This window comes from Chionomys nivalis, unplaced genomic scaffold (assembly GCF_950005125.1).
Source record: "Chionomys nivalis unplaced genomic scaffold, mChiNiv1.1 scaffold_29, whole genome shotgun sequence".
Classification (NCBI taxonomy): Eukaryota; Metazoa; Chordata; class Mammalia; order Rodentia; family Cricetidae; genus Chionomys; species Chionomys nivalis.
Window position 1 is genome coordinate 3,647,480 of NW_026646888.1, and position 72,089 is coordinate 3,719,568.

Below are 72,089 nucleotides of genomic sequence, written 5' to 3' on the forward strand. Positions count from 1 at the left end.
TCCCTTAGATGAAGGCTGTGTGATGAGGTGGGGATCATGCTAACTATCTTCTCAGTTAATCTGGGTCACCTATCATATTAGTGTCCTGTGCAAGTGTTCTATGGACAGATCCCAGTGTGGTCTGATGAGGAATGCTAAAGGTACTGAAATAAAATGTCATGGCCTGGGAAGACAGACATTCTTTGAAGTCCTTTGTAAGAGGTTTATAAAAGACCCCAATTACCATTTCCTGGGGTACTGTGGGATCAAACAGAGACTTAGGCACTCTTTGCCTTTTATTCATTTTGTGTGTGGTTTACTTACAGCGTATATGTGTGTATGCATGTTTCCTCATGTGTGTGGGTTCACATGCATGTATGTGTGAACATGAATTAAGCAGCACAGTGATCAATGTTGGGAGTCAAGCTCAGTAATTCTCTAACCGCAGTCATTCAAGCAGAACTTGTTAAACAAATATATCCATTGACAGTGAGGCCAGACTCTTTAGCCAGAACACCAAGTGGGTTTCTGGGGGATCAGACCTTTGATGCTAACACTATACCAAGCAGCCATCACCACAACATCCTAGGCACCAACTTTACATGAGATAAGGAGTAGCATTTATTGTGCACCCAGATGCTTCATGCATATCAATTCCTGCAGTATTTCAAACCTCTTGGGGCTTGCCTCATAAACTCCACATCCTTTGGATGTGAAAACCATGTAGACCAACAAAGAGGTAGGACTCAGGCTGGGACTTGAGCCTTAGAGCTCTGATCACTATATTCAAAAGAGTTCCCTAATTTCTCAGTTAATGTAGCCCCTGCAATGGCTTGTGACAGTGACTCCACTCTCTCCTTACCTCTTCAATATAGTGCATGAAGTTCTAGCAATAGCAATAAGACAACATAAGGAGATCAAGTGGATTCAAATTGGAAAGGAAGAAGTTAAACTTTCATTATTTGCTGATGATATGATAGTATACATAAGTGACCCCAAAACTGTACCAAAGAACTTCAACAACTGATAAAGACCTTTAGTGATATGGCAGGATACAAGATTAACTCAAAAAAATCACTTGCCCTCCTATACACTAAGATAAGTATGCAGAGATGGAATTCACAGAAGCATCACCCTTCATGATAGCCACAAATAGCATAAAATATCTTGGGGTAACTCTGACCAAGGAAGTCAAAGTTGTATTTGAAAACATCTCTAAGACTTTTAAGAAGGAAATTCAAGAGGATACCAGAAAATGGAAGGATCTCCCTTGCTCTTGGTTTGGGAGGATCAACATAATAAAAATGGCAATTCTCCCAAAAGAAATCTATAGATTCAGTGCAATCCCCATTAAAATCACATCAAAATTCTTCATATAACTTGAGAGGAAAGTAATCAACTTTATATGGAAAAATGAAAAACCCAGGATAGCCAAAGCAATTTTTAAAATTTATTTATTTATTAAAGATTTCTGCCTCCTCCCATCACCGCCTACCATTTCCCTCACCTACCCCCCAAAAATTCCACATCTCTCCTCAGCACTAAGAACAATCAGGGTTCCCTGCCCTTTGGGAAGTCCAAGGTTCACCAACCTACATCCAGGTCTAGTAAGGTGTGCATCCAAATGGCCTAGACTCCCACAAAGCCAGTACGTGATGTACGATCAAAAACCCTTTGCCATTGTTCTTGCGTTCTCAGTCGTCCTCATTGTCCACTATTTTCAGGGAGTCCTGTTTTATCCCATGCTTTTACAGAACCATGCCATCTGGAGTTGCTGAGATTCTGATAGACCATCCCCATTGCATCAGTGTGTGGGTACACCCCTTGCGGTCCTGAGTTCCTTGCTCGTGCTCTTTTCTCTTTTGCTCCTGATTTGGACCTTGAAATTTCAGTCCAGTGCTCCAATGTGGGTTCTGTCTCTGTCTTATTTCATCGCCTAATGGAGGCTAATATTCAGGATGATGCCTATATGTTTTTCTTTTTTTTTTTTTACTTATTTATTTATTTTTATTCTTTTTTAATTAAAATTTCCACCTGCTCCCCATTTCCCATTTCCCTCCCCTCCTCCCAAATATTGCCCTCCCCCCACTTCCCTCCCCCTATCTCCACTCCTCTTCTCCTCTCCCCACTCCATTCCCCCTCCCTCTCGATACTGAAGAGCAGTCCAAATTCCCTGCCCTGCGGGAAGACCAAGGTCCTTCTATCTACGTCCAGAAAGGTGAGCATCCAAACAGGCTAAGGTCCCACAAAGCCAGTTCATGTATTAGGATCGAAACCTAGTGCCATTGTCCTTGGATTCTCATCAGTCTTCATTGACCGCCATGCTCAGAGAGTCCGGAATCAACCCATGCTTATTCAGTCCCAGACCAGCTGGCCTTGGTGGGCTCCCAATAAATCAGTTCCACTGTCACAGTGGGTGGGTGCATCCCTCGTGGTCCTGATTTTTTGCTCATGTTCTCCCTCCTTCTGCTCCTCATTTGGACCTTAAGAGCTCAGACCGTTGCTCCAAATTGAGACTCTGTCTCTACCTCGATCCATCGCCAGATGAAGGTTCTAAGGTGATATGCATGATATTCATCAGTATAGGATAGGGTCATTTCAGGTTCCCTCTCCTTAGTTGCCCAAGGTACCAGCTGGCGACATATTCCTGGACACCTGCGAACCCCTCAAGAGTCAAGTCTCTTGCCAACCCTAAGATGGCTCCCTTAGATAGGATATATACTTCGCTGCTCCCGTATCCATCCTTCCTATAGCCCAACCATCCCAATCCTCCGAGCTCCTCCCATCCTCCCCTTCTCATATTTCTCATCCTATTTCCCCTTTGCCCCATGCCACCTCACCCGCAAGTTCCCAGTATTTGCCCTGGAATCTTGTCTACTTCCCCCTCTCCATGCGGATGACTATATGATTTTCTTTGGGTTCACTTTCTTATTTAGCTTCTATACGATCACACATTATATGCTTAATGTCTTTTATTTTATGGCTAGAAACCGATTATGAGTGAGTACATCCCATGTTCCTCTTTTTGAGTCTGGGATACCTCACTCAGGATAGTGTTTTCTATTTCCATCCATTTGCACGCAAAATTCGAGAAGTCATTGTTTTTTACTGCTGAATAGTACTCTAATATGTATATATTCCACACTTTCTTCATCCATTCCTCCATTGAAGGGCATCTAGGTTGTTTCCAGGTTTTGGCTATTACAAACAATGCTGCTATGAACATAGTTGAACAGATACTTTTGTCATTTGATGTGGCATCTCTTGGGTATATTCCCAATAGTGGTATTACTGGATCTTGGGGTAGGTTGATCCCAAATTTCCTGAGAAATCGCCACACTGATTTCCAAAGTGGTTGCACAAATTTGCATTCCCACCAGCAATGAATGAGTGTGCCTCTTTCTCCACAACCTCTCCAGCAAAGGCTATCATTGGTGTTCTTGATTTTAGCCATTCTGACAGGTGTAAGATGGTATCTCAAAGTTGTTTTAATTTGCATTTCCCTTATCGCTAAGGAGGTTGAGCATGACCTTAGGTGTCTTTTGGCCATTTGAATTTCTTCTGTTGAGAATTCTCTGTTCAGATCAGTGCCCCATTTTTTTATTGGGTTCATTAGCATTTTAAAGTTTAGTTTCTTGAGTTCTTTATATAATTTGGTGATCAGACCTTTGTCTGTTGCAGGGTTGGTGAAGATCTTCTCCCAGTCAGTGGGTTGCCTTTTTGTCTTAGTGACAGTGTCCTTTGCTTTACAGAAGCTACTCAGTTTCAGGAGGTCCCATTTATTCAATGTTGCCCTTAATGTCTGTGCTGCTGGGGATAAACGTAGGAAGTGATCTCCTGTACCCATATGTTGTAGAGTACTTCCAACTTTTTCTTCTATCAGGTTCAGTGTGTTCAGACTAATATTGAGGTCTTTAATCCATTTGGACTTGAGTTTTGTGCATGGTGATAGATATGGATCTATTTTCATTCTTCTACACGTTGACAACCAGTTCTGCCAGCACCATTTGTTGAAGATGCTCTCTTTTTTCCATTGAATACTTTTAGCTCCTTTATCAAAAATTAGGTGTTCAAAAGTTTGTGGGTTAAAATCAGGGTCTTCTACTCGGTTCCATTGGTCGACTTCTCTGTTTTTATGCCAATACCAAACTGTTTTCAATACTGAGGCTCTGTAATAGAGTTTGAGGTCAGGGAGGGTAATGCCTCCAGACGATCCTTTATTATATAAGATTGTTTTGGCTATCCTGGGTTTTTTGTTTCTCCATATAAAGTTGATTATTGTCCTCTCAAGATCTGTGAAGAATTTTGATGGGATTTTGATGGGGATTGCATTGAATCTATAAATTGCCCTTGGTAGAATTGCCATTTTTACTATGTTGATCCTCCCTATCCAAGAGCAAGGGAGATCCTTCAATTTTCTGGTATCCTCCTCAATTTCTTTCTTCATTGACTTAAAGTTCTTGTCAAATAGATCCTTTACTTCCTTGGTTAGGGTTACCCCAAGATATTTTATGCTATTTGTGGCTATCGTGAAGGGTGATGCTTCTCTGATTTCCATCTCTGCTTCCTTATCCTTTGTGTATAGGAGGGCAACTGATTTTTTCGAATTGATCTTGTATTCTGCAACGCTACTAAAGGTGTTTATCAGCTGAAGGAGTTCTTTGCTGGAGTTTTTGGGGTCGCTTATGTACACTATCATATCGTCTGCAAATAATGAGAGTTTAACTTCTTCCTTTCTGATTTGAATCCCTTTGATCCTCTTTTGTTGTCTTATTGCTATTGCTAGAATTTCAAGCACTATATTAAAGAGGTATGGAGAGAGTGGACAACCTTGTCGTGTGCCTGATTTTAGTGGAATAGCTTTGAGTTTCTCTCCATTTAATTTGATGTTAGCTGACGGCTTGCTATAAATAGCTTTTATTATAGTTAGGAACGACCCTTGTATTCCTAATCTCTCTAAGACCTTTATCATAAAGGGATGTTGAATTTTGTCAAATGCTTTTTCAGCATCTAATGAAATGATCATATGGTTTTTTTCTTTCAGTTTATTTATATGATGGATTTCATTGATAGATTTTCGTATGTTGAACCAGCCCTGCATCTCTGGGATGAAGCCTACTTGATCATAATGGATAATTTTTCTGATGTGTTCTTGGATTCGGTTTGCCAGTATTTTATTGAGTATTTTTGCGTCGATGTTCATGAGTGAGATTGGCATGTAGTTCTCTTTCTTGGTTGTGTCTTTGTGTGGTTTTGGTATCAGAGTAACTTCAGCTTCATAAAAGGAATTTGGCAATGACTTCTCTGTTTCAATATTGTGAAATACATTAAGGAGTATAGGTATTAGGTCTTCTTGGAAGTTCTGGTAGAATTCTGCATTGAAGCCATCTGGACCTGGGCTTTTTTTGTGGGGAGGTTTTTTATAACAACTTCTAATTCTTCGCGACTAACAGGTCTATTTAGATTGTTCACCTGGTCCTGGTTTAACTTTGGTATATGGTACTTATCTAAAAAAGTGTCCATTTCTATAACATTTTCCAATTTTGTGGCATACAGATTTTTGTAGTAAGATCTAATGATTCTCTGAATTTCCTCTGAGTCTGTGGTTATGTCTCCCTTTTCGTTTCTGATTTTGTTAATTTGCGTATTATCTCTCCACCGTTTGATTAGTTTGGATAGGGGTTTATCAATCTTATTGATTTTCTCCATGAACCAGCTTTTTGTTTCATTGATTCTTTGGATTGTTTTCTGTGTTTCTATTTTGTTGATTTCAGCCCTCAATTTGATTATTTCCAGTCTTCTACTTCTCCTAGGTGAGTCTGCTTCTTTTTTTTCTAAAGCTTTCAGGTGGGCTATTAAGTCTCCAATGTGTGCTTTCTCCATTTTCTTTAAGTGGGCACTTAATGCTATGAATTTTCCTCTTAGCACTGCTTTCATAGTGTCCCATAGGTTTGAGTATGTTGAGTCTTCGTTTTCATTGAATTCAAGAAAGACTTTAATTTCTTTCTTTATTTCTTCCTTGATCCAGGTGAGGTTCAGTAGTTGACTGTCCAGTTTCCATGAGTTCATAGGCTTTCCGGGGATAGCATTGTTGTTGATTCTAACTTTAATCCATGGTGATCTGATAAGACACAGGTGGTTACCGATATTTTTTTGTAACTGTGTAAGTTTGCTTTGTTACCGAGTATGTGGTCTATTTTTGAGAAGGTTCCATGAGCTGCAGAGAAGAAGGTATATTCTTTCCTATTTGGGTGGAATGTTCTATAGATGTCTGTTAAGTCCATTTGGTTCATTACCTCCCTTAATCCTCTTATTTCTCTGTTAGGTTTCTGTTTGATTGACCTGTCCATTGGTGAGAGAGGAGTGTTGAAATCTCCTACTATTAGTGTGTGTGGTTTGATGACTGCCTTGAGTTTTAGTAACGTTTCTTTTACATAAGTGGGTGCTTTTATATTAGGGGCATATATATTCAGGATTGAGAATAGTTGCACATGTTGAATTCCCAACAGAAATGGATGAGTATACCCCTTTCTCCACAATTTTCCAGCAAAGGCTATCATTGGTGTCTTTTATTTTTGCCATTCTGACAGGTGTAAGATGATATCTCAAAGTTGTCTTGATTTGCATTTCCCTTTATTGTTAAAGAAGTTGAGCCTGACTTTAAGTGTCTTTTGTCCAATTGAAATTCTTCTGTTGAGAATTCTCTGTTCAGTTCAGTACCCCAATTTTTAATTGGGTTAATTAGTATTTTAACATTGAGTTTCTTGAGTTCTTTATATATTTTGGAGATCAGACATTTGTCTGTGAGGGGTTGGTGAAAATCTTCTTCCAGTCAGTTGTTTGCCTTTTAGTCTTCGTGACAGTGTACTCTGCTTTACAGAAGCTTCTCAGTTCCAGGAGGTCTCATTTATTCAAAGTTGCCATTAATGTCTGTGCTGCTGGGTTTTTATTTAGGAAGTGTTCTCCTGTGACCATATGTTGTAGAGTACTTCCTTCTATCCCTTCTATCAGGTTCACTAGTGGTCTGCTGTCTTTTGGCTATCTTTCTGTGCTTGAGCTTCTTACCTGCCCACTCTCTAGGTTGAAAAAACTCTTATGTTTAAGTCAGAAACAAATTCGTTGTCTCCATTATGAGTTCAAGCAAGCATAAGAAGGGAAGGATGTATGTATTTTGCTCTCTGCTGAGAAACCTACTTCCTGACTGACTGAGTCAATGAAAAGAGAAGGTATGCCTATCTCCAAAATGAGCGTAAAAGTCTGAACAGATAGAAAAGCATTTGCAGGACAGCTACACCTGTCTTTCAACACTGAGTTAATAGTTAGGTGGTTAAATACAAGAAAACCTGCCCAAGGTCATGGCACTCCAGTCCACTGACTGTCTTTATTTTGTCCTCTCATTGAGACTCAGGATATTACATAAAGTCATTCTGTGTGTTTTTTAAAGAAGTGAGTTCTGTGAGACCCACTGCAAAATAAATGATTCATTATTGGGACAACCCTAGTTCCCCTCAATGCAGATTGATGAAGGTAGGCATTCACACATATTAGGATCACATAAAGCCTGTATGAGAAGTAGAGACAAATCCCAGTGCGATTATCATTGGGTTTTCAATCTGCCCCAATTGTTAGCCACATTTAGATCTTCCACTTTGATCCCATGCTCTGTCAGTCCCAGCACAGCTGGTTCTGTTGAGCTCCAAATAGCTCAGGAAGAGTGTCTCAGAAGATGGACTTAGCCTTATATTCCTGACTTCTTTGCTCATATTCTCCCCCCTTCTGCTCTTCAACAGGAGCTTGAAAGCTCAGTCTAGTTTTCTGATATGGATCACTGTCTTTATATCCATCCTTTGCCGAACAAAACTTTTGTGATGATATTGAAGATAGTCATCAGTCGGATTATGGGACAAGGCAGTCTTAGTGCCTAGGGACATGGTACACTGCAGGCACCCTCTCCTCACCAGCCCAAGGTCCTAGTTGGGGTAACACCATGGCCTTATAGGAACACCGCTAAAGATAAGTCTCTTACCAACCCCAGAATGGCCCACTAAGTTGAGCTCTCATCAGTTGGTGAGCATTAACTTGTGTGTGTGTATATGTGTTTAATAACAATAAAAATAGAGGGATTGTAAAATTGAAATTTCTTATGTTGAGAAGAATATTTGCTAAAGAAACAGAGTCATAATAGTACTGAGAGTGTAGCCTGACATATGACATCTTTTCCCTCATGCATTATCCCTCTGAGATCCTACATCTTTTTGGCGACTCTCCTCAGTTTCCTAAACACCCATCTTGTCCTCTTCCACACACTGGATCTCCTTTCATCATTCCCTCTCCAAGGAGAAAAGACCATAAGTCCTGTTTTGTTTTGAGGCCTGTCTTTCTGTGATGTCCAATCCTCCAGACACTCCATCATTGACCAAACAACATAACATCTTCACAAATTTTTATTTTTAGAGCAAAAAAAAAATTCCATTGGGAAAGATACCAGGATTAATAGAAGACCTGAGGTATTTCTGAAAAAAAGAGTTCCCCAAACACAGTTTAAATCTGACCCCCAAAATTTGTGAATTTCACTTTAACACATCTTCATTAAATCATAAACATAGATATTGAAGTCATTATAAAATTTGATGAAATGCACCGAAGGTTTGGTGGGAACTTGGTCAATAATTTTACCTATCTTTTGGGTTCCATCTTTTGCGTTGTTCTGCATGCTTTTGCCTGCCAAGGAATCCCTGCCTAATTCCAAATTCACCCCTATGGGAGGACATCCTGGCATAATGTGGAGGTTGCTTTCAATGTATTCATCTAGATGGTGGTAAAGGTCCAAAACTGGATCTTTCTCGTAGGTAATGTAGAAACAGGTCTTCATGGTCTGCACCTCAGCTTGGACCACCCCAGTCCACTCCTCCATAGAGACTGGAATGATGTGGAGGTTGCCTTCAAGGTAGTCAACCAGGAGGTGGTAAATGTACAAGACCGGATCTTTCTTGTAGGTAATATAGAAACAGGTCTTCATGATTGGCACCTCCTCTACGACCATCCCCTTCCAGTCATCATTAGAGCCATTTGTGCCCTCAAATGTATGTTTCACTGCTCTGCTAACTATGGTGTTTGAGAGATGAGTGTCTGTCTCCTGAGGAAATGGTACGTTGTTAGGCAGGAACTTAAGGTTTAAAATCCTTTCATCACTGTGAAGCTCCAATCCATAGACACAATCTATCCCATCATACTTCAACAAATAGAGAGAGGGATTTGTTGGCAGTTGATCTAGAATGATGGCTTTCCACTGGATGACTGGTTCATTGGCTTCCTTCCAGCCATGAGAAATTCTGCGGCCGAGAATATTCTCCAGGGCCTCAAAAGGCCTACTCAGTGTTTGCTTCTGGAGAGATGACCCATTACTCTTCTGGAGAGGTGGCATGCATCTCAAACTAAGAGGCATCTTCATCATGGCTGTAGACTTAGTGAGATAGGCCACTGACTTCCTGGTCCGCTGTTTCTTGGCTATCTTTCTTTGCTTGGGCTTCATAACTGCACACTCTCTAGGTTGAAAGAATCTTCCTTCTGTTTAATTCAGAAACAAAGTCGTGGCCTCAACCATGAGTGCCTGCAAGGATAACAAGGGGAGGCCGTCAGGTCACGGCCCTTTTCTGGAAGAACTTTGGTGCAGGAGACAAAGATATTGATCAACACGTTTGTATACTTAACTGTAATTTTCTCTTAAGAAATGAATAGGACAATTAGCAAATTTTCCTCTAGAGCTCAGTATATCAATCTCAGAGACACATTCCTGCTGCCCAAAGGCAAATGACCTCTGCTGAGAAACCTACTTTCTGACTGACTAAGTCAATGAGAGGAGAAGGTATGCCTATCCCCGAAATGAGTTGGAAAAATCTGAACAGATAACAAAGAATTCGAAGGATATCCACACGTCTCCTTCGACATCAAGCTAATAGGTAGGTTGCTCAATCCAAGACAGCCTGCCCAAGGTCATGGCACTCCAGTCCACTGGCTCTCTGATTTGTGTCTCCTGATCCAGACCCAGATATATTACATAAAGCCATTCTGTGTCTTCATTGTGGAAGTGAGTACTGTGAGACCCACTTCAACCTGAAAGAGTCATTATTCTGGGCAACAGCAGCCATTGAGAAATAATTAGTATTATTAATACACCTATGGACAAAGGGGAGCTTTGCCATTTTAGTGGATTGATGAATTTGATATTGTTAGCAAGGATAACGTGGGAAGAATAGCTGGCATTCACCATCCCCACAGCTATCAAATATAGGAGCTGGTAACAACAGAAATGGTGGACCCGCAGGACATTTGAAGGAAAACTTTTTTGTACTACAGAGGTCTTAGTTGCTTTGGAAACATATTTACCAAAAGAAAATGTCCTACCTCTCCAGATTCCATCTTCCGGAAATGTTCAGGTGCAAATCGCCTGTTGAACAGTTGTGGAGACCAGGAGCTGAACTGTCCTTCTCATGCACTGTGAGGATAATAAACCCACCTTCATGGGAGACTAGTGCTTTGAGTGGAACAGAGTTGCTACCACCGACCAAGGCTTTGTGACATCACCAAGGCTCTACTTATGTCAGAAATCCCCTCACAAGCTTGTTACTTCCTTATTTACCCACAGAAACATCCAGCATTCAGCTCCTCAAAAGCTGTATACAGCCATCAGCGGACCCAAAATAAGCCCCCACTCATCTTCCCAATTACTCAAGTCACACTCTTACCCAAGCAACTCAGTCCCTGTATCTTATTTTTCTGAAAAAGTTTTTGATGTCTGAGTCAACAACTCACATGAAAGTTTTTTTTTCTTAGATCCCATCTCTCCATTGGTTATCTTCTATTGATTTTTTTCTTACTTCATAAATAATAAATTTCAAATTTCCACTTCCTTTCCACCTCCCCATAACTACTCACGCAACCACCAATCCTCTCCACTCAAATCCAGTCCTAATACAGGGCAGGGTACCTTGACCTGTGGGAATCCCATGCCCACCCTCCATCCAGATTGAGGAAGGTATGCATCTATATATAATGCTTCCACTTTGATCCCATGCTCTGTCAGTCCCAGCACAGCTGTTTTTGTTGACCTCCCATTAGCTCAGACACAGTGTCTCAGTGGGTGGACCATCCCTTGTATTCCTATGTTCTTGGCTCTTATTCTCTCACCTTCAGCTCTTCAACTGGAGCTTGGAAGCTCAGTCTAGTTTTCTGATGTGGGTCCCTGTCTTTATCTCCATCCTTTTCTGTACAACAGTTCTATGGTGATATTCAAGATAGTCATCAGTCTGATTATGGGACAATACACCAGTAGTGCCTAGGGAAATGGCACAGTGTAGGCACCCACAGCTCACCTGCCCAAGGTCCTCGTTGGGGTCACCCCAAGGCTTTCTGGGAACCACTCTAGAGATCAGATCCTGTCTCCGGAAAGATAAACTAAAATAGGTTTTTGTCACATACTGGTAAATTTTGCTGCTATTTCCAAATAGGTGTGTTGCAGGAGCCCCTTAAAAGAAATAACCATTTTATGAATCATAATTCTAAACTGGTGTGTTACATTGCTTCTGACTTACACCTTTTTATGTGATGAAAACAACCCGGGTGTGGAGGAAGTTCTCACTGTTCATGTTGCAGAAGCCATGCAGCAGGAGTTGGAGGCTTCTAGTTCCCTGTAAGGAAATCAGTAAACATTGGGGACCAATGAAAGATGCCCTGATACATCAAGGCTAATCCTTTCAGACACCAATTCCTCCAGCAGGGTTCTGGTTCTCCACAACCTCAAAAACCTCCTTAGGGCCAAGTATTCAGAACCAATATCCTGTGTGCATCATATCACATACAATCGTAGTGAGTACACCAATCTGTTTTTTAATGTACATCATTTTGTCCCTGAAGAAACATTTGTATTTCCTATAAAGATAACTTTCTGCCTCTTTGGGGTCCTGAAATTCCTGTAAGGGGGTGTGTGGGGCATTCTTACATACCTTGCTGTGTTGTTATGAGACATAGATGGGACAGCAATTGTTCCAGAAATCAAAAGCAGTTAGGTTTAAACTGTGGTTTGTAGTGTGCTGGACACTTGGGTTGTGTGTAGCTAATATATGGAAGGATGGATTTGCTAATAAAGGTTGGAAGCACACATGGAGGCAGGCAGTCTTACTTTTCAAATGAACCATTTTGAGGCCTTACATCAGGCTCCTCTATTCTCCTCATCTTTTTTCTTTATCAGATTAGGACAAAAATTAAAACTCAATGTCCTGGACGTGAACACTGAATAGGTTATCAATATGAGATCACTGTGACAGAGCTCATGGGAACTGACTCATTGCAGGATATGAGATTTAGCCTGTAACGGCTAGAGCTAATGGACCAAGCAGTGTTTAAAAGAATACTGTGTGTGTGTGTCGTTATTTTGGGGCATGAGCTAGCCAGGCAGCCATGAGCCCGGCTGTGGGAAGAGGCCCGCAGCTCACCACTACAATAAACAAGTCCTCACCCTGTCACTCTGCATCAATGGGTATTTACAGTTTGGATGAAGAGTTCTCCTGGGCATCCCCCCTCAGCTCCTCTGACTCAGTCTTCAACCACACCAGTTTCACTCAGCCTCAAGAGATCACCCATGAACAAGAAGGAGACAATTACCAAGAGGGAAAAAGTATACCACAAAGTACACTTCCCAGTGGATCAAAGTTGATGTTGTTCAAATACATCTCAGGCTAGAGTATTGCTCTGAACTGGACACTGGTGGCAAATGCTTGTAATCCTAGCACTTGAGAGACTGAGGGGAAAGGATCCTGAGTCCCAGGCCAGCATGGGCTGCATATTAAGTTCAAATATAGACCTCAGAAAAACTTTAAGATAAACAAATAATAAACATATAAAGTACTTCTCCGGAGGGGAAGCCCAAAGAGCATTAAGTACCTGAAGAGACCTCTTATGAAACGGCAATTAGAAACAAAATAGAATTGAAAAGAAACTTCTGCTGGAAAACACCATACTGGATCTCAATGCCTGAGTCCGGTAGGAAACTCAGACAACCCCCTCATTTTCTCTGGCTTATCACTCCCAATACTAAATAGGCAAACTTGGCATACACCTGGTCCCTCAACAAGGGTAGTTTTCTGAAGAGACAGAGACAGAGAAAATGTGTGCAAAACATCCTTCCATACTCCAACTGCAAACATTCTCATGCCCCACTAAGAAAAAGGCCTTTTCTGTGGTTCTTCAGAATAAGGGAGGAAGTCTATTCCCTTATTCCAGTGAAAATATAAGAGGGCTCAAAAGGCAAAGGTTTTTGCCACCAAGGCGTGGCAACCTGAGTTTGATCCCTGTAACTTGCATAAAGTAGAAGAAAACCAACACCATAAAAATGTCTCCTGAGTCCTTCAGGGTTCCTGCTTCATGAAATGTTCCAGACACTCTGCAGGACACAGAAGAAAGTGACTGACAAACTGCCAATAGAGGCAAAACAGCATTTCAAATTCACTGCTTCATGGAAAAGTCTGCCAGATACAATGGGCCTGTAGGCTGAAGAAAAATTTCCCGATGTTACAGAAGAACTTTGGGTTACTGTCCAGGCAGCAAGATATCTCTGTAAAGTTTTAGAAGTTGCTTATAATGCTTATAATATATATTTCTTTTCTCTAGTAGTCTCTGAATCTGCTTTGCTGTTTCTTAATCATATAATATTGAGCAATTTGGGTCCTAAAATAGTATTTTGATTAATGTGTTGGTTTGAAAGAGAATGGTCCCATAAAAGCTCCTATATTTAAATGCTTGATCCCTAGTTGGTGGAACCATTTTGAGAAAGATTAGATGTGATATCGTTGGACAGGTGTTTCACAGGAGGTGGAGTTTGAGATTTCAGAAGCCTAAGACAGGTCCAGCCCCTCCCTCTACCACCTCTGCTAGAACTTGTAGATCAGGTTAAAACTCCCAGCTACTCTCCAGTGTCATGCCTGTGTGCTGCCATGCCCCATGACGTGATGGTCATGGACTCACTCTCTGACCATGAGCAAGCCCCCAATTAAATGTTTTCTTTTATAAGCTGCCTTCCTCATGGTGTCTCTTTACAATACAAAAGTAACTATGATAACGTTGTTACATGGTATTTCTGTGACAGGACTGGTCAAGCTGCTTGTTAGAGGAATGTTGACTTGGGAACTTTGCATGAGGGAAGTGGTTGAATGTTTTAAGTGGGGCTTAAAAATGCTACAAGAGCTTTGAAGACAGTAGTACTGAGAGCAATGTGGATTATAGAGGCCCAGTTCAAGAAGTTTCAGGGTGAAACAGTATTAGAAACTGGAATAAAGTGAATCCAAAGAAAAACATATAGATCCTCCTGGAAACTGGAAGCAGACAAGAGCACTGGGCAAAAGTTGGGAACGTGGGGATGGGGTGGGATGAAGGGGAGGGGGGTGAGAGAAGGGAGAAGGGAAGAATTAGGGAGAGCTTGGGAGAGTGGGATGGTTGCGATGGAGGAAGGGTGGATATGGGAGCAGAGAAGACGATATCTTAATTAAGGGAGCCATTTTAGGGTTGGCAAGAAACTTGGCTCTAGAAGGATTCTCAGGTGTCCACGGGGATATCTCCAGCTAGGTCCTTGGGCAGTAGATGAGAGGGTGCCTGAACTGGCCTTGTCCCATACTCACACTGATGATTATCTTGAATATCACCATAGAACCTTCCAGAGATGCATGGAGATAGAGACAGAGACCCACAGCAGAGCATTAGACTGAGCTCCAAAGATCCAGTTGAAGAGCAGAAGGAGGTAGAAGATGAGTAAGGACATCAGGACCAGGCAGGGTTGGTCCACCCACTGAGACAGTGTGCCTGAACTAAATCCAGCTGGATGCATGGGGGCTGACTGAGAAGCCAATGATAATGGCACTGAGATTTGTCTCTACTGCATATACTGGCTTTTGTGGATCCTAGTCTGTTTGAATGCACACCTTCCTAGGCCTGGATGGAGGGGGGAGGGCCTTCCCAAAGTGCAGGGTACCCTGCACTCTTTGGATTGGCAGATAAGGGGAAGAGTGAGTGGGGGAGTAGGAGGGAAATGGGAGGAGGGGAGGAAGTGCAAATTTTGAATGGTATTATTTATAAAAAAATAAAAAAAAATTAAAAAGAAACTGGAATAAAGACAATTCTTGTAATGTTTTAGCCAACAATATGGCTGCTTTTGGCCCTTGTCCTAAGAACCTGCTTGATGCTAAATTGAAGAGTTTTGGAACAATATTATTGGCAGAGATTTCATTCAAGACTGTATTGACTCATGGTTATTAGTAATCATTCTTAATGCAGCTCTAAAATGAAAAACTGCTAAGCAAGTGTTCTACCACTGAGCTAAAACCCCAACTACTGCCTCCAAAGCTACAAAGAAACACTGTCCCCCCAAAAAAAAAAGGAAGGAAGGAAGGTAGGAAGAAAGAAAGAAAGAAAGAAAGAAAGAAAGAAAGAAAAGTGCAAACAGAGCAAAGAGAAATACAAATGCACAATCTGAGGAGAAAAAGGAAGAACAGGAAATGAAATGCCTACACCTAGGTTTGTGCTGAAAGAGGTACAGAGAAATGCAATGAAGGTAAAGATCCCACCTAGATAACCATGAAACATGTAAAAAGAAAATCCCTAGAGAATCTACTCCAAAAACAAAGTAAAGCTTATTCAACAAAGGAAAACACCAAGAGTTCAAAGTTTATACAAATGGAATCCAATGAGAGAGCCATATTCCATCCAAAATGTACAAAAATACTTGCCTGACTTTAGAATCCAAAATACTGGAGTTAAGAGGTTGTGAAATCTTCCTCATTAGTTCAGAGAAAAATGTTACAGCCCTGATGGCATGTGGCTTGCAGGCTCATAGAGGCCATCATATAAAGCTGAGAACAAGAAGCTTGGATTTGTACTAAAGATCCAAGATGTTGGAGACTCCAGAGTCACAGTGATGCACTAACCCTCTGAAACTGTAAAATGCTTTCTTTTATAAATTAGCTTGGTATCGTGCTCTCTCTCTCTCTCTCTCTCTCTCTCTCTCTCTCTCTCTCTCTCTCTCTTTCTCTCTTTCTCTCCCCCCACCCAGTGTGTGGAAATAAATGTAAAAAACTCCTAGTTCTTTAATGTATTACCAAAATAGTAAAGATTACAGTTTAACTTTTTGTAAAACAATGTACTCAAGGTGGGGCTGAGAAGATAGCTTTGCACTGAGTACTTGCTGCTCTTCTAGGAGACCTGGGTTTGGATCACAGCAGCCCCATGAGTAAGTTCATGGACATGTAAGTTTAGTTCCAGGATATCAGAACTCTTCTCACCATGCCAAAAGACGCCAGCACACACCTGGTACATACTCAAGACACACATACAAATAAAATAAATCTTTTTTAAAATAATCTTTTTAAAAAATAATAAAGGCTATCCTCCTGCAACTTGGGTTGGACTTTAAAACACAGCTTGCTCCAATACTGAGGGGACTTAAGAGGTGAGTGAACAGTCACATGGCAGGACGCCCCACTCTCTAGGACCTCCCCAGTGGGACAAAACTCCAGGCCCCTCCCCAACTCCCTCAGCTTTTCTAGCCAGCCAGCAGGGAGTTTCCTGTGGCTAGGATCCCCTCAAACCCAATCCCACCCATGGGACACCCCCCAAGGTACTAGCCACACGCTGCCTAAGAGCTGAAAGCTTGCTATAATACTGAGGGGACCAAGAGCTTGCTACAACACTGAGGGGATTAAGAGAGCACCAAGAGAACACAACAGGAAAGAAGACTGAGAGAGCAGGCATATAGAGACCTCAGAAACTTCTGAGACAGACAGGGACAGTAAAGCATATCAAGAAAAACTCCCAAACACTCAGACAGCCACTTCAAGGACTGGACCAAGACACAAAAACACTGCAGGCCTCATTTGAAGGACTAGATGGGTAGGTGCCAAAGTAAGAATCCCTCCAACAACCTAAAAAGCAACATGGTAACACCAGAACCCAGTGGTCACACAACAGGAAGACTTGATAATCCTAACCCAAAAGAAGTAGAAGAAAACAACTTTAAACTCTTCAACTGGACTTTGGGAGCTCAGTCCAGTGCTCCAATGTGGATCTCTGCCTCTGTTGCCATTAATTGCTGGATGAAGGTTCTATGGTGATATTTATGATAATCATGAGTCTGGTTAGAGGGCAAGTCAAGATCTGGCCGCCTCACCTCTATTGCTTAGGGTCTTAGGCATGCCACCACTCCTTAACTCACTTAACCAACTGACTTCCCTTTCAAGTGATGCTGTGTGGAATAAACTTACAGAAAACAGAAATAACAAGTTGTGGCTATAGCACAGGTATACTGAAGTAAAAACTATTGGGTCAAATCAGAGATGTAGCCCTACAAATGGAAAATAAGTAAAGCTAAAAAACCACTTTTTAAAACAAACACAAAACCTGATGACCTCCCCTTGCAAAGTGATTAGCTGTAAACAAAACACTTATGTCAGCACACAGCCTGGATCTACAATGCATCATGTAGGAAAAAAGGTCTATTAAACACATCTTGGTACTATTAGTAGTACAAAAATGAAAGCCAAGTCATAATTATGTACTGTTTGCTGATAATAGTTAAAAGAGATAAATATTTAAAATATCATAAATAACAGTCCCACCTAGTGTGACTCAAAAAGAACAAATAATATTCCCAATCTAATTATGGAAACATCTCCAAATAGTACAAGTCATGAAAAGTAAGCAGCCCTACCTAGTGTGACTAAAAGAACAAATAAAATTCTTAACCTAATTATAGAAATATCCCCAAGATGTATAACCCCAGCAGCACAGACATTGAGGGCACACTGAATAAATGGGACCTCCTGAAACTGAGAAGCTTCTGTAAAGCAAAGGACACTGTCATTAAGACAAAAAGGCAGCCTACTGACTGGGAGAAGATCTTCACCAACCCCGCAACAGACAAAGGTCTGATCTCCAAAATATATAAAGAACTCAAGAAACTAGAAGTTAAAATGATAATTAACCCAATTAAAAAATGGGGCACTGAACTGAACAGAGAATTCTGAAGAGAAGAATTTCAAATGGCCAAAAGATACTTAAGGTCATGCTCAACCTCCTTAGCGATCAGAGAAATGCAAATCAAAACAACTTTGAGATATCATCTTACACCTGTCAGAATGGCTAAAATCAAAAACACCAAGGATAGCTTTGCTGGAGAGATTGTGGAGAAAGGGGTACCCTCATCCATTGCTGGTGGGACTGCAAACTTTTGCAACCACTTTGGAAATCAGTGTGGCGGTTTCTCAGAAAAATTAGGATTAACTTACCCCTGGACCCAGCAATACCACTCTTGGCAATATACCCAAAAGGTGCCCTATCATATGACAAAAGCATTTGTTCAAGACAAAAGCATTTGTTCAACTATGTTCATAGCAGCATTATTTGTAATAGCCAGAACCTTGAAGCATCTTATATGTCCTTCAATGGAAGAATGGATGAAGAAAGTGTGGAATATATATACATTAAAGTATTACTCAGCGGTAAAAAACAATGACTTCTCAAATTTTGCATGCAAATGGATGGAAATAGAAAATACTATCAAGAGTGAGGTAACCCAGACCCAAAAAGAAGATCATGGGATGTACTCACTCATCATTGGTTTCTAGCCATTGATAGGGGCCACTGAGTTTATAATTTGTGATCCTAAAGAAGCTAACAAGTGGGTAAACCCAAGGAAAATCATATAGTAATCCTCCTGGCTATGGGAAATAGACAGGATTGCCGGGCAAAAATTTAAAATATTGGGGGTGGGGTGGGATGGGGGTGAGGGGAGATGGGGAGAGAAAAGTGTGAAGGAGAGGATGAGGGGATCTTGAGGAAACGGGATGATTGGGGATATAGGAAGTTTGGACAGGGGAACAGGGAACTCATATCTTAGTTAAGAGAACCACATAAGGGTTGGCAAAAGACTTGAACTTGGAGTGGCAACCAGGTGCCCAGGGAAATGTCCCCAGTTATTTCCTTGGGCACCTGAGGATAGGGAACCTGAAATGAACCTATCCTATAGCCATAGTTGTGAATATCTTGCATATCACCATAGAAGCTTCATCTAGCGATGGATGGAGAGAGAGACAGAGACACACACTGCAGCACCAGACTGAGCTCCCAAGGTCCTAATGAGGAGCAGAAGGACTGAGAACATGAACAAGGAAGTCAGGACCACGAGGGGTGCACCCACCCACTGAGACAGTGGGGCCAATCTATTGGGATCTCACCAAGGCCAGCTGGACTGTGACTGAAAAAGCATGGGATAAAACCGGACTTTCTGAACATGGCAGACAATGAGAGTTGATGTTAGTGGCCAAGGACAGTGGCACGAGATTTTGATCCCACTTCAGGTTTGGCTTTGTAGGAGCCTAGTCAGTTTGGATGTTCACCTTCCTAAACCTGGATAGTGTGGGGAGTACCTTGGAATTTCCACAGGGCAGGGAACCCTGACTGCTCTTGGGACTGGAGAGGGAGGAGAAGAGAAGTGGTGGGAGGTGGACGGGGGCAGGCAGAGGCGGAGGGAAATGGGAGGCAGAGGGGAAGCGAAAAAACCTAACCAAGGAGTCCAACAATGACCACAATATCTCTGACAACTAGAGACCCTTCACCAGCGCAACTCGAAGAAGGCAAACACACAAATTATTTTTAAAAAAATGGTGCAAATATTTATTTTATATTTCGATTACTGAACATTTCCAGATTGTGTAATTGGGATATTTTGACTTTACATTGTTAATAAATGCCATTCAGCAAATCAACAGTTATGACTTTACTTCCAACTAAGCAAACATCCACAGTTACAAAAAATATCTGTAACCACCTGTATCTTATCAGATCACCATGGATTAAAGCTAGAATTCAAGAACAATGCTACCCCCATAAAGCCTACAAACTCATGGAAACTGTACAGTCATCTACTGAAAGCAAGTTTTTCATTTCTAAGACTTTGGAGTTGCTAACCTGTGCATGAAATAAACAGAAAATTCAATTAAAAGAACCTTTCTTCGAAGCCGGAGAGATGGCTCAGAGGTTAAGAGTACATAATGGTATTTCCAGAGGACCCTGGTTTGGCTCTCAGCACCCAAATGGAGGCTAGCAATCATCACTCCAGTTCCAAAGGCTCCAGTACCCTCTTCTGCACTTTGGGCACTTCACCCAGAATATACATCCAGGTAAAACAGTCACATATAAAATAAAAATAAAATCAATCTATAAAATAAACCAAGTTCTCTGGTCTGAGGATGAAGCTAAGAATTTGTCTAGTATGTATAAGATCGAGGTTCTACCCTAAAAATGAAGAAAAAATGGCCAGTCTGCTTTGTTGGACATGGTGGGTCATATCTATAATCCTAACATTTGAGAGGCTGAGGCAGGGGATGCTTAGTTTGGAGGCAGGGTAGGCACAAAAGGTTCAAGTACAGCATGATATAAAACAGCCTTCAAGCTGTTGCCAGGCAGCAGTTCCTCCTGGCTCTGGGCAACAATGGAGGCCTGACGTGAGGCAACATTCATCTTCTGGATTGGACCTCCTCGAAGGACCAGTGTGGTCCACGATAGTACAAGAGGCTGTGTTGGTGTTAGAGGTTCATGCTGCTTTCCCAGACAGAGATGAAGCCTGAGATCCACATGAACCTACACAGTCTGTGCTACTGTCCAATGCCTTGGTGATGTCCTCAGGCTCTGCTGTCTTGGTGCACCAAGCCTGTGTGAGTGGCATGTGTAACCACCTGAGACCATGTTTGAGGGACATGGTCCATGCAGTCCCTAGGGTTCTGATATGGCCAACACCCAGGTTGATGTCTGTGTTCCAAGTTTACCACCAAAGACCATGAGGAAGCCCATGGTCAGAGTTGATGTCTGAAGCCATGTTAATGCCCGTGAGTATGGGAGAGCCTGCTCTGCCCCTCAGTGCAGGCAATACAGGCAGTAGCATGGGTGCAGGACATCTAGTCCCGCCCCATCCCAGCCACTGCAAAGCTTTGCTCAGCTGATGAATGGTTTCAGGCATGGATATAGGCTGAGAAAGACTCATTCCCTTTGGGAAATTGGCCACTAAGAATTTTACCATTTCAGTGAATATACATTCAATACACAATAGACTTGTCTTTTTTGAAGTGGGGAGATCATGGTGGACAGGAAGTAGACATGGGAAGACTGGGAGGTGAGCACCATGGAGGCACATAATGTGAGATTCCCAAATAATCAATAAAAATGTAAACAGAAGAAAAAGAAGGAAATGAGAACCCTCTGAGACTCTGTCTCAAATATCCTGACAATTTCTCCCCTCTTATGAACAAACATTGTAAATTAAAAAATTTGTAAAATAAAAACAATTGAGCAGCAGGAAAACTGAGCTTCCAGGGCCCAGTTTACTGTCGTGTAAAAAAAATAAAATTCCTTAACAAGCCGAGGGTAGGATATTTAATAAAAAATACAAAGATGGCCCAAGAGATTCTTTCCAGAATTCACTTTAATAATAAACCCCTAGCTTACTTTAATAAGCCTATAACAAGAACAGATTCTAGGCCATGATGTCCAAAGCATGACAGCTGACAGCTGATAAAACACTAAAGGCTTAATTTTCCTACCATAGCAATCTGCCAGAATTTAACTTATTGAAAGAGGCCAATGTCTTCTTTTGTTCTAATGATGATAGTGCATACTTTCATTTTTTCAATTTTACTCAGCTTTATTAAAGTATAACCAACAGATAAATTTACAGGGTAAATGTCTTAATGCAGATAAACATTACAAAATGTCTAAGTTGAGGTAACCAACTATCATCTCACTTACCTATCACATTTCATTGCTGACATTTTCCTGTAATTCAACTTGTCGCCTCTTCTTCTCCCACAGACCAGCTTCTTCAAAGAAGGATCCTTACATGGGGTTAAAAGACTTTAAAGTATTAATATTGATTAGACTTTCAAGGTTGCATTTTTATGAATCTACCTGATGCCTATATGTTGTGCATGTAATTATGACAGCTTAAAGTTACAGGAGCCATCTTCAAGTTGTGCATGAGTTAATATTTATCTCTCCCTGAGTATGAGAAGCTGCCCATCATGGGTGATAATAGTTTTCACTGGTTATTTCTGGGAGCTACTGTCATAGAACTTATTGTGGTTTGAGTGAGAAATGTCCCCCATAAGCTCCCATATTTGAACATTTTATCGGCAACATGTGCTGCTCTTTAAAGAGGTTGCAAAACCTTTAGGAGGCATAGAATTGTTGGAGGAAGTATGCCACTGAAGATAGGCTCTAAGAATCTATAGAATCACCCAACTTCCTCTTCTCTCTCTGCCTCCTAACTGTTGAGGCAATGTGGCCAGTCAGCCTCACACTCCTGTTGCTATGCCATTCTCAAAGCTATTGAACCAATCCCTCTGAAATGGTGAACCAAATTAAACCTTTTCTCTCCCTTAAGTTGTTTTTCTCATGATGCTTTTTGCTTGCTTGTTTGTCACGATGCTTTGTCACAGCAAACGGAATGAAACCATGATATTTTGCAAGTACACACATGAAATTAACACAAAACCAACCCTCAGAAGGAAAGATGACCAAGGATTAAGGCATATTTAAGATATTGAAATAGCATTTCATTTCCTTTTTCTCAAATGCATTAAAGATACCATTTAACAAAGGAAAACAAATATCACATGGTTACCTAAAATGCAGTGCCTCTTGCTAAGTAACATAGTCTTTGTAATGAGAACATGTGAAAACACTGTAGAGTAGGGAACCAGGACATAAAAGAGATATACCCAAGTCCTAGTACCCACTAAGTGCATCACCTTTCACGTAGCCACAAACAGCATAAAATATCTTGGGGTAACTCTAACAAAAGAAAGTGAAAGGTCTCTTTGACAAGAACTTTAAGGAATTGAAGGAAGAAATTGAAGAGGATACCAAAAATGGAAGGATCTCCTTTGGTATTTGATTGGGAGCATCAACATAGTAAAAATGGCAATTCCACCAAAGGCAATTCATAGATTCAATGCAATCCCCATCAAAATCCCATCAAAATACTTTTTTTTTTTTTGGTTTTTCGAGACAGGGTTTCTCTGTGGCTTTGGAGCCTGTCCTGGAACTAGCTCTGTAAACCAGGTTGGTCTCGAACTCACAGAGATCCGCCTGCCTCTGCCTCCCAAGTGCTGGGATTAAAGGCATGCGCCACCATCGCCCGGCCCATCAAAATTCTTGACAGATATTGAGAGGACATTAATCAAATTTATATGGAAAAACAAAAAATCCTGGATAGCCAAAATAATCTTATACAATAAAAAAAATGTCTGGAGGCATTACCATTTCTGACTTCAAACTCTATTACAGAGCTACAGTAATAAAAACAGCATGGTATTGGCATAAAATCATAGAATTCGACCACTTGAATCATATAGAAGATACTGATTTTAACCCACCAACATCTGAACACCTCATTTACTATAAAGTGGCTAAAAGTATACAATGGAAGAAAGAAAGCATGTTCAACAAATGGTGCTGGCAGAACTCGATGTCAACAAGTAGAAGAATGAAAATAAACCCATATCTATCACCATGCACAAAACTCAAGTCCAAATGGATCAAAGACCTCATTATCAATCTGAACACACTGAACCTGAGAAGAGAAAGTGGGAAGTACCCTACAACATATGGGCACAGGAGATTGCTTCCTATGTATAACCCCAGCAACACAGATGATAAAGGCAACATTGAATAATTGGGACCTCCTTAAACTGATAAGCTTCGGTAAACAAAGGACACTGTCACTAAGACAAAATGGCAACCCACTGACTGGGAGAAGATCTTGACCAACCCTGCAACAGACAAAGATCTGATCTCCAAAATATATAAAGAAATCAAAAACCTAGACTTTAAAATGCTTATTAACTCAAATAAAACATGGGGCACTGAACTAACAGGGAATTCTCAACAGAAGAAGTTTAATTGGCCAAAAGACACTTAAGGTCATGCTCAAACTCATTAGCAATCAGGGACATGCAAATCAAAACAATTTTGAGATATCATCTTACACCTGTCAAAATGGCTAAAATCAAAAACACTAATGATAGCCTTTGCTGGAGAGGTTGTGGAGGAAGGGGTACCCTCATCAAATGCTGGTCAGATAGCAAAGATGTCCAACCACATTGGAAATCAGTGTGGCAGTTTCTCAGGAAATTTGGGATCAACCTAACCAAGGACCAAGCAATACCACACTGGGGAATAAACCCAAGAGATTCCCTATCATATTACAAAATCATTTGTTCAACTATGTTCATAGCAGCATTATTTGTAATAGCCAGAATCTGGACACGACCTAGATGCCCTTCCATGTAAGAATGGATAAACAAAGTGTGGAAAATATACACAGTAGTGCACTACTCAGTGGTAAAAAACAATGACTTCTTGAATTTTGCATGCAAATGCATGGAAATAGAAAACACTTTTCTGAGTGAGGTTTCCCAGACCCGAAAAGATGAAAATAGGATGTACTAAGTCATAATTGGTTTCTAGCTATAAACAAAGAACATTGCATCTATAATTTGAGATCCCAAAGAAGCTATATAAGAAGGTGAACCCAAAGAAAACATATAGTTATTCTCCTGGATATGAAAGGTAGACCAAATTCTCAAGCAAAAATTTGGGTTCTGGGGGGTGGGGTGGGGTAGGATAAGAGGGGATTGGAGGAGAAAAGTAAGAAGGAGAGGATGGGGGGAACTTGGGGAATTGGGATGATTGGGATAAAGTAAGGATGGATATGGGAGCAGGGAAGCATATATCTTAATTAAGGTAGCCATCTGAGGGATTTTATTTAAAAAATGAACTTGGTAAATAGAAGCATATGATTCTCAAAAATTGGTCATTTCAGGTTAGGATGGTCTTTAAATTCAATGGCAAACCCCTATATCAAAAGAGTCACACAGGAAAACAGTGGTGTGCTCATAAAATAATGAAGACATTAAGAGAAGTGATACAAAATGACGAATATCAAAAGCCAAATTTCCTAGCCCATCTTGAGGAAGTAGGTTCCCCACCAACACATTTATTCCAGATCGTGAGAATTAACATCAACCTCTTTCAAGTACTTCGTTTAATAATAAATTTTTATACCAGTTCTTAGAATTTATACATTGGACAAAGGGTTGGTTTGGGAAGTCCTTCTGTCTATGTTTGTTTTTATTGGTTAATGAATAACATTATTTCAGCCAGGAGCTTAGCAGAATAGACCTAGGTGGTAAAAGTAAACAATGTTGGGAGAAAGGAGGTGGGGTCAGTGAGAAGCCACCTAGACACCAACAGGGAAAAACACCTACTCTGGAGCAACAAAAATTTTGGTAAGACATGAAGTAGTGGTGTTACAGATAAATGCAAATGTGTTAGTTTAGAATGAGGGAGGAATCTAGAAATATGGTTAAGCTATTGGCCAAAGAGTATTGTGAATAATATAGGTTTTATGTGATTATTTCAAGTCAACGTGGTCAGAAAACTAACTAATGAGTGGCCTCCACAAACAAATCAGCTTGTTGAACTGAAGAGTGTTTTTTTTTTTTTTTTTTAAAAAAAATCTTTTTGCTAACTTGATCTGGGCTTCAACTAAGCATGTCTATTTGTCTGTGATGATTGCTCGGTTATATATTTACTGCCAATATATTGTTTGGAGGAAGGGGTCTATTGAATCTGCTCAGTTTAATGGACTCTCTATAATTAATTTGAGTTGATTACTTTCTATTTTATGTAGTTTCCCTGCAGGATAGTGTTTACCAACCAAGACTACATGTTGGCATTAAAGATCTTTAAATGGGGAGGTTGAAGGGCCAGAGTCAGATAAGAAGTTGCAATTATGGACACAGACAGGAGAGAGAAAAAAGAAGGAAAGGGAGTATGAGATCACTACCCTATAGTCTTTCAAAATGGAGGAGGGGACCTGAGCTAAGAAGGAAACAGCCACAGCTCTTTCCACAGTCACTATTCCTGTCTAGGCCACAATATCTCCAAGCAGCTAGCACAAGCATTGGAAGTTTCTCTTCTGAGAGGGGCAGCCAGAGTGTGCCACATATGACCATTTTCCCTGGAGTTATCCTCATCATGGACAGAAGGAGGCATGTCTCCCTAGAATCTCAACAACAATCTCACAGATGAAAATAAAAAGGCTTATTAAGGACACTTGGAGAAGCATTATAACAAACAGAGTTGGGAGATAATACATCTTCTAGGATGTGATGATGTCAATCTACACAGGCACATCTGCCTCTCTTCTGATCATATGAACAGAATGCCTGCTGGTTTGGGAAGCATCTCATCTGGGATTGTAATACCAGGGCATTAAAATGTCCTCTTTGCTGGTCTTCTACCCAAGAGTGGTCTCTCTCTCAGGTACATTGGAATGAATCATTTGAAGGAATAACAGAAAAATAGGTAGAGCATCCAGAATGAGGTATAACATACATGGCCACAATTACATATGCAGCAACAAGGAAACAGATGAAGAAGTCTGAGCATCAGTGGAAGTTGAGGACCTAATACCAAAGCTAAGTCATGTAACACCATGGGTAGTTTCAGAGTTTCGGAGAGTAAATTCAGTTACATTCTGGAAAAAGCTAAGACTGCAAAAGATGGCTTTCATAATCAGAAAGTAGAAAAATTGGGACTGCAAAAAGGAGGCAGTGAGGGAGTCAAGGGTGGTCACAGAGCAATGAAGAACCCCAAGTCCCTATCCCAACATGATACTGATATCATTTTTAAAAGTTATTGAGCCACAAATCTTGCCAGTCAGAGCTCAGGAGTTGAAATTACATTTCAATCCCATGTAATAAATCTCTGCCTTGAGCATCTACAATGATGCATTTCTGTCTTGAGCATCTGGAGCAATATTTCTTTTCCTTAAGCATCTATAGCAATGCACCTCGGCCTTGAGCATCTGCTGTCATACCCCTCTAAAATGATTATCTACAGAAATTAACATCTTCTTTAAAAAGCGATATACTACTGGGATAGACCTACCATTGCATGTTTCCTTTGGATGTACACTTTTATATAACTACACCCTAAATTTGATATCAAGACCTGAGCACAAACAGATTTCACAGTTCCCAGTTTTCTCATGCTGTGATAATTCAGTAGGCCTCTGGACACATCCACCAGGAGACTTGAGGGGAGGAAGCAAAGGCATTCACGTTTGAATGTCTCTCATCTCAATCTCGACAGCACTTCTTTTAAAGTTATACCATTCCCTTTTGTGATCCAGAATATTTGCTCCCAGCTCAATATTTTTTAACCAACTGTCTTGTTCTTCAGCCATGGCCCAGTCAGTAAGGTGCATTCCATACAGATGGAGACCATAAATTTGATCCCTTCAAACTTGTGCAAAAATCTCAGCATTAAAGATATCAACTCATCACTCAGTGCTGAGGAGACAGCAACACCTGGGTCTCTAAGACTCGCTGTTTGGTCAAGGGGAATTGGTCAGCTCCAGGTTCAAAGAGATGACGTATCTTAATCATGACAGAGTGTAATTAAGGAAGACACCCACGGTTAATTCTGGCCTTTGCATGCATGTATACACATCTCCATAAAAAGTTACACTCATATATTAATCAACTGTCTTTTGAATTTCTAAATATACACATTTCTGTGGTGAAGTTTTGAGCTTAATTTTGACTGCTCTTTTGAGTTGTAGGAACAGCTGAATGTTTTCTGCCACCAGGTTCCCACACTGGCTAGCTTTACCCAAAATAATTACATAGAAACTGTATTATTTTAAATAATACTTTACCCATTAGGACTAGCCTTTTAGTTGCTAATTCTCACATCTTGATTAACCCATATCAAATAATCTGTGAAGCACCATGAGCTTATGAGAATCATAAGCTGCTTCTGTCTGGGGGGGGTGAGGGGGACATGGCGTCTGTTGACTAGGCTTCTTTCTCCCAGCATTCTGTGTTTTATCTGCATATCTAACCTGCTGTCCTATCAAAAGGGCCAAGGCAGTTTCTTTATTAACCTATAGACATTTAACCCTCATCCATCACTTTGGCCTTCCTCATACAATGACATTAGAAAAAATCTTTCTGTAAGAACCCTCTCCACTATCTCATTTGGCCTCTTGAATCCTCCCTCCTCTCTTCCAAAGACAAAAGGAAGCTAGTCTTAGACATGTTACACAGTCTAAAAAAGGAAGGATGGAATCAAGATTTGAATTCATTACCAAAGTCTAAAATCTTAACCAAGGAACTCACTGCACGACCATACTTTTTTTTCAACTGAGAATGAACTCACACTCTGAGGAGCTGAAAGGCAAGTTCATACTGCATTAACTTCACATTGGCCCTAGACAGATATGCACAGCATTATGTTGGACAACTCACCACTGATATATTGACATCTTATTCCTTTGTATTTAATGGGCCAGTTGGCCACATACCTTACTCAATCTTTCCTTCAGTGATTTGATTTCCAGAATCCTCCATCCCCTCACTTCAATCCTAATTGACACACTCCCCAAAACCCCTTGATGGGAGTCAGGTATCAATATCGTACTGGTATTTTCGGGTCTGATGGGTTTGTGGGATCTTTTCCACACTCCTCTTAACATCACAGATTCCCTAGGTAACAGATTCTAGGGAGCTCGGTGCATTCATCATATGTGTGCATGTCACACAAAAATGTACATCAATGTGTACATGTTTAGCCTGGGTGCAGGTGAGTCTGTTAATGACATTTATAGCCAAGTCCCACAGAACTTGATCCATGAAAAGGGTACAGTGTTTTAGAGTTATTGCAGGACAATTGTTTAAATGAACTCACAAAGGTTGAATGGCATGCATAAGACCTGTGAGAGTGCAAGACAGAAAGAATCCAGGAATGAAAAAATAGGTAGCAGACAGAAGCCTATTGGAGGACACCCTGGCATAATGTGGAGGTTGCTTTCAATGTAGTCATCTAGATGGTGGTAAAGGTACACAACTGGATCTTTCTTGTAGGTAATGTAGAAACAGGTCTTCATGGTCTGCACCTCATCTTGGACCACCCCAGTCCACTCCTCCATAGAGCCTGGCATGATGTGGAGGTTGCCTTCAAGGTAGTCAACCAGGAGGTGGTAAACGTAGAAGACCGGATCTTTCTTGTAGGTAATACAGAACCAGGTCTTCATGATTGGCACCTCCTCTAGGACCATCCCCTTCCAGTCATCCTTAGAGCCATTTGTGCCCTCAAATGTATGTTTCACTGCTCTGCCAACTATGGTGTTTGAGAGATGAGTGTCTGTCTCCTGAGGAAATGGTACGTTGTTAGGCAGGAACTTAAGGTTTAAAATCCTTTCATCACTGTGAAGCTCCAATCCATAGACACAATCTATCCCATCATACTTCAACAAATAGAGAGAGGGATTTGTTGGCAGTTGATCTAGAATGATGGCTTTCCACTGGGTGACTGGTTCATTGGCTTCCTTCCAGCCGTGAGAAATTCTGCGGCCGACAATATTCTCCAGGGCCTCAAAAGGCCTCCTCAGTTTTTGCTTCTGGAGAGATGACCCATTCCTCTTCTGGACAGGTGGCATGCATCTCATACTAAGAGGCATCTTATCATGGCTGTAGACTTACTGAGATAGGCCACTGACCTCCTGGTCCGCTGTTTCTTGGCTATCTTTCTGTGCTTGGGCTTCATAGCTGCCCACTCTCTAGGTTGAAAGAAATTTCCTTCTGTTTAATTCAGAAACCAAGTCGTGGCCTCAACCATGAGTGCCTGCAAGGACAACAAGGGGAGGCTATGAGGTCCAGGCTCTTTTCTGGAAGAACTGTGGTGCAGGAGACAAAGATATTGATCAACAGGTTTGCATACCTAACTTTAATTTTCTCTTAAGAAATAAATAGGACAATTTGCAAATTTTTCTCTACAGCTCAGTATATCAAGCTCAGAGACACATTCCTGCTGCCCAAAGGCAAATGACCTCTGCTGAGAAACCTACTTTCTGACTGACTAAGTCAATGAGAGGAGAAGGTATGCCTATCCCCGAAACGAGTAAGAAAAATCTGAACAGATAACAAAGAATTCGAAGGACATCCACACGTCTCCTTCGACATCAAGCTAATAGGTAGGGGGCTCAATCCAAGACAGCCTGCCCAAGGTCATGGCACTCCAATCCACTGGCTCTCTGTATTGGGTCTCCTGATCCAGACCCAGGTCTATTACATAAAGCCATTCTGTGTCTTCATTGTGGAAGTGAGTACTGTTAGACCCACTTCAACCTGAAAGACTCATTATTCTGGGCAACAGCAGCCATTGAGAAATAATTAGTATCTTTTAAAACACCCATGGACAAAGAGGAGCTTTGCCATTTTAGTGGATAGATGAATTTGATATTGTTAGCAAAGATAAAGTGGGAAGAATAGCTGGCATTCACCATCCCCACAGCTATCAAATATAGGAGCTGGTAACAACAGAAATGGTGGACCCGCAGGACATTTGAAGGAAAACTTTTTTGTACGAAAGAGGTCTTAGTTGCTTTGCAAACATATTTACCAAAAGAAAATGTCCTACCTCTCCAGATTCCATCTTCCGGAAATGTTGAACAGTTCTGGAGACCAGGAGCTGAACTGTCCTCCTCAGGCACTGTGAGGATAATAAACCCACCTTCATGGAAGACTAGTGCTTTGAGTGGAACAGATTTGCTACCCAACGAACCAATGCTTTGTGACATCACCAAGGCTCTACTTATGTCAGAAATCCCCTCACAAGCTTGTTACTTCCCTATTTACCCACAGAAACATCCAGCATTCAGCTCCTCAAAAGCTGTATACAGCCACCAGGGAACCCAAAATAAGCGCCCACTCATCTTCCCAATTACTCAAGTCACACTCTTGCCCAAGCAACTCAATCCCTGTATCTTATTTTTCTGAAAAAGTCTTTGGTGTCTGAGTCAAAAAATCACATGAAAGTTTTTTTTCTTAGATCCCATCTCTCCATTGGTTATCTTCTATTGATTTTTTCTTCCTTCATAAATAATAAATTTCAAATTTCCACTTCCTTTCCTCCTCCCCCTAACTACTCACACAACCACCAATCCTCTCCACACCAATCCAGTCCTAATAGAGGGCAGGGTACCTTGACCTGTGGGAAACCCTTGCCCCCCCTCCATCCAGATTGAGGAAGGTATGCATCTACATATAATATGATCGATTAAAGCCTGTATGTGCAGTACAGACAAATCCCAGTGCCATTATCATTGGGTTCTCCTTCTGCCCCAATTGTCAGCCACATTCAATGGTTCCACTTTGATCCCATGCTCTGTCAGTCCCAGCATAGCTGGTTTTGTTGATCTCTCATTAGCTCAGACACAGTGTCTCAGTGGGTGGACCAAGCCCTTGTATTCCTTAGTTCTTTGCTCTTATTCTCTCCCCTTCAGCTCTTCAACTGGAGCTTGGTAGCTCAGTCTAGTTTTCTGATGTGGGTCCCTGTCTTTATCTCCATCCTTTTCTGTACAACAGTTCTATGGTGATATTCAAGATAGTCATCAGTCTGATTATGGGACAAAGCACCCGTAGTGCCTAGGGACATGGCACAGTGCAGGCACCCACAGCTCACCTGCCCAAGGTCCTCGTTGGTGTCACCCCATGGCTTTCTGTGAACCCCTCTAGAGAGAAGCCTCTTACTAACCCCAGAACGGCACCCTAAGTTGAGATATCAACAGTGTGTGTGCATTAACTTATGGGGGTGTGTTTGTGTGTTTAAGACACAATAACAGCAGATGGATTATAATATTGAAATTTCTTCTTATCTTGAGAAGAATACTTGCTACAGAAACACTATCACAGTAGTACTGAGAATGTAGGCTTTCTCAGCATGGAGAAGTAACTGGAGCAAACCCCTAGTAGTTCAGCTCAGTGGCCCAAGAAAGATGGTCAAGGAAAGTCAATGAACTCAGGGATGGAAGTTAAAACTCAGGCTAAATAACATTCCAAATCATTTAGGCGGAACATGAGGCTCTTGTGCAACAGTCAAAAGATGTCTAAAATGCCTGGAACTAGAATCTTAGGGCAGGAGAAGTTGTGGAGCTGAGAGTGCATGGCAAAAACTGACAGAATCTGGCAAAAGACATGTAAGCGTAACTAGCAAACATCCATGGAAACCATGAATGGGAGAAAACCTTGAGAAGTCTGTACAAAAACATAACATCTTGACAATTCTGAGATTTAATGACAAAGGAGAGATCTTAAATATGTCACTGTCACATGGTGATGATTAACCCACTCCATTGCAGTGGGACCCCCTGACATGTTTAAGATACCTGTCAATTCTGTCTATATATTTACAGAGAAATTCACATTGCTTGCACAGATTAACTAGCAGCATGATTTACCACTCAATCAAAGGCAAAGCAAAGAAATCATGGACATGTTGTTGAATGCTGATGATGTTGTTGGGAGCGTTTGTGGGTTTTTTCTTAAAGGGAAATCATTGGTCACACAAATGCATGAAGCAGAGCCTGTCTCTGCCATGTACCTGAAAGCATGAAAAAAATGAACTAAAATAGGTTTTTGTCACATACTGGTAAATTTTGCTGCTATGTCCAAATATATGTGTTGCAGGAGCTCTTTCTGCTCCTTCAGGCTATAGCAACTGAGATAAAGGCCATTGGGGTGTGGTGTCTCTCTCTTTCAAAATGGAGCAACTGCCTTCAGCTTGGTCTCTTGCATCCATCTCCACATCCAGCTACTAGGCTCCTCTCCTCATCCTGCAGAGGGCTGTTGTCTGGCATGGCAATCTGTAAGGTTTGCCCCTTAAAAGAAATAACCATTTTATGAATCATAATTCTAAACTGTTGTGGTAGATTGTTTGTGACTTACACCTTCCTATGTGATGAGAGCAACCAGGGTGTGAAGGGGGTTCTCACTGTTCATGTTGCAGAAGCCATGGCAGCAGGAGTAGGAGGCCTCTCATTCTCTGTAAGGAAATCAGTAAACATTGGGGACCAGTGAAAAAATGCCCTGAAACATCAAGGCTTGAGCTTTCAGACCGCAATTCCTCCAGCAAGGTTCTGGGTCTCCACAACCTACAAAACCTCCTGAGGACCAAGTATTCAGAACCAGAAGCCTGTGTGGGCCATATCACATAAAATCGTAGTGAGTACACCAATCGTTTTTTTTTTTTTTTGTACATCCTTTTGTCCCTCCAGAAACATTTGTATTTCCAATAAAGATAAATTGCTGCCTCTTTGGTGTCCTGAACATGCTCTAAGGTGATGGTGGGGCATTCTTACATACCTTGCTGTGTTGTTGTGAAACCTTAACGGGACAGCAATTGTTTCAGAAATCAAAGGCAGGCAGGTTCAAACCTGTGGTTAGCAGTGTGCTGGACACTTGGGTTGCCTATAGCTAATCTATGGAAAGATGGATTTCCTAAGAAGGGTGGCAGCACACATGGAGGCATGTAGTCTTACCTTTTCAAATGACCCATTTTGTGTCCTTACATCAGGCTCCTCTATTCTCCTCATCTTGGTTTCTTTACCAGATTAGGACAAAAATTAAAACTCAATGTCCTGGACGTGAACACCGAATGAGTTATCTATGTGAGATCACAGTGACAGAGCTCATGGGAATCTGACTCATTGTACAGGCTTGCCAGGCATCAATCTGTAATCTGCCTAACTCTACTGCGCAAGTGTTGTCAAGATTTCTCCTCTGTTCCTCCTCATATGGTCTCCATCTACAGAGAACTCAGAAAAATCCACCCCTGAGAGGGCAAGTTCTTTACAAATGAAAGTTTCTAGAACAGAAGAGACATAGTAGATTTATCTTGGCAACCTGTAGACACAAGACATGGGGAAATGGAAGAAGGGATTGAAGAAGATAGAGACATGGAGGAATGGATAAATTCAATCATTCATTGGATAAGTGAGTGATCCAATGAAAGAGTTGGCTAATAGGATAAAATGTGCTGCATGTTCTCTGATAGTCAGTCCAAATTGAGGGTAGATAAGGTTATCCACTAAGGAGGAAGCTTAGTCCATTTTGCCTTCTTTGTGCTCTAGACCCACCCAGGAGAGTGATGATGATGTTGAGGAGAAGAAGGGGCGAGGGTACCAGCATGCCCTGGTACAAGTTTTCACCCACATTGTAGCCAAATCACCTGACCTGGCACAGGTGATCTACATGCTGGGTCCTGAATGGCAGTTTGACACCTACAACCTTACTAACCAAGTTTTTGAAGATGAAGGAACCAAAACTGCCCTGTTAATGATGTCAGGATCCTTGCATGATGGGAGTCAGGCATCAATATCATACTGGTATCCTCGGGTCTGATGGGTTTGTGGGGTCTTTGCCACACTTCACCTAACATCACTGATTCCCTCGGTAACTGATTTTATGGAGCTCGGTGCATTCATCATACCTGTGCATGTCACACACCAATGTGATTCAAGGTACTACTAGTTTAGCCTGGGTTCGGGTGAGTCTGTTTATGAGTTTTATAGCCTAAATCCCACACAACATGATCAATGACAAGGGAACATTGTTTTACAGTTAAGGCAGGCCAATTGTTTAAATGAACTCACAGGGGTTGAATGGCATGCATAAGACCTGTGAGAGTGCAAGACAGAAAGAATCCAGGCATGACAAAATAGGTAGTAGATAGAAGCCTGGCAAAAGTAAGTAGGTAGCCTGAGGTCCACCCCATTGCAGAAGAGCCACTGAGAGGAGACACTTTTCTTTAGGCAGGCGGATCCGGGTCACTAAACATCCTCCAGTGGAGTTCATATACCCAGTGACTTCCAGATGGTATGAATTAAACCATTAATCAAATGAAACCCAATTTTCTTTGCTTCTGAGTACACATTTGTGACCCTTCATGATCACTCTCTATCCTCTTAAGTCCCAACACCTCGATGTCACATCTTTCCATATGACATGTTTTTCCCTCCCGCATTTTCCCTCTCTGAGATCCTACATCTTTTTGGCCACTCTCCTCTGTTTCCTAAACAGCCATCTTGTCCTCTTCCACACACTGCATCTCCTTTCGTCATTCCCTCTCCAAGGGGAAAAGACCATAAGTCCTGTTTTGTTTTGAGGCCTGTCTTTCTGTGATGTCCCATCCACCAGAACAAACAACATAACACCTTCACAAATTTTATTTTTAGAGTAAAAAAAAATTCCATTGGGAAAGATACCAGGATTAATAGAAGACCTGAGATATTTCTGAAAAAAAGAGTTCCCCAAACACAGTTTTAAGTCTGACCGCAAAATTTGTGAATTTCACTTTAACAGATCTTCATCAAATCATAGACATAGATATGGAAGTCATTATCAAACTTAATGAAATGCACGGAAGGTTTGGTGGGAACTTGGTAAATCATTTTACCTATCTTTTGGGTTCCATCTTTTTCGTTGTGCTGCACGCTTTTGCCTGCCAAGGAATCCCTGCATAATTCCAAATTCACCCCTATTGGAGGACATCCTGGCATAATGTGGAGGTTGCTTTCAATGTAGTCATCTAGATGGTGGTAAAGGTACACAACTGGATCTTTCTTGTAGGTAATGTAGAAACAGGTCTTCATGGTCTGCACCTCATCTTGGACCACCCCAGTCCACTCCTCCATAGAGCCTGGCATGATGTGGAGGTTGCCTTCAAGGTAGTCAACCAGGAGGTGGTAAACGTACAAGACAGGACCTTTCTTGTAGGTAATATAGAACCAGGTCTTCATGATTGGCACCTCCTCTAGGACCATCCCCTTCCAGTCATCCTTAGAGCCATTTGTGCCCTCAAATGTATGTTTCACTGCTCTGCCAACTATGGTGTTTGAGAGATGAGTGTCTGTCTCCTGAGGAAATGGTACGTTGTTAGGCAGGAACTTAAGGTTTAAAATCCTTTCATCACTGTGAAGCTCCAATCCATAGACACAATCTATCCCATCATACTTCAACAAATAGAGAGAGGGATTTGTTGGCAGTTGATCTAGAATGATGGCTTTCCACTGGGTGACTGGTTCATTGGCTTCCTTCCAGCCGTGAGAAATTCTGCGGCCGACAATATTCTCCAGGGCCTCAAAAGGCCTCCTCAGTTTTTGCTTCTGGAGAGATGACCCATTCCTCTTCTGGACAGGTGGCATGCATCTCATACTAAGAGGCATCTTCATCATGGCTGTAGACTTACTGAGATAGGCCACTGACCTCCTGGTCCACTGTTTCTTGGCTATCTTTCTGTGCTTGGGCTTCATAGCTGCCCACTCTCTAGGTTGAAAGAAATTTCCTTCTGTTTAATTCAGAAACCAAGTCGTGGCCTCAACCATGAGTGCCTGCAAGGACAACAAGGGGAGGCTATGAGGTCAAGGCTCTTTTCTGGAAGAACTGTGGTGCAGGAGACAAAGATATTGATCAACAGGTTTGCATACCTAACTGTAATTTTCTCTTAAGAAATAAATAGGACAATTTGCAAATTTTTCTCTACAGCTCAGTATATCAAGCTCAGAGACACATTCCTGCTGCCCAAAGGCAAATGACCTCTGCTGAGAAACCTACTTTCTGACTGACTAAGTCAATGAGAGGAGAAGGTATGCCTATCCCCGAAATGAGTAAGAAAAATCTGAACAGATAACAAAGAATTCGAAGGATATCCACACGTCTCCTTCGACATCAAGCTAATAGGTAGGGGGCTCAATCCAAGACAGCCTGCCCAAGGTCATGGCACTCCAATCCACTGGCTCTCTGTATTGGGTCTCCTGATCCAGACCCAGGTCTATTACATAAAGCCATTCTGTGTCTTCATTGTGGAAGTGAGTACTGTGAGACCCACTTCAACCTGAAAGACTCATTATTCTGGGCAACAGCAGCCATTGAGAAATAATTAGTATCGTTTAAAACACCTATGGACAAAGAGGAGCTTTGCCATTTTAGTGGATTGATGAATTTGATATTGTTAGCAAAGATAAAGTGGGAAGAATAGCTGGCATTCACCATCCCCACAGCTATCAAATATAGGAGCTGGTAACAACAGAAATGGTGGACCCGCAGGACATTTGAAGGAAAACTTTTTCGAACGACAGAGGTCTTAGTTGCTTTGGAAACATATTTACCAAAAGAAAATGTCCTACCTCTCCAGATTCCATCTTCCGGAAATGTTGAACAGTTCTGGAGACCAGGAGCTGAACTGTCCTCCTCAGGCACTGTGAGGATAATAAACCCACCTTCATGGAAGATTAGTGTTTTGAGTGGAACAGAGTTGCTACCCAACGAACCAAGGCTTTGTGACATCACCAAGGCACTACTTATGTCAGAAATCCCCTCACAAGCTTGTTACTTCCCTATTTACCCACAGAAACATCCAGCATTCAGCTCCTCAAAAGCTGTATACAGCCACCAGGGAACCCAAAATAAGCGCCCACTCATCTTCCCAATTACTCAAGTCACACTCTTGCCCAAGCAACTCAATCCCTGTATCTTATTTTTCTGAAAAAGTCTTTGGTGTCTGAGTCAAAAAATCACATGAAAGTTTTTTTTCTTAGATCCCATCTCTCCATTGGTTATCTTCTATTGATTTTTTCTTCCTTCATAAATAATAAATTTCAAATTTCCACTTCCTTTCCTCCTCCCCCTAACTACTCACACAACCACCAATCCTCTCCACACCAATCCAGTCCTAATAGAGGGCAGGGTACCTTGACCTGTGGGAAACCCTTGCCCCCCCTCCATCCAGATTGAGGAAGGTATGCATCTACATATAATATGATCGATTAAAGCCTGTATGTGCAGTACAGACAAATCCCAGTGCCATTATCATTGGGTTCTCCTTCTGCCCCAATTGTCAGCCACATTCAATGGTTCCACTTTGATCCCATGCTCTGTCAGTCCCAGCATAGCTGGTTTTGTTGATCTCTCATTAGCTCAGACACAGTGTCTCAGTGGGTGGACCAAGCCCTTGTATTCCTTAGTTCTTTGCTCTTATTCTCTCCCCTTCAGCTCTTCAACTGGAGCTTGGTAGCTCAGTCTAGTTTTCTGATGTGGGTCCCTGTCTTTATCTCCATCCTTTTCTGTACAACAGTTCTATGGTGATATTCAAGATAGTCATCAGTCTGATTATGGGACAAAGCACCCGTAGTGCCTAGGGACATGGCACAGTGCAGGCACCCACAGCTCACCTGCCCAAGGTCCTCGTTGGTGTCACCCCATGGCTTTCTGTGAACCCCTCTAGAGAGAAGCCTCTTACTAACCCCAGAACGGCACCCTAAGTTGAGATATCAACAGTGTGTGTGCATTAACTTATGGGGGTGTGTTTGTGTGTTTAAGACACAATAACAGCAGATGGATTATAATATTGAAATTTCTTCTTATCTTGAGAAGAATACTTGCTACAGAAACACTATCACAGTAGTACTGAGAATGTAGGCTTTCTCAGCATGGAGAAGTAACTGGAGCAAACCCCTAGTAGTTCAGCTCAGTGGCCCAAGAAAGATGGTCAAGGAAAGTCAATGAACTCAGGGATGGAAGTTAAAACTCAGGCTAAATAACATTCCAAATCATTTAGGCGGAACATGAGGCTCTTGTGCAACAGTCAAAAGATGTCTAAAATGCCTGGAACTAGAATCTTAGGGCAGGAGAAGTTGTGGAGCTGAGAGTGCATGGCAAAAACTGACAGAATCTGGCAAAAGACATGTAAGCGTAACTAGCAAACATCCATGGAAACCATGAATGGGAGAAAACCTTGAGAAGTCTGTACAAAAACATAACATCTTGACAATTCTGAGATTTAATGACAAAGGAGAGATCTTAAATATGTCACTGTCACATGGTGATGATTAACCCACTCCATTGCAGTGGGACCCCCTGACATGTTTAAGATACCTGTCAATTCTGTCTATATATTTACAGAGAAATTCACATTGCTTGCACAGATTAACTAGCAGCATGATTTACCACTCAATCAAAGGCAAAGCAAAGAAATCATGGACATGTTGTTGAATGCTGATGATGTTGTTGGGAGCGTTTGTGGGTTTTTTCTTAAAGGGAAATCATTGGTCACACAAATGCATGAAGCAGAGCCTGTCTCTGCCATGTACCTGAAAGCATGAAAAAAATGAACTAAAATAGGTTTTTGTCACATACTGGTAAATTTTGCTGCTATGTCCAAATATATGTGTTGCAGGAGCTCTTTCTGCTCCTTCAGGCTATAGCAACTGAGATAAAGGCCATTGGGGTGTGGTGTCTCTCTCTTTCAAAATGGAGCAACTGCCTTCAGCTTGGTCTCTTGCATCCATCTCCACATCCAGCTACTAGGCTCCTCTCCTCATCCTGCAGAGGGCTGTTGTCTGGCATGGCAATCTGTAAGGTTTGCCCCTTAAAAGAAATAACCATTTTATGAATCATAATTCTAAACTGTTGTGGTAGATTGTTTGTGACTTACACCTTCCTATGTGATGAGAGCAACCAGGGTGTGAAGGGGGTTCTCACTGTTCATGTTGCAGAAGCCATGGCAGCAGGAGTAGGAGGCCTCTCATTCTCTGTAAGGAAATCAGTAAACATTGGGGACCAGTGAAAAAATGCCCTGAAACATCAAGGCTTGAGCTTTCAGACCGCAATTCCTCCAGCAAGGTTCTGGGTCTCCACAACCTACAAAACCTCCTGAGGACCAAGTATTCAGAACCAGAAACCTGTGTGGGCCATATCACATAAAATCGTAGTGAGTACACCAATCGTTTTTTTTTTTTTTTTGTACATCCTTTTGTCCCTCCAGAAACATTTGTATTTCCAATAAAGATAAATTGCTGCCTCTTTGGTGTCCTGAACATGCTCTAAGGTGATGGTGGGGCATTCTTACATACCTTGCTGTGTTGTTGTGAAACCTTAACGGGACAGCAATTGTTTCAGAAATCAAAGGCAGGCAGGTTCAAACCTGTGGTTAGCAGTGTGCTGGACACTTGGGTTGCCTATAGCTAATCTATGGAAAGATGGATTTCCTAAGAAGGGTGGCAGCACACATGGAGGCATGTAGTCTTACCTTTTCAAATGACCCATTTTGTGTCCTTACATCAGGCTCCTCTATTCTCCTCATCTTGGTTTCTTTACCAGATTAGGACAAAAATTAAAACTCAATGTCCTGGACGTGAACACCGAATGAGTTATCTATGTGAGATCACAGTGACAGAGCTCATGGGAATCTGACTCATTGTACAGGCTTGCCAGGCATCAATCTGTAATCTGCCTAACTCTACTGCGCAAGTGTTGTCAAGATTTCTCCTCTGTTCCTCCTCATATGGTCTCCATCTACAGAGAACTCAGAAAAATCCACCCCTGAGAGGGCAAGTTCTTTACAAATGAAAGTTTCTAGAACAGAAGAGACATAGTAGATTTATCTTGGCAACCTGTAGACACAAGACATGGGGAAATGGAAGAAGGGATTGAAGAAGATAGAGACATGGAGGAATGGATAAATTCAATCATTCATTGGATAAGTGAGTGATCCAATGAAAGAGTTGGCTAATAGGATAAAATGTGCTGCATGTTCTCTGATAGTCAGTCCAAATTGAGGGTAGATAAGGTTATCCACTAAGGAGGAAGCTTAGTCCATTTTGCCTTCTTTGTGCTCTAGACCCACCCAGGAGAGTGATGATGATGTTGAGGAGAAGAAGGGGCGAGGGTACCAGCATGCCCTGGTACAAGTTTTCACCCACATTGTAGCCAAATCACCTGACCTGGCACAGGTGATCTACATGCTGGGTCCTGAATGGCAGTTTGACACCTACAACCTTACTAACCAAGTTTTTGAAGATGAAGGAACCAAAACTGCCCTGTTAATGATGTCAGGATCCTTGCATGATGGGAGTCAGGCATCAATATCATACTGGTATCCTCGGGTCTGATGGGTTTGTGGGGTCTTTGCCACACTTCACCTAACATCACTGATTCCCTCGGTAACTGATTTTATGGAGCTCGGTGCATTCATCATACCTGTGCATGTCACACACCAATGTGATTCAAGGTACTACTAGTTTAGCCTGGGTTCGGGTGAGTCTGTTTATGAGTTTTATAGCCTAAATCCCACACAACATGATCAATGACAAGGGAACATTGTTTTACAGTTAAGGCAGGCCAATTGTTTAAATGAACTCACAGGGGTTGAATGGCATGCATAAGACCTGTGAGAGTGCAAGACAGAAAGAATCCAGGCATGACAAAATAGGTAGTAGATAGAAGCCTGGCAAAAGTAAGTAGGTAGCCTGAGGTCCACCCCATTGCAGAAGAGCCACTGAGAGGAGACACTTTTCTTTAGGCAGGCGGATCCGGGTCACTAAACATCCTCCAGTGGAGTTCATATACCCAGTGACTTCCAGATGGTATGAATTAAACCATTAATCAAATGAAACCCAATTTTCTTTGCTTCTGAGTACACATTTGTGACCCTTCATGATCACTCTCTATCCTCTTAAGTCCCAACACCTCGATGTCACATCTTTCCATATGACATGTTTTTCCCTCCCGCATTTTCCCTCTCTGAGATCCTACATCTTTTTGGCCACTCTCCTCTGTTTCCTAAACAGCCATCTTGTCCTCTTCCACACACTGCATCTCCTTTCGTCATTCCCTCTCCAAGGGGAAAAGACCATAAGTCCTGTTTTGTTTTGAGGCCTGTCTTTCTGTGATGTCCCATCCACCAGAACAAACAACATAACACCTTCACAAATTTTATTTTTAGAGTAAAAAAAAATTCCATTGGGAAAGATACCAGGATTAATAGAAGACCTGAGATATTTCTGAAAAAAAGAGTTCCCCAAACACAGTTTTAAGTCTGACCGCAAAATTTGTGAATTTCACTTTAACAGATCTTCATCAAATCATAGACATAGATATGGAAGTCATTATCAAACTTAATGAAATGCACGGAAGGTTTGGTGGGAACTTGGTAAATCATTTTACCTATCTTTTGGGTTCCATCTTTTTCGTTGTGCTGCACGCTTTTGCCTGCCAAGGAATCCCTGCATAATTCCAAATTCACCCCTATTGGAGGACATCCTGGCATAATGTGGAGGTTGCTTTCAATGTAGTCATCTAGATGGTGGTAAAGGTACACAACTGGATCTTTCTTGTAGGTAATGTAGAAACAGGTCTTCATGGTCTGCACCTCATCTTGGACCACCCCAGTCCACTCCTCCATAGAGCCTGGCATGATGTGGAGGTTGCCTTCAAGGTAGTCAACCAGGAGGTGGTAAACGTACAAGACAGGACCTTTCTTGTAGGTAATATAGAACCAGGTCTTCATGATTGGCACCTCCTCTAGGACCATCCCCTTCCAGTCATCCTTAGAGCCATTTGTGCCCTCAAATGTATGTTTCACTGCTCTGCCAACTATGGTGTTTGAGAGATGAGTGTCTGTCTCCTGAGGAAATGGTACGTTGTTAGGCAGGAACTTAAGGTTTAAAATCCTTTCATCACTGTGAAGCTCCAATCCATAGACACAATCTATCCCATCATACTTCAACAAATAGAGAGAGGGATTTGTTGGCAGTTGATCTAGAATGATGGCTTTCCACTGGGTGACTGGTTCATTGGCTTCCTTCCAGCCGTGAGAAATTCTGCGGCCGACAATATTCTCCAGGGCCTCAAAAGGCCTCCTCAGTTTTTGCTTCTGGAGAGATGACCCATTCCTCTTCTGGACAGGTGGCATGCATCTCATACTAAGAGGCATCTTCATCATGGCTGTAGACTTACTGAGATAGGCCACTGACCTCCTGGTCCACTGTTTCTTGGCTATCTTTCTGTGCTTGGGCTTCATAGCTGCCCACTCTCTAGGTTGAAAGAAATTTCCTTCTGTTTAATTCAGAAACCAAGTCGTGGCCTCAACCATGAGTGCCTGCAAGGACAACAAGGGGAGGCTATGAGGTCAAGGCTCTTTTCTGGAAGAACTGTGGTGCAGGAGACAAAGATATTGATCAACAGGTTTGCATACCTAACTGTAATTTTCTCTTAAGAAATAAATAGGACAATTTGCAAATTTTTCTCTACAGCTCAGTATATCAAGCTCAGAGACACATTCCTGCTGCCCAAAGGCAAATGACCTCTGCTGAGAAACCTACTTTCTGACTGACTAAGTCAATGAGAGGAGAAGGTATGCCTATCCCCGAAATGAGTAAGAAAAATCTGAACAGATAACAAAGAATTCGAAGGATATCCACACGTCTCCTTCGACATCAAGCTAATAGGTAGGGGGCTCAATCCAAGACAGCCTGCCCAAGGTCATGGCACTCCAATCCACTGGCTCTCTGTATTGGGTCTCCTGATCCAGACCCAGGTCTATTACATAAAGCCATTCTGTGTCTTCATTGTGGAAGTGAGTACTGTGAGACCCACTTCAACCTGAAAGACTCATTATTCTGGGCAACAGCAGCCATTGAGAAATAATTAGTATCGTTTAAAACACCTATGGACAAAGAGGAGCTTTGCCATTTTAGTGGATTGATGAATTTGATATTGTTAGCAAAGATAAAGTGGGAAGAATAGCTGGCATTCACCATCCCCACAGCTATCAAATATAGGAGCTGGTAACAACAGAAATGGTGGACCCGCAGGACATTTGAAGGAAAACTTTTTCGAACGACAGAGGTCTTAGTTGCTTTGGAAACATATTTACCAAAAGAAAATGTCCTACCTCTCCAGATTCCATCTTCCGGAAATGTTGAACAGTTCTGGAGACCAGGAGCTGAACTGTCCTCCTCAGGCACTGTGAGGATAATAAACCCACCTTCATGGAAGATTAGTGTTTTGAGTGGAACAGAGTTGCTACCCAACGAACCAAGGCTTTGTGACATCACCAAGGCACTACTTATGTCAGAAATCCCCTCACAAGCTTGTTACTTCCCTATTTACCCACAGAAACATCCAGCATTCAGCTCCTCAAAAGCTGTATACAGCCACCAGGGGACCCAAAATAAGCCCCCACTCATCTTACCAATTACTCAAGTCACACACTTGCCCAAGCAACTCAATCACTGTATCTTATTTTTCTGAAAAAGTCTTTGGTGTCTGAGTCAACAAATCACATGAAAGTTTTTTTTTCTTAGATCGCAACTCTCCATTGGTTATCTTCTATTGATTTTTTCTTCCTTCATAAATAATAAATTTCAAATTTCCACTTCCTTTCCTCCTCCCCCTAACTACTCACACAACCACCAATCCTCTCCACACCAATCCAGTCCTAATAGAGGGCAGGGTACCTTGACCTGTGGGAAGCCCTTGCCCCCCCTCCATCCAGATTGAGGAAGGTATGCATCTACATATAATATGATCGATTAAAGCCTGTATGTGCAGTACAGACAAATCGCAGTGCCATTATCATTGGGTTCTCCTTCTGCCCCAATTGTCAGCCACATTCAAAGCCTCCACTTTGATCCCATGCTCTGTCAGTCCCAGCATAGCTGGTTTTGTTGATCTCCCATTAGCTCAGACACAGTGTCTCAGTGGGTGGACCAAGCCCTTGTATTCCTTAGTTCTTTGCTCTTATTCTCTCCCCTTCAGCTCTTCAACTGGAGCTTGGTAGCTCAGTCTAATTTTCTGATGTGGGTCCCTGTCTTTATCTCCATCCTTTTCTGTACAACAGTTCTATGGTGATATTCAAGATAGTCATCAGTCTGATTATGGGACAAAGCACCCATAGTGCCTAGGTACATGGCACAGTGCAGGCACCCACAGCTCACCTGCCCAAGGTCCTCGTTGGTGTCACCCTATGGCTTTCTGGGAACCCCTCTAGAGAGAAGCCTCTTACTAACCCCAGAATGGCACCCTAAGTTGAGATATCAACAGTGTGTGTGCATTAACTTATGGGGGTGTGTTTGTGTGTTTAAGACACAATAACAGCAGATGGATTATAATATTGAAATTTCTTCTTATCTTGAGAAGAATACTTGCTACAGAAACACTATCACAGTAGTACTGAGAGTGTAGGCTGTCTCAGCATGGAGAAGTAACTGGAGCAAACCCCTAGTAGTTCAGCTCAGTGGCCCAAGAAAGATGGTCAAGGAAAGTCAATGAACTCAGGGATGGAAGTTAAAACTCAGGCTAAATAACATTCCAAATCATTTAGGCGGAACATGAGACACCGTGCAACAGTCAAAAGATGTCTAAAATGCCTGGAACTATAATCTTAGGGCAGGAGAAGTTGTGGAGCTGAGAGTGCATGGCAAAAACTGACAGAATCTGGCAAAAGACATGTAAGCGTAACTAGCAAACATCCATGGAAACCATGAATGGGAGAACACACTGAGAAGTCTGCACAAAAACATAACATCTTGACAATTCTGAGATTTAATGACAAAGGAGAGATCTTAAGTATGTCACTGTCACATGGTGATGATTAACCCACTCCATTGCTGTGTGACCCCTTGACATGTTTAAGATACCTGTCAATTCTGTCTATATATTTACAGAGAAATTCACATTGCTTGCACAGATTAACTAGCAGCATGATTTACCACTCAATCAAAGGCAAAGCAAAGAAATCATGGACATGTAGTTGAATGCTGATGATGTTGTTGGGAGCGTTTGTGGGTTTTTTCTTAAAGGGAAATCATTGGTCACACAAATGCATGAAGCAGAGCCTGTCTCTGCCATGTACCTGAAAGCATGAAAAAAAATAAACTAAAATAGGTTTTTGTCACATAGTGGTAAATTTTGCTGCTATGTCCAAATATGTGTTTTGCAGGAGCTCTTTCTGCTCCTTCAGGCTATAGCAACTGAGATAAAGGCCATTGGGGTGTGGTGTCTCTCTCTTTCAAAATGTAGCAACTGCCTTCAGCTTGGTCTCTTGCATCCATCTCCACATCCAGCTACTAGGCTCCTCTCCTCATCCTGCAGAGGGCTGTTGTCTGGCTTGGCAATCTGTAAGGTTTGCCACTTATAAGAAATAACCATTTTATGAATCATAATTCTAAACTAGTGTGGGAGATTGTTTGTGACTTACACCTTCCTATGTGATGAGAGCAACCAGGGTGTGAAGGGGGTTCTCACTGTTCATGTTGCAGAAGCCATGGCAGCAGGAGTAGGAGGCCTCTCATTCTCTGTAAGGAAATCAGTAAACATTGGGGACCAGTGAAAGAATGCCCTGAAACATCAAGGCTTGAGCTTTCAGACCGCAATTCCTCCAGCTAGGTTCTGGGTCTGCACAACCTACAAAACCTCCTGAGGACCAAGTATTCAGAACCAGAAGCCTGTGTGGGCCATATCACATAAAATCGTAGTGAGTACACCTATCGTTTTTTTTTTTTTCTGTACATCCTTTTGTCCCTACAGAAACATTTGTATTTCCAATAAAGATAACTTGCTGCCTCTTTGGTGTCCTGAACATGCTCTAAGGTGATGGTGGGGCATTCTTACATACCTTGCTGTGTTGTTGTGAGACCTTAACGGGACAGCAATTGTTTCAGAAATCAAAGGCAGTTAGGTTCAAACCTGTGGTTAGCAGTGTGCTGGAGACTTGGGTTGCCTATACCTAATCTAAGGAAAGATGGATTTCCTAAGAAGGGTGGCAGCACACATGGAGGCATGTAGTCTTACCTTTTCAAATGACCCATTTTGTTGCCTTACATCAGGCTCCTCTATTCTCCTCATCTTGGTTTCTTTACCAGATTAGGACAAAAATTAAAACTCAATGTCCTGGACGTTATCACTGAATGAGTTATCTATGTGAGATCACAGTGACAGAGCTCATGGGAATCTGACTCATTGTACATGCTTGCCAGGCATCGATCTGTAATCTGCCTAACTCTAATGCGCAAGTGTTGTCATGGTTGCTCCTCTGTTCCTCCTCATATGGTCTCCATCTACAGAGAACTCAGAAAAATCCACCCCTGAGAGGGCAAGTTCTTTACAAATGAAAGTTTCTAGAACAGAAGAGACATAGTAGATTTATCTTGGCAACCTGTAGACACAAGACATGGGGAAATGGAAGAAGGGATTGAAGAAGATAGAGACATGGAGGAATGGATAAATTCAATCATTCATTGGATAAGTGAGTGATCCAATGAAAGAGATGGCTAATAGGATAAAATGTGCTGCATGCCCTCTGAAAGTCAGTCCAAATTGAGGGTAGATAAGGTTATCCACTAAGGAGGAAGCTTAGTCCATTTTGCCTTCTTTGTGCTCTAGACCCACCCCGGAGAGTGATGATGATGTTGAGGAGAAGAAGGGGCGAGGGTACCAGCATGCCCTGGTACAAGTTTTCACCCACATTGCAGCCAAATCACCTGACTTGGCACAGGTGACCTACATGCTGGGCCCTGAATGGCAGTTTGACACCTACAACCTTACTAACAAAGATTTGAAGATGAAGGAACCAAAACTTCCCTGTTAATGATGTCAGGATCCTTGCATGATGGGAGTCAGGAATCAATATCATACTGGTATCCTCGGGTCTGATGGGTTTGTGGGGTCTTTGCCACACTTCACCTAACATGACTGATTCCCTAGGTAACTGATTTTATGGAGCTCGGTGCATTCATCATATCTGTGCATGTCACACACCAATGTGATTCAATGTACTACTAGTTTAGCCTGGGTGCGGGTGAGTCTGTTTATAAGTTTTATAGCCCAAATCCCACAGAAAATGATCAATGACAAGGGAACAGTGTTTTACAGTTAAGGCAGGCCAATTGTTTAAATGAACTCACAGGGGTTGAATGGCATGCATAAGACCTGTGAGAGTGCAAGACAGAAAGAATCCAGGCATGACAAAATAGGTAGTAGATAGAAGCCTGGCAAAAGTAAGTAGGTAGCCTGAGGTCCACCCCATTGCAGAAGAGCCAATGAGAGGAGACACTTTTCTTTAGGCAGGAGGATCCGGGTCACTAAACATCCTCCAGTGGAGTTCATATACCCAGTGACTTCCAGATGGTATGAATTAAACCATTAATCAAATGAAACCCAATTTTCTTTGCTTCTGAGTACACATTTGTGACCCTTCATGATCACTCTCTATGCTCTTAAGTCCCAACACCTCGATGTCACATCTTTCAATATGACATGTTTTTCCCTCCCGCATTTTCCCTCTCTGAGATCCTACATCTTTTTGGCCACTCTCCTCTGTTTCCTAAACAGCCATCTTGTCCTCTTCCACACACTGCATCTCCTTTCGTCATTCACTCTCCAAGGGGAAAAGACCATAAGTCCTGTTTTGTTTTGAGGCCTGTCTTTCTGTGATGTCCCATCCACGAGAAACTCCATCATTGACCAAACAACATAACACCTTCACAAATTTTATTTTTAGAGCAAAAAAAAAATTCCATTGGGAAAGATACCAGGATTAATAGAAGACCTGAGGTATTTCTGAAAAAAAGAGTTCCCCAAACACAGTTTTAAGTCTGACACCCAAAATTTGTGAATTTCACTTTAACAGATCTTCATCAAATCATAGACATAGATATGGAAGTCATTATCAAACTTGATGAAATGCACGGAAGGTTTGGTGGGAACTTGGTAAATAATTTTACCTATCTTTTGGGTTCCATCTTTTTCGTTGTGCTGTACGCTTTTGCCTGCCAAGGAATCCCTGCCTAATTCCAAATTCACCCCTATTGGAGGACATCCTGGCATAATGTGGAGGTTGCTTTCAATGTAGTCATCTAGATGGTGGTAAAGGTACACAACTGGATCTTTCTTGTAGGTAATGTAGAAACAGGTCTTCATGGTCTGCACCTCATCTTGGACCACCCCAGTCCACTCCTCCATAGAGCCTGGCATGATGTGGAGGTTGCCTTCAAGGTAGTCAACCAGGAGGTGGTAAACGTACAAGACCGGATCTTTCTTGTAGGTAATACAGAACCAGGTCTTCATGATTGGCACCTCCTCTAGGACCATCCCCTTCCAGTCATCCTTAGAGCCATTTGTGCCCTCAAATGTATGTTTCATTGCTCTGCCAACTATGGTGTTTGAGAGATGAGTGTCTGTCTCCTGAGGAAATGGTACGTTGTTAGGCAGGAACTTAAGGTTTATAATCCTTTAATCACTGTGAAGCTCCAATCCATTGACACAATCTATCCCATCATACTTCAACAAATAGAGAGAGGGATTTGTTGGCAGTTGATCTAGAATGATGGCTTTCCACTGGGTGACTGGTTCATTGGCTTCCTTCCAGCCGTGAGAAATTCTGCGGCCGACAATATTCTCCAGGGCCTCAAAAGGCCTCCTCAGTTTTTGCTTCTGGAGAGATGACCCATTCCTCTTCTGGACAGGTGGCATGCATCTCATACTAAGAGGCATCTTATCATGGCTGTAGACTTACTGAGATAGGCCACTGACCTCCTGGTCCGCTGTTTCTTGGCTATCTTTCTGTGCTTGGGCTTCATAGCTGCCCACTCTCTAGGTTGAAAGAAATTTCCTTCTGTTTAATTCAGAAACCAAGTCGTGGCCTCAACCATGAGTGCCTGCAAGGACAACAAGGGGAGGCTATGAGGTCCAGGCTCTTTTCTGGAAGAACTGTGGTGCAGGAGACAAAGATATTGATCAACAGGTTTGCATACCTAACTTTAATTTTCTCTTAAGAAATAAATAGGACAATTTGCAAATTTTTCTCTACAGCTCAGTATATCAAGCTCAGAGACACATTCCTGCTGCCCAAAGGCAAATGACCTCTGCTGAGAAACCTACTTTCTGACTGACTAAGTCAATGAGAGGAGAAGGTATGCCTATCCCCGAAACGAGTAAGAAAAATCTGAACAGATAACAAAGAATTCGAAGGACATCCACACGTCTCCTTCAACATCAAGCTAATAGGTAGGGGGCTCAATCCAAGACAGCCTGCCCAAGGTCATGGCACTCCAATCCACTGGCTCTCTGTATTGGGTCTCCTGATCCAGACCCAGGTCTATTACATAAAGCCATTCTGTGTCTTCATTGTGGAAGTGAGTACTGTGAGACCCACTTCAACCTGAAAGACTCATTATTCTGGGCAACAGCAGCCATTGAGAAATAATTAGTATCTTTTAAAACACCTATGGACAAAGAGGAGCTTTTCCATTTTAGTGGATTGATGAATTTGATATTGTTAGCAAAGATAAAGTGGGAAGAATAGCTGGCATTCACCATCCCCACAGCTATCAAATATAGGAGCTGGTAACGACAGAAATGGTGGACCCGCAGGACATTTGAAGGAAAACTTTTTTGTACGACAGAGGTCTTAGTTGCTTTGGAAACATATTTACCAAAAGAAAATGTCCTACCTCTCCAGATTCCATCTTCCGGAAATGTTGAACAGTTCTGGAGACCAGGAGCTGAACTGTCCTCCTCAGGCACTGTGAGGATAATAAACCCACCTTCATGGAAGACTAGTGCTTTGAGTGGAACAGAGTTGCTACCCAACGAACCAAGGCTTTGTGACATCACCAAGGCTCTACTTATGTCAGAAATCCCCTCACAAGCTTGTTACTTCCCTATTTACCCACAGAAACATCCAGCATTCAGCTCCTCAAAAGCTGTATACAGCCACCAGGGGACCCAAAATAAGCCCCCACTCATCTTACCAATTACTCAAGTCACACACTTGCCCAAGCAACTCAATCCCTGTATCTTATTTTTCTGAAAAAGTCTTTGGTGTCTGAGTCAACAAATCACATGAAAGTTTTTTTTTCTTAGATCCCATCTCTCCATTGGTTATCTTCTATTGATTTTTTCTTCCTTCATAAATAATAAATTTCAAATTTCCACTTCCTTTCCTCCTCCCCCTAACTACTCACGCAACCACCAATCCTCTCCACACCAATCCAGTCCTAATAGAGGGCAGGGTACCTTGACCTGTGGGAAGCCCTTGCCCCCCCTCCATCCAGATTGAGGAAGGTATGCATCTACATATAATATGATCGATTAAAGCCTGTATGTGCAGTACAGACAAATCGCAGTGCCATTATCATTGGGTTCTCCTTCTGCCCCAATTGTCAGCCACATTCAAAGCCTCCACTTTGATCCCATGCTCTGTCAGTCCCAGCATAGCTGGTTTTGTTGATCTCCCATTAGCTCAGACACAGTGTCTCAGTGGGTGGACCAAGCCCTTGTATTCCTTAGTTCTTTGCTCTTATTCTCTCCCCTTCAGCTCTTCAACTGGAGCTTGGTAGCTCAGTCTAGTTTTCTGATGTGGGTCCCTGTCTTTATCTCCATCCTTTTCTGTACAACAGTTCTATGGTGATATTCAAGATAGTCATCAGTCTGATTATGGGACAAAGCACCCGTAGTGCCGAGGGACATGGCACAGTGCAGGCACCCACAGCTCACCTGCCCAAGGTCCTCGTTGGTGTCACCCCATGGCTTTCTGGGAACACCTCTAGAGAGAAGCCTCTTACTAACCCCAGAACGGCACCCTAAGTTGAGATATCAACAGTGTGTGTGCATTAACTTATGGGGGTGTGTTTGTGTGTTTAAGACACAATAACAGCAGATGGATTATAATATTGAAATTTCTTCTTATCTTGAGAAGAATACTTGCTACAGAAACACTATCACAGTAGTACTGAGAGTGTAGGCTGTCTCAGCATGGAGAAGTAACTGGAGCAAACCCCTAGTAGTTCAGCTCAGTGGCCCAAGAAAGATGGTCAAGGAAAGTCAATGAACTCAGGGATGGAAGTTAAAACTCAGGCTAAATAACATTCCAAATCATTTAGGCGGAACATGAGACACTCGTGCAACAGTCACAAGTGTCTAAAATGCCTGGAACTAGAATCTTAGGGCAGGAGAAGTTGTGGAGCTGAGAGTGCATGCCAAAAACTGACAGAATCTGGCAAAACACATGTAAGCGTAACTAGCAAACATCCATGGAAACCATGAATGGGAGAAAACCCTGAGAAGTCTGCACAAAAACATAACATCTTGACAATTCTGAGATTTAATGACAAAGGAGAGATCTTAAATATGTCACTGTCACATGGTGATGATTAACCCACTCCATTGCAGTGTGACCCCATGACATGTTTAAGATACCTGTCAATTCTGTCTATATATTTACAGAGAAATTCACATTGCTTGCACAGATTAACTAGCAGCATGATTTACCACTCAATCAAAGGCAAAGCAAAGAAATCATGGACATGTTGTTGAATGCTGATGATGTTGTTGGGAGCGTTTGTGGGTTTTTTCTTAAAGGGAAATCATTGGTCACACAAATGCATGAAGCAGAGCCTGTCTCTGCCATGTACCTGAAAGCATGAAAAAAATAAACTAAAATAGGTTTTTGTCACATACTGGTAAATTTTGCTGCTATGTCCAAATATGTGTGTTGCAGGAGCTCTTTCTGCTCCTTCAGGCTATAGCAACTGAGATAAAGGCCATTGGGGTGTGGTGTCTCTCTCTTTCAAAATGGAGCAACTGCCTTCAGCTTGGTATCTTGCATCCATCTCCACATCCAGCTACTAGGCTCCTCTCCTCATCCTGCAGAGGGCTGTTGTCTGGCATGGCAATCTGTAAGGTTTGCCCCTTAAAAGTAATAACCATTTTATGAATCATAATTCTAAACTAGTGTGGGAGATTGTTTGTGACTTACACCTTCCTATGTGATGAGAGCAACCAGGGTGTGAAGGGGGTTCTCATTGTTCAGGTTGCCGAAGCCATGGCAGCAGGAGTAGGAGGCCTCTCATTCTCTGTAAGGAAATCAGTAAACATTGGGGACCAGTGAAAGGATGCCCTGAAACATCAAGGCTTGAGCTTTCAGACCGCAATTCCTCCAGCTAGGTTCTGGGTCTCCACAACCTACAAAACCTCCTGAGGACCAAGTATTCAGAACCAGAAGCCTGTGTGGGCCATATCACATAAAATCGTAGTGAGTACACCAATCGTTTTTTTTTTTTTTTTTTTTTTTTTTTTTTTTTTTGTACATCCTTTTGTCCCTCCAGAAACATTTGTATTTCCAATAAAGATAACTTGCTGGCTCTTTGGTGTCCTGAAATTGCTCTAAGGTGATGGTGGGGCATTCTTACATACCTTGCTGTGTTGTTGTGAGACCTTAACGGGACAGCAATTTTTTCAGAAATCAAAGGCAGTTAGGTTCAAACCTGTGGTTAGCAGTGTGCTGGACACTTGGGTTGCCTATACCTAATCTAAGGAAAGATGGATTTCCTAAGAAGGGTGGCAGCACACATGGAGGCATGTAGTCTTACCTTTTCAAATGACCCATTTTGTGTCCTTACATCAGGCTCCTCTATTCTCCTCATCTTGGTTTCTTTACCAGATTAGGACAAAAATTAAAACTCAATGTCCTGGACGTGAACACTGAATGAGTTATCTATGTGAGATCACAGTGACAGAGCTCATGGGAATCTGACTCATTGTACAGGCTTGCCAGGCATCAATCTGTAATCTGCCTAACTCTACTGCGCAAGTGTTGTCATGGTTGCTCCTCTGTTCCTCCTCATATGGTCTCCATCTACAGAGAACTCAGAAAAATCCACCCCTGAGAGGGCAAGTTCTTTACAAATAAAGTTTCTAGAACAGAAGAGACATAGTAGATTTATCTTGGCAACCTGTAGACACAAGACATGGGGAAATGGAAGAAGGGATTGAAGAAGATAGAGACATGGAGGAATGGATAAATTCAATCATTCATTGGATAAGTGAGTGATCCAATGAAAGAGATGGCTAATAGGATAAAATGTGCTGCATGCCCTCTGAAAGTCAGTCCAAATTGAGGGTAGATAAGGTTATCCACTAAGGAGGAAGCTTAGTCCATTTTGCCTTCTTTGTGCTCAAGACCCACTCAGGAGAGTGATGATGATGTTGAGGAGAAGAAGGGGCGAGGGTACCAGCATGCCCTGGTACAAGTTTTCACCCACATTGTAGCCAAATCACCTGACCTGGCACAGGTGACCTACATGCTGGGCCCTGAATGGCAGTTTGACAACTCCAACCTTACTAACCAAGTTTTTGAAGATGAAGGAACCAAAACTGCCCTGTTAATGATGTCAGGATCCTTGCATGATGGGAGTCAGGCATCAATATCATACTGGTATCCTCAGGTCTGATGGGTTTGTGGGGTCTTTGCCACACTTCACCTAACATCACTGATTCCCTAGGTAACTGATTTTATGGAGCTCGGTGCATTCATCATATCTGTGCATGTCACACACCAATGTGATTCAATGTGTACTAGTTATCCTGGGTGCGGGTGAGTCTGGTCATGAGTTTTATAGCCCAAATCCCACAGAACTTGATCAATGACATGGGAAGAATGTTTTACAGTTAAGGCAGGCCAATTGTTTAAATGAACTCACAGGGGTTGAATGGCATGCATAAGACCTGTGAGAGTGCAAGACAGAAAGAATCAAGGCATGACAAAATAGGTAGTAGATAGAAGCCTGGCAAAAGTAAGTAGGTAGCCTGAGGTCCACCCCATTGCAGAAGAGCCACTGAGAGGAGACACTTTTCTTTAGGCAGGAGGATCCGGGTCACTAAACATCCTCCAGTGGAGTTCATATACCCAGTGACTTCCAGATGGTATGAATTAAACCATTAATCAAATGAAACCCAATTTTCTTTGCTTCTGAGTACACATTTGTGACCCTTCATGATCACTCTCTATCCTCTTAAGTCCCAACACCTCGATGTCACATCTTTCCATATGACATGTTTTTCCCTCCCGCATTTTCCCTCTCTGAGATTCTACATCTTTTTGGCCACTCTCCTCTGTTTCCTAAACAGCCATCTTGTCCTCTTCCACACACTGCATCTCCTTTCATCATTCCCTCTCCAAGGGGAAAAGACCATAAGTCCTGTTTTGTTTTGAGGCCTGTCTTTCTGTGATGTCCCATCCACCAGAAACTCCATCGTTGACCAAACAACATAACACATTCACAAATTTTATTTTTAGAGCAAAAAAAAATTCCATTGGGAAAGATACCAGGATTAATAGAAGACCTGAGGTATTTCTGAAAAAAAGAGTTCCCCAAACACAGTTTTAAGTCTGACCCCCAAAATTTGTGAATTTCACTTTAAGAGATCTTCATCAAATCATAGACATAGATATGGAAGTCATTATCACACTTGATGAAATGCACGGAAGGTTTGGTGGGAACTTGGTAAATAATTTTACCTATCTTTTGGGTTCCATCTTTTTCGTTGTGCTGCAAGCTTTTGCCTGCCAAGGAATCCCTGCCTAATTCCAAATTCACCCCTATTGGAGGACATCCTGGCATAATGTGGAGGTTGCTTTCAATGTAGTCATCTAGATGGTGGTAAAGGTACACAACTGGATCTTTCTTGTAGGTAATGTAGAAACAGGTCTTCATGGTCTGCACCTCATCTTGGACCACCCCAGTCCACTCCTCCATAGAGCCTGGCATCATGTGGAGGTTGCCTTCAAGGTAGTCAACCAGGAGGTGGTAAACGTACAAGACCGGATCTTTCTTGTAGGTAATATAGAACCAGGTCTTCATGATTGGCACCTCCTCTAGGACCATCCCCTTCCAGTCATCCTTAGAGCCATTTGTGCCCTCAAATGTATGTTTCACTGCTCTGCCAACTATGGTGTTTGAGAGATGAGTGTCTGTCTCCTGAGGAAATGGTACGTTGTTAGGCAGGAACTTAAGGTTTAAAATCCTTTCATCACTGTGAAGCTCCAATCCATAGACACAATCTATCCCATCATACTTCAACAAATAGAGAGAGGGATTTGTTGGCAGTTGATCTAGAATGATGGCTTTCCACTGGGTGACTGGTTCATTGGCTTCCTTCCAGCCGTGAGAAATTCTGCGGCCGACAATATTCTCCAGGGCCTCAAAAGGCCTCCTCAGTTTTTGCTTCTGGAGAGATGACCCATTCCTCTTCTGGACAGGTGGCATGCATCTCATACTAAGAGGCATCTTCATCATGGCTGTAGACTTACTGAGATAGGCCACTGACCTCCTGGTCTGCTGTTTCTTGGATATTTTTCTGTGCTTGGGCTTCATAGCTGCCCACTCTCTAGGTTGAAAAAATTTCCTTCTGTTTAATTCAGAAACCAAGTCGTGGCCTCAACCATGAGTGCCTGCAAGGACAACAAGGGGAGGCTATGAGGTCAAGGCTCTTTTCTGGAAGAACTGTGGTGCAGGAGACAAAGATATTGATCAACAGGTTTGCATACCTAACTGTAATTTTCTCTTAAGAAATAAATAGGACAATTTGCAAATTTTTCTCTACAGCTCAGTATATCAATCTCAGAGACACATTCCTGCTGCCCAAAGGCAAATGACCTCTGCTGAGAAACCTACTTTCTGACTGACTAAGTCAATGAGAGGAGAAGGTATGCCTATCCCCGAAACGAGTAAGAAAAATCTGAACAGATAACAAAGAATTCGAAGGACATCCACAAGTCTCCTTCGACATCAAGCTAATAGGTAGGGGGCTCAATCCAAGACAGCCTGCCCAAGGTCATGGCACTCCAATCCACTGGCTCTCTGCATTGGGTCTCCTGATCCATACCCAGGTCTATTACATAAAGCCATTCTGTGTCTTCATTGTGGAAGTGAGTACTGTGAGACCACTTCAACCTGAAAGACTCATTATTCTGGGCAACAGCAGCCATTGAGAAATAATTAGTATCTTTTAAAACACCTATCGACAAAGAGGAGCTTTTCCATTTTAGTGGATTGATGAATTTGATATTGTTAGCAAAGATAAAGTGGGAAGAATAGCTGGCATTCACCATCCTCACAGCTATCAAATATAGGAGCTGGTAACAACAGAAATGGTGGACACGCAGGACATTTGAAGGAAAACTTTTTTGTACGACAGAGGTCTTAGTTGCTTTGGAAACATATTTACCAAAAGAAAATGTCCTACCTCTCCAGATTCCATCTTCCGGAAATGTTGAACAGTTCTGGTGACCAGGAGCTGAACTGTCCTCCTCAGGCACTGTGAGGATAATAAACCCACCTTCATGGAAGACTAGTGTTTTGAGTGGAACAGAGTTGCTACCCAACGAACCAAGGCTTTGTGACATCACCAAGGCTCTACTTATGTCAGAAATCCCCTCACAAGCTTGTTACTTCCCTATTTACCCAGAGAAACATCCAACATTCAGCTCCTCAAAAGCTGTATACAGCCACCAGGGGACCCAAAATAAGCCCCCACTCATCTTCCCAATTACACAAGTCACACTCTTGCCCAAGCAACTCAATCCCTGTATCTTATTTTTCTGAAAAATCTTTGGTGTCTGATCCAACAACTCACATGAAAGTTTTTTTTCTTACACCCCATCTCTCCATTGGTTATCTTCTATTGATTTTTTCTTCCTTCGTATATAATAAATTTCAAATTTCCACTACCTTTCTTCCTCCCCCTAACTACCATGCAACCACCAATCCTCTCCACTCCAAATCCAGTCCTCATAGAGGGCAGGGTACCTTGACCTGTGGGAAGCCCTTTCCCCCCCTCCATCCCGTTTGAGGAAGGTATGCATCTACATATAATATGATCGATTAAAGCCTGTATGTGCAGTACAGACAAATCCCAGTGCCATTATCATTTGGTTCTCCTTCTGCCCCAATTGTCAGCCACATACAATGCTACCACTTTGATCCCAGGCTCTGTCAGTTCCAGCACAGCTGTTTTGTTGAGCTCCCATTAGCTCAGACACAGTGTCTCAGTGGTCATTACTATCACTTAATATCAATGGGCTCAACTCACCTATAAATTAGAAATGACTCAATAGCAGTTGGTTCAACAAAGCCCACCTCAGCATGGTTAATAGTTCAGTAAGGCTGAGAACCTGAAATTCACTGTGCAGCCTTGAGGCAGATCAGTGATCTGAAGAGTGTTTTTTTTAATCTTGGCTAAGTTGATCTGAGCCTCATCTAAACATCTCTATTTGTCTGTGATGATTGCTCGGTTATATATTTACTGCCAATATACTGTTTGGAGGATGTTGCCTTGTGAATCTGCTCAGGTTATCATACTCTCTATAACTAATTTGAGTTGTTTACTTCCTATCTAAGTAGCTTTCCTGCAGGATAGAGTCTATCAACCAAAACTACATATTGGCATTAAAGAACTTTATATGTGGAGATGGAAGGGTCAGAGTCAGATAAGAAAGTAAAATTATGGGTTCACACAGGAGAGATAAAAGAAAAGGAGAGGGAGTATGAGAGCACTACCCTGTAGGATTTCAAAATGGAGGAGGAGACCTGAGCTAAGTAGGAAACAGCCACAGCATTTTCCATAGTCACTACTCCTGTCTAGGCCACAAAATCTCCAAGCAGCTAGCCCAAGCATTGGAAGTTTCTACTCTGAGAGGGTCAGCTAGAGTGTGGCACAGATGACCTTTTTCCCTGGAGTTATCCTCACCATTGGCAGAAGGAGGCATATCTCACTAGAGTCTCAACAAAAAGTCTCAGTGATATAACAAACGGCTTATGAAGGACCCTTGGGGAAGATTCAAAACTAACATAATTGGGGAAAAAATGCATCTTCCAGGATGTTATGATGTCAGTCTACACTGTCACATCTGCCTTTCTTCTGATCATATAAACAGGATGCTTGATGCTTGAGGAAGCATCTCATCAGGCGTTGTAATACCAGGGCATCAAAATGTCCTCTTTGCTCGTCTTCTCCCCCAGAGGAGTCTCTATCTCAGGTACAGTGCATTGAACCACTTGCAGGAATAATAAAAACAGATAGAGCATCCAGCTTGAGATATGACATACATGGCCACAATCACATTGGCAGCAACAAGAAACAGATGAAGAATTCTGAGCATCAATGGAAGCTGAGGACGTAATACCAAAGCTAAGACATGTAACACCATGGGGAGTTGCAGAGTTCAGAGAATATATTCAGTTACATTCTGGAAGAAGCTAAGACTGCAAAAGATGGCTTTTCTAATCAGAAAGTATAAAAAACTGAGAATATGCGAAATGTAGGCAGTGATGAGACAAAGGTGTAACTGAAAATGAAGAACCCCATGTCCCAGTTCCAGGAAGATAATGAAAGCATTTTTAAAGGTTAATGAGCCACAAATCCTGGCAGTCAAAGCTCAGGAGATGGAATGCCATTTCAATCCCATGTAATGAATCTCTGCCTTAAGCATCTAAAATGATGTATCTCTGCCTTGAGCATCTGGAGCAATATTTCTTTGCCTTAAGCATCTATAACAATGCACCTCTGCCTTGAGCATCTGCTGTCATGCCCCTCTAAAATGAGCATCTACAGAAATTAACATCTGCTTTCAAATGAAATATACTACTGGGATAGACCAACCATAGCATGCTACTCTGGATGTACACTTTTATATATTTACACCCTAAATTTGATATCAAGACCTGAGCCCAAACAGACTTCACAGTTCGCCGTTTCCCCATGCTGTGATAATTCAGTAGCCCTCTGGACACATCCACCAGGAGTCTTGAGGGGAGGAAGCAAATGCATTCATGTTTTAATGTCTCTCATCTCAATCTCCCCAACATTTCTTTTAAAGTCATACCATTCCCTTTTCTGTTTCAGAATATTAACTCAGAGCTCAATACTTTTTAACCAACTGTCTTGTTCTTCAGCCATGGCTCAGTCATTAAGGTGCTTGCCATACAAATGAAGAACATAAATTTGATCCCTTCAACTTGTGCAAGAATCTCAGAATTAAAGATATAAACCCATCACTCAGTTCTGTGGAGACAGCCACACCTGGGTCTCTGAGTCTCACTCTTTGGTCAAGGGGAATTGGACAGCTCCAGGTTCAAAGATATGATGTATCTTAAACATGACAGAGAGTAAGTAAGGAAGACACCCACAGTTAATTCTGGCCTCTGCATGCATGCATACACATTTCCATAAAATGTTACACTCATCTTTTTAAACAACTGTGTTTCCAATTTATATTATACACATTTCAGTGGCAGTGCTTTGAGCTTAACTTTGACTGCTCTTTGGTGTTATAGGAATGGCAGGCTGCATCCTGCCAGCTGTCTCTAGCTCTGGCTAGCTTTTCCAGAAATAATTTTACAGAAACTGTATTCTTTTAAATACTGCTTGACCCATTATTTCTAGCCTCTTATTAGCTAGTTCTCACATCGTGATTAAGCCATTTCAAATAATCTGTATAGTACCATGAGCTGCTGGCTTACCAGGGAGATTCTTAAGCTGCTTCTGTCTCAGAGAGGAGTGGCATGGTGTCTGTCTTACTCGGCTTCTTTCTCCCAGCATTCTGTTCTGTTTACTCTGCCTATCTAACCTGCTGTCCTATCAAAAGTGCCAGGCAGTTTCTTTATAAACCTATAGACATACAGCCCTCCTCCATCACTTTGGCCTGCCTCACACAATGACATTAGAAGAAATCTTTCTATAAGAACACTGTCCACTCTCTCATTTGGCCTTTTGAATCCTGTCTCCTCTCTTCCTAAGACATAAGGAAGCTAGGCTTAGACATGTTACACAGTCTAACAAAGTTCCAACAGAAAGGAAGGATGGAATCAAGATCTGAATTCATTGCCAAAGTCTAAAATCTTAACCAAGGAACTCAGTGCATGACCATACTTTTCTTTCCACTGAGAATGAACCCACACTCTGAAGAGCTGAAAGGCAAATTCACACTGCATCTACCCCACATTGCTCCTTGACAGATGTGAAGAGCATTATGATGGCCCCTGATACAATGACATTTTATTCCTCTGGAGTTGACTGGCCAGTTGGCCACCTACCTTACTCAATATTTCCTTCTGTGATTGGATTTCCAGAATCCTCCATCCCTTCACATCATTGCTAAGTCACACACTTCCCAATGCCGCTTTCAGATTTTACATAGACAGACTTTGCCACCAGAGTGTTGGGATGAACTGTAGTATGTGTCCCATTATTTTAAAAAAGAGGGGCCCTGAATAATAACCTTTCTATATTCCTGCAAAATCTAAACCAGAAAATCAGCATGTAAATGTCACATCCCTGCACCCCTACAAGTTGTTAAACTGGTGGTGTAGATTGCAGTGAACAGGATTGACATTCCAATGAAGGGGCATCTCTGCCCGACTTAAGAAAAGTCTCATAGGAAGTGAAGTAGATCTGTGGCCATACAACCTTGGAGGATTTTATGAGGTAGAAATACAGATTTCTATATGAATAGACAATATATTCATAATGATGGGATGGCTATTCTTAGTTGTCAACTTGACTACATTTAGAGTTAATAAGTATTTTAATGCCTGGGCATATTTACGGAGGGGTATTTCTTCTTAATTTCAATTTTGAAGTGGTAAGACACACTCCTAATCTGGATCTTTGAGATAGGACTCTTTTGAGGTAGGAAGAGGCATTTTTGTCTGGGCCACACCATCTGCTTGCAGCTTTTATTAAAAAAAAGATGAAAGGAGGAATCTCTTTCTCGGCCTGCTTGCTCTCCAAGGCAAGGCTATTCCCTCAACAGCATTAACACAGAATTCTTTATAATTCTTGTGTGTACAAAAGACTAGCTGACACATTCAGAGTCTCGGACTGAATACCTACTTTGCTTTTGGACATTCCTTTCATAGTGGGATTAACAAGGCCACAACCTATAAACCATTGTGTTAAAAATTTTTCTATAAGTTCTGTTACTATAGAAAACTATGGCTAATAGAAATGTTACTGAATTAAATAATAGTAACATTAATTAACTCATGGGCCAGGAAGTTGCCACAGTAGGCAAAACACTTGCCATGAAAGTGAAAGGCACTGTGACTGAATTCTCAGAATCAACTTAAAATCAGGATGTGTACAAGTATCTGCAAGTCCACTTCTCTTAAGACAAATTGGGAGGTGGAGACAGGAGACTCTTCAGAAGCTTGCTAGTCAACTAGCCTTGAATAAGCAACAAAAACAATAAAGACACCATATCAAACAAAATGGAAAGCAACTACTGATATGCTGGGTTGTCCTCTCCTCTCCTCAAGCCCACATGCTTACTGTGGCAATGCCCACTTACACTCACATTCATGAATACACACACACATATATACACACACACAAAGAATGAAACAGCTTCCATATGTATGAAGGCACACATACACATCCTTAGGCACTTCTCGGCCAAGTCTGGCACTAAGCTACCTCTCTTTGATCTAGAGCCAACCATATCCATACTTATACACCAATTAGACCACCTGTTCTGGAAAAATGAATAACCATCTGGTTCAATGAGGTAACCCGTCTCAAATATATGGCTGTGTGTGTGTGTGTTTGTATGTGTGTTTCCATGTGTGAAGATATGCATTGTCAGTCTGTCTCATATGTACCTATCTCCTAAACTCAGGTTTTTCTTGACTCCTAATATGGAAGCCCTTGCTTTGTTTAATTTGTTTAACCTAACGAGCACAAGGATTGCCAGGAGTTCTAAGGCAAGGCCATATTATAAGTATTAAACCAGCCCAGACCCAGGAAACAAAGACCCAGAGAGTGGAAGGAAGAACATGAGTCTAGACAGCTGTCTTGTAACCTCCACATTAACAGATGAATAATGTAAGTTGGAAAAGCCTAAGACCAGGTCTCATTTCACCTCTCAAAAGAAGCAGATGAGATGTGAAGAGCAGGATCTTTGGGTGAATTTAATTTTCCTACACTATCTGAGCCAATTGGAACTGGGAGCTCTCTGATTGATTCAAATTTAGAACCTTTTTTCTCTGCAGTTTCTGTAAGAAGAGCAATGAGCAACCAATATGCAAAGAAAAGGGGGGGGCAACATAAATACTAATTTTAAAGAATTTTGACAGAAAGTAAGGACAATGAAACATCCAGAAGTTTCTGAAAGAAATTGGAGTCAAAATATTGATCACAAATGAAGAGAATTGGGTAGAAGTATCCCATGTCCAGATATCTCAAATGCAATAAGGGTGTTACTTTGCTGGTATTCAAATTAAGCCAGGATGTGCATGATGAGGCTTTTTATTTTAATAGTCTTTTACTTTAATGTATATTAATAAAATTTTAACTCATCAAGCTCGTGTGTTTTATTATCTTACATTTACCCCAAATTAGTTTTTAAGCCAAAGTAAAGGAGGCTTTAATGGTATGAGACTTCATCCAGATAATGCAGACAGCTGTGCAGGAAAGTAGGGTACATAAAGAAAGACTACTCAGTAAATAATTCAACTAGGCATCGCCAGTGGGTAAATCCTGCAATGATGTATCGATTGCCAAAATAAAGGAAGCAGCCCACTTAAGAGAAAGACAGAGAGGAAGGAAGAAGAGGGAAAAGGGAACAGATCATCCGTTGAGACAAAAAACCAGCAAAGGAAACAGAAGCTTCTTTGTTGACAATAATCTCCTCTTCTGTAAGGGCATTTCCATTCCTTCAAATGACAGACATTCAGACAGAACATGCAAGAGAGAAAAGTGTGAACATGGTGGTGGTGAAGGGAGAGAAAAAGCTGTCTTCTGACCTCTACATAAACAGATGTATAATGTAAGTTGGAAAAGCCTAAGACCAGGTCTCCTTTCACCTCTCAAAAGAAGCAGATGAGATCTGAAGAGCAGGATCTTTGGGTGAATTTCCTACACTATCTGAGCCAATTGGAACTGGGAGCTCTCTGATTGATTCAAATTTAGAATCCTTTTTCTCTGTGGATTCTGTTAGAAGAGCAATGAGCAAACAATATGCAAAAAATAGTGGGGACAACATAAATACAAATCTTAAATCTTTCTGACAAAATTAAGGACAATGAAACATCCATAAGGTTCCGAAAAAATTTGGAGCCAAAATATTCATCGATCACTAATAAAGAGAATTCGGGAGAAGTATCCCATTTCCAGATATCTCAACTACAAGCTAGGTGTTTCTTTGCTGGTATTCAAATTAAGCCAGGATGTGCTTGATGAGGCTTTTTATTGTTATTTTAATAGCTTTTACTTTAATGTATATTAATAAAATTTTAACACATCAAGCTTGTGTGTTTTATTATCTTACATTGACCCCAAATTAGTTTTTATTTATTTATTTATTTATTTATTTATTTATTTATTTATTTATTTATTTTACCATCCTCGGCACCACTGCTCTTTATTTCACTTCTAAATATACTTAAATCCCAATATACTATCACCAGCTTTACTTTAACAAGCTAATTAGCTTTATAGAATGTAGAACAACATTTTCAATTTCACATCATTTCTTTGCCTTTTAAGACCTAAATTTCCATGCGATGGCATTTTTCCTTTGGCTTGAAACTTTCATTTAGCATCTCTTATAGTGCTGCAACATTATCAGCAAATTCTCTCCGCTGTCATTTAGCTGAAAATGTCTTACATCGCCTTAATTTTCTTTTTTTCTTTTTTTGCAATTCATCTGTTAACTTTTCTTTATTTTTTTATTCTTTTTAAATTTAAATTTCCACCTGCTCCCCGTTTCCCATTTACCTCCCCTCCTCCCAAATATTGCCCCTTCCCCAACTCTCTTCCCCCTATCCCTAATCCTCTTCTCCTCCCCCCACACCATTCCCCCGCCCTCTCAATACTGAAGAGCAGTCCAAATTCTCTGCCCTGCGGGAAGAGGAAGGTCTTCTATCTACGTCCAGGAAGTTGAGCGTCTAATCAGCATAAGCTCCCACAAAGCAAGTTCATGTATTAGGATCAAAACCTAGTGCCATTGTCCTTGGTTTCTCATCTGTCTTCATTGTCCTCCATGCTAAGAGAGTCCAGAATCAACCCATGCATATTCAGTCCCAGACCAGCTGGCCTTGGTGGGCTCCCAATAAATCAGTTCCACTGTCACAGTGGCTGGGTGCATCCCTCGTGGTCCTGATTTCCTTGCTCATGTTCTCCCTCCTTCTGCTCCTCATTCGGACCTTAAGAGCTCAGACCGTTGCTGCAAACTGAGACTCTGTCACTACCTCGATCCATTGCCAGATGAGGGTTCTAAGGTGATATGCAAGATATTCATCAGTATAGGAGAGGGTCATTTCAGGTTCCCTCTCCTCAGTTGCCCAAGGTACCAGCTGGGGACATATTCCTGGACACCTGCGAACCACTCAAGAGTCAAGTCTCTTGCCAACCCTAAGATGGCTCCCTTAGATAGGATATATACTTCGCTACTCCTGTATCCTACCTTCCTATATCCCAACCGTCCCAATCCCCCGAGCTCCTCCCATCCTCCCCTTCTCATGTTTCTCATCCCATTTCCCCTTTGCCCCATGCCACCTCACTGGCAAGTTCCCAGTTATTGCCCTGCAATCTTGTCTACTTCCCATCTCCATGCAGATGACTATATGATTTTCTTTGGGTTCACTTTCTTATTTTACTTCTCTAGGATCACAAATTATATGCTTAATGTCTTTTATTTATGGCTAGAAAACTATTATAAGTGAGTATATCGCATGTTCCTCTTTTTGGGTCTGGGATACCTCACTCAGGATAGTGTTTTCTATTTCCATCCATTTGCACACAAAATTCGAGAAGTCATTGTTTTTACTGCTGAGTAGTACTCTAATATGTTTATATTCCACACTTTCTTCATCCATTCCTCCATTGAAGGGCATCTAGGTTGTTTCCAGGTTTTGGCTATTACAAACAATGCTGCTATGAACATAGTTGAACAGATACTTTTGTCATTTGATGGGGTATCTCTTGGGTTTATTCCCAATAGTGGTATTACTGGATCTTGGGGTAGGTTGATCCCAAATTTCCTGAGAAATCGCCACACTGATTTCCAAAGTGGTTGCACATGTTTGCATTCCCACCAACAATGAGTGAGTGTGCCTCTTTCTCCACAACTTCTCCAGCAAAGGCTATCATTGGTGTTTTTGATTTTAGCCATTCTGACAGGTGTAAGATGGTATCTCAAAGTTGTTTTAATTTGCATTTCCCTTATCGCTAAGGAGGTTGAGCATGACCTTAAGTGTCTTTTGGCCATTTGAATTTCTTCTGTTGAAAATTCTCTGTTCAGATCAGTGCCCCATTTTTTATTGGATTAATTAGCATTTTAAAGTCTAGTTTCTTGAGTTTTTTATATATTTTGGAGATCAGACCTTTGTCTGTTGCAGGGTTGGTGAAGAACTTCTCCCAGTCAGTGGGTTGCCTTTTTGTCTTAGTGACAATGTCCTTTGCTTTACAGAAGCTACTCAGTTTCAGGAGGTCCCATTTATTCAATGTTGTCCTTAATGTCTGTGCTGCAGGGGATAAACGTAGGAAGTGATCTCCTGTACCCATATGTTGTAGAGTACTTCCCACTTTTTCTTCTCTCAGGTTCAGATTGTTCAGACTAATATTGAGGTCTTTAATCCATTTGGACTTGAGTTTTGTGCATGGTGATAGATATGGATCTATTTTCATTCTTCTACACGTTGACAACCAGTTCTGCCAGCACCATTTGTTGAAGATGCTCTCTTATTTTCCATTGAATAATTTTACCTCTTTATCAAAAATTAGGTGTTCATAAGTTTGTGGGTTAAAATCAGGGTCTTCTACTCGGTTCCATTGATCGACTTCTCTGTTTTTATGCCAATATCAAGCTGTTTTCAATACTGAGGCTCTGTAATAGAGTTTGAGGTCAGGGATGGTAACGCCTCCAGACGATCTTTATTATATAAGATTGTTTTGGCTATCCTGGGTTTTTTGTTTCTCCATATAAAGTTGAGTATTGTCCTCTCAAGATCTGTGAAGAATTTTTTTGGGATTTTAATGGGGATTGCTTTGAATCTATAAATTGCCCTTGGTAGAATTGCCATTTTTACTATGATGATCCTCCCAATCCAAGAGCAAGGGAGATCCTTCCATTTTCTGGTATCCTCCTCAATTTCTTTCTTCATTGACTTAAAGTTCTTGTCAAATAGATCCTTTACTTCCTTGGTTATAGTTACCCCAAGATATTTTATACTATTTGTGGCTATCGTGAAGGGTGATGCTTCTCTGATTTCCATCTCTGCTTCCTTATCCTTTGTGTATAGGAAGGCAACTGATTTTTTGGAATTGATCTTGTATCCTGCAACGCTACTAAAGGTGTTTATCAGCTGAAGGAGTTCTTAGCTGGAGTTTTTGGGGTCACTTATGTACACTATCATATCGTCTGCAAATAATGAAAGTTTAACTTCTTCCTTTCCAATTTGAATCCCTTTGATCCCCTTATGTTGTCTTATTGCTATTGCTAGAATTTCAAGCACTATATTGAAGAGGTATGGAGAGAGTGGACAACCTTGTCGTGTTCCTGATTTTAGTGGAACAGCTTTGAGTTTCTCTCCATTTAATTTGATGTTAGCAGATGGCTTGCTATAAATAGCTTTTATTATACTTAGGAACGACCCTTGTATTCTTAATCTCTCTAAGACCTTTATCACAAATGATGTTGAATTTTGTCAAATGCTTTTTCAGCATCTAATGAAATGATCATATGGTTTTTTAATTTTAGTTTATTTATATGATGGATTACATTGATAGATTTTCGTATGTTGAACCAGCCCTGCATCTCTGGGATGAAGCCTACTTGATCATAATGGATAATTTTTCTAATGTGTTCTTGGATTCTGTTTGCCAGTATTTTATTGAGTATTTTTGCGTCGATGTTCATGAGTGAGATTGGCCTGTAGTTCTCTTTCTTGGTTGTGTCTTTGTGTGGTTTTGGTATCAGAGTAACTTCAGCTTCATAAAAGGATTTTGGCATTGACTTCTCTTTTTCAAAACTGTGAAATACATTAAGGAGTATAGGTATTACGTCTTCTTGGAAGTTCTGGTAGAATTCTGCATTGAAGCCGTCTGGACCTGGGCTTTTTTTGGTGGGGAGGTTTTTTATAACAACTTCTAATTCTTCATGACTAACAGGTCTATTTAGGTTGTTCACCTGATCCTGGTTTAAATGTAGTATATTGTACTTATCTAAAAAAGTGTCCATTTCTATCACATTTTCCAATTTTGTGGCATACAGGTTTTTGTAGTAAGATCTAATGATTCTCTGAATTTCCTCTGAGTCTGTGGTTATGTCTCCCTTTTCGTTTCTGATTTTGTTAATTTGCATATTCTCTCTCCGCCGTTTGATTAGTTTGGATAGGGGTTTATCAATCTTATTGATTTTCTCCATGAACCAGCTTTTGTTTCATTGATTCTTTGGATTGTTTTCTGTGTTTCTATTTTGTTGATTTCAGCCCTCAATTTGATTATTTCCAGTCTTCTACTTCTCCTAGGTGTGTCTGCTTCTTTTTTTCTAAAGCTTTCAGGTGTGCTATTAAGTCTCCTATGTGTGCTTTCTCCGTGTTCTTTAAGTGGGCACTTAATGCTATGAACTTTCCTCTTAGCACTGCTTTCATAGTGTCCCATAGGTTTGAGTATGTTGACTCTTTGTTTTCATTGAATTCAAGAAAGACTTTAATTTCTTTATTTCTTCCTTGATCCAGGTGTGGTTCAGTAGTTGACTGTCCAGTTTCCATGAGTTCATAGGCTTTCTGGGGATTGCATTGTTGTTGAATTCTAACTTTAATCCATGGTGATCTGATAAGACACAGGTGGTTACCGATATTTTTTTGTAACTGTGTAAGTTTGCTTTGTTACCGAGTATGTGATCTATTTTCGAGAAGGTTCCATGATCTGCAGAGAAGAAGGTATATTCTTTCTTATTTGATTGCAATGTTCTATAGATATCTGTTAAGTCCATTTGATTCATTACCTCCCTTAATCCTCTTATTTCTCTATTAGGTTTCTGTCTGATTGACCTGTCCATTGGTGAGAGAGGAGTGTTGAAATCTCCTACTATTAGTGTGTGTGGTTTGATGACTGCCTTGAGTTTTAGTAACGTTTATTTTACAAAAGTGGGTGCTTTTATATTAGGCGCATATATATTCAGGATTGAGACTTCATCCTGGTGAATTGTCCCCGTTATGAGTAAAAAATGTCCATCTCCATCTCTTTTGATTGATTTTAGTTTGAAGTCAACTTGGTTAGAAATTAGTATGGCCACACCTGCTTGTTTCTTTGGTCCGTTTGCTTGATAAACATTTTTTAGTCCTTTATTCTGAGTAGATATCTGTCTTTGTGGTTGAGGTGTGTTTCTTGTAAGGAGCAGAATGTTGGATCCTGTTTTTGTATCCAATCTCTTAGCCTGTGCCTCTTTATAGGTGAGTTGAGTCCATTGATATTAAGTGATAGTAATGACCAGTGGTTATTAACTCCGGTCATTTTTCCTTTCTTTCTTTCTTTCTTTCTTTTGGTAGTATAGTTTGTGTGTTTCCCTTCTTCAAGTTGTGCTGGTCAAGGGTCATTAGAAGTCTGAGTTAATGTGGGCATTGTTGGACTCCTTGGTTTGTGATTTTCCTTCAATTACTTTCTGAAGGGCTAGATTTGTGGCTATGTATTGTTTAAAATTGTTTTTATCCTGGAAAATTTTGTTTTCTCCATTTATTTTGTTATTTTAATAGTTTTTACTTTAATGTATATTAATAAAATTTTAATGCATCAAGCTTGTGTGTTTTATTATCTTACATTGACCCCAAATTAGTTTTTGAGCCAAAGTAAAGGAGGCTTTATTGGTATGAGACTTCATCTAGATAATGCAGACAGCTGCTGCATGAAGTAGGGTACATAATGAAAGACTACTCAGTAAATAATTCAACTAGGCATTGCCAGTTGGTCAAACCTGCAATGATGTATCGATTGCCAAAGTAAAGGAAGCAGCCCTCTTATGAGAAAGACAGAGAGAAAGGAAGAAGAGGGAAAAGGGAAGAGATCATTTGTTGAGACCAAAAACCAGCAAAGGAAACAAAAGCTTCTTTGTTGACAATAATCTCCTCTTCTGTAAGGTCATCTCCAATGATTCAAATGACAGATATTCAGACAGAACATGTATGAGTGAGAAGTGTGAACATGGTGAAGGTGAAGGGAGAGAAAAAGAAAGAAAACATTCTGGAGATTTAAAGACAGAGAGAATGAAACATCAGAGCATGAGTGTTTCTCTGGTACCTTCACAAAATCTTTATCAGGCCAGCAGCATTCCAGATACTCCAAGACATCCAACACAGAATTTTCTTCTTGAACCCTATGATGTTTCCAGGGAGGATGGTGTTGTTCAAGAGTTCTGTATCCTAAGAAAGAGAGAAAAGGGCACAAGTTAGCAAGCAGGTGACAAGAGTGAGAAGGGGAGGGAGGGCGAATGAGTGAGTCACCCACCACCTGGACTCCTGTTAGGACAACAAAATATCCTCCACAGGTTTTGGTGGTTAGGTCTGTTAGTAATTAGGCCTTCCCCTGAAAGGGAACTATCATTCTTGCATGAGAGAGATGGCTCAGCATTTAAGGTCACTTGCTTGTCTTCCAGAGGACCCGGTTTCAATTCCTCCCACCCATACAAACATCTGTAACTCCAGTAATAGAACATCTGACCCTGGCCAACACAAGCACTGAATGCACATGGTGAACACACTAATGTGCAGATAAACTCACACTCATAAAAAAAATTTAATCATTTCTATTAAAAATAGTAGTCACTCTTTTACTTCAAACAAGCACGGAACTGTATTCAAGAGCACAATGCTCTTACAGAGTGGAATTATTCTGTTCTGAGGTAGCATGAAAAACTACCACATTGATTTTCCAAGTAGTTTCACTAGTCTGCATTCCCGACAACAAGGGATGGGTGTTCCTCTACTCTACATCCTTTTCAGCATAGTCTATCATTGGTGTTTTTGATTTTAGCCATTCTGACAGTTGTAACATGGTATAGCAGAGATGTTCTGATGTGCATTTCCCTGATTGCTAAAAAGGCTAAGCATGGCATTGTCTTTTGCCCATTTGAAAGTCTTCTGTTGAGAAATCTGTGTTCAGTTAAGTACCCCTTTTTAATTGCAGTAACTTGAGTGTTAATGTCTAGTTTCTGGATTTCTTTACATATTTGGAGATCAGAATTTTGATTACAGACTGGTGAAGATTTTTCACATTCAAAAGGATGCCTTTTTGTCTTAGTGACAATGTCTTTTGCATTACAGAAGCTTCTCACTTTCAGGAGGTGTCACATTTATTCCTTTTTGGTCTCATGGTCTATGCTACTCAGGTTCTACACTGGAAGTAGTCTCCTGGGTCCATGTATTGCAGACTCATTTCAACTTCTCATCTATCAAGTTCAGTGTGGTCAGATTAATATTGAGGTCTTTAATCTATTTGTAGTTGCATTTTGTGCATGCTGAACAATATGGATCTATTTTTCTTCTTCTACAGGTTGACACCCATTTATGCTGTCTGTCTTCACAAGTCTTTCTCCATGCTTTAAAGGAAACAAATTCTTCCCATTACAGCTCCTGTCATGTTCACCTGCTGTATTTCTCATATAGTTCATTCTGCTCTCCCTCTTACTTCCAGGTCTGATAACGATAATGTGAATTTTTCAACTAAAGTACCACACACCTGATGAGCTGGCTTCTTTTCCCAACCACTCCAAAGCAGCTACAATATATTTAACAGCCAGTAGCAGTGACACTCTTTGAGACCTTATGGAGATGTTAATAGATGGAGTTCTTAAAATGGGATGGGACCCTGGTAGCTGGAAGATTCAGGAAGTTGGGTGGGGTTCTGCCTCACAATGAAGAAAATTAAGCCACCCAATAGCTAAAATCTCATTCCCATTGGAAGGGGCACTGTTCAACCATCTAATCTTGCACACATGACTGCCACTTGACACAAAAATGATGCCAAGCGTATTAAACAATTAGCATTTGTGCATCTGCAGTTATGTGGTTTGGAAGGTTATTTGGTGGCTTTTCCTCTCTCTCTCACTCTCTCTCTCTCTCTCTCTCTCTCTCTCTCTCTCTCTGTGTGTGTGTGTGTGTGTGTGTGTGTGTGTGATTTGACCAAAGGACAACTTCAGTGGTCATTCCTCAGAAATCATCTACCATGCTAATTAAGACAGTATCACTTACAGGGACCTAGGATTTCCTGAATAGAAGATGCAGTTTTGCCAGACAGTACCAGAATCCACTGTGTCTGCCTCCCATGCAGTGACATTACAAGCACACACTCCACCTTGGAAAGCTTTGAATAAGGTCTCTGGAGTCTGAACTCAGGCCTGTATACACACAGCTTCTTTATCACTGACAAACAAACTCTCTTTTCAGTATGTTAGTCTTAAATTGAGACTCATATAGAAAGTGATTGCTCATTTTTGAATTCACAGCACAGTGACTACAGAATTCCAATGGTGTTCAAATTAAGAAAACAATATCACAA

General features: G+C 41.4%; 4 protein-coding genes across 4 annotated transcripts; all 4 read right to left on the reverse strand.

The window, feature by feature from the left end:
* Nucleotides 1–8,554: 8,554 nt before the first annotated feature.
* On the reverse strand, nt 8,555–9,511 carry LOC130869066 (Y-linked testis-specific protein 1-like). The gene is made up of 2 exons (XM_057761158.1): nt 8,909–9,511; nt 8,555–8,761 (listed from the first exon to the last, which is right to left on the reverse strand). The coding sequence occupies exons 1-2, from the start codon at nt 9,509–9,511 to the stop codon at nt 8,555–8,557; spliced, it is 810 nt and encodes a 269-aa protein (XP_057617141.1).
* Nucleotides 9,512–35,293: 25,782 nt separating this feature from the next.
* Nucleotides 35,294–36,091, reverse strand: LOC130869075 (spindlin-2-like; the record flags this gene model as incomplete). Its single annotated transcript, XM_057761167.1, has 2 exons — nt 35,294–35,538; nt 35,686–36,091. Coding segments are annotated over 2 exons (651 nt in total), but the record flags the coding sequence as incomplete, so codon positions are not given.
* A 5,747-nt stretch (nt 36,092–41,838) lies between these two features.
* Nucleotides 41,839–42,636, reverse strand: LOC130869077 (spindlin-2-like; the record flags this gene model as incomplete). The annotated part of the gene is made up of 2 exons (XM_057761168.1): nt 41,839–42,083; nt 42,231–42,636. Coding segments are annotated over 2 exons (651 nt in total), but the record flags the coding sequence as incomplete, so codon positions are not given.
* A 12,319-nt stretch (nt 42,637–54,955) lies between these two features.
* On the reverse strand, nt 54,956–55,771 carry LOC130869084 (spindlin-2-like; the record flags this gene model as incomplete). Its single annotated transcript, XM_057761176.1, has 3 exons — nt 54,956–55,115; nt 55,214–55,246; nt 55,287–55,771. Coding segments are annotated over 3 exons (678 nt in total), but the record flags the coding sequence as incomplete, so codon positions are not given.
* Between the last annotated feature and the right edge of the window lie 16,318 nt (nt 55,772–72,089).

What these genes read in the sequence shown, in the direction of transcription:
- LOC130869066 (XM_057761158.1), bottom strand. Translation starts at nt 9,511, where the DNA reads ATGAAGCCCAAGCAAAGAAAGATAGCCAAGAAACAGCGGACCAGGAAG. An exon ending in ACCTTGAAGGCAACCTCCAC is followed by an intron (nt 8,762 to 8,908) that starts ATCATTCCAGTC and finishes AGCAACCTCCAC; the next exon opens with ATTATGCCAGGATGTCCTCC.